The sequence below is a fragment of the Aquarana catesbeiana genome, linkage group LG10 (assembly GCF_042186555.1).
Source record: "Aquarana catesbeiana isolate 2022-GZ linkage group LG10, ASM4218655v1, whole genome shotgun sequence".
Classification (NCBI taxonomy): domain Eukaryota; kingdom Metazoa; phylum Chordata; class Amphibia; order Anura; family Ranidae; genus Aquarana; species Aquarana catesbeiana.
In genome coordinates, this window is record NC_133333.1 from 46,679,830 (window position 1) to 46,751,918 (window position 72,089).

The following is a 72,089-nucleotide window of genomic DNA, read 5'->3' on the forward strand; positions in this document are numbered from 1 at the left end:
TTTTTTATTCTATACTATTAAAGATTATATTTTTCTGAGTGGGTGGTCTGTCAAAGTCCCATTTGAGGGGTTACTTTCTTTGTTCCTGTTCCAACATGACTGCACACTAGTGTACAAGGCAAGGTCCATAAAGACAAAGATAAGTGATTTTGGATGGAGGAACTTGACTGACCTGCACAGAGTCCTGACCTCAACCCAATAGAACACCTTTGGGATAAATTAGAGTGGAGACTGCGAGCCAGGCCTTCTTGTCCAACATCAGTGCCTGACCTCACAAATGCACTTATGGAAGAATGGTCAAACATTCCCATAGACAAACTCCTAAACCTTGTGGACAGCCTTCCCAGATGAGCTGAAGCTGTTATAGCTGCAAAGGGTGGTCCAAACCAATATCGAACCCTACGGACTAAAACTGGGATGTCATTAAAGTTTGTGTGTGTGTGTAAAGGCAGGCGTCCCAATACTTTTGACAATATAGAGTATCTTCAAACACACTTCCTGTTCTTTGCATTAGCTTGCTGAATAAGCGACATTTAAAAAGTTCATAAGAACAGTCCACTTTTTCACACCAGTGATGCACAGAACATTTTTTACAGACAATTTTACAGACAATTAAAAGCAGCTGCAGTTTAACCACCTCAATACAGGGCACTTACACCCCCTTCCTGCCCAGACTAATTTTCAGCTTTCAGTGCTCTCACACTTTGAATGACAATTACAATGTCATGCAACACTGTACCCATGTGAAATTTGCGTCCTTTTTTTCACACAAATAGAGCTTTCTTTTGGTGGTATTTAATCACTAGTGGTTTTTTTATTTTTTGTGCAATAAATAAAAAAAGACCATACATTTTGTTTAAAAAATGCATTTTTCTTTCTGTCATAAAATTTTGCTAATTAGTAATTTTTCTTCATAAATTTTGGCCACATACTGCTACATATCTTTGGTAAAAATAACCCAAATTAGTTTATATGGTCTTTGTGAAAGTTATAGAGTCTAAACTATGGTGCCAGTCACTGAAAATTGATCACATCTGATCAGGCCTTCAGTACATCAGGTGAATCTCATTTCTTGAGACACTAAATGTCGGCTCACACTGAGGCAGCACGACTGCCTCAGGCAACCTGGACACGACAGGAGCGGCGACTTGCAAAACGACTTCTGTATAGAAGTCAATGCAAGTCGCCCCCAAAGTCATACAGGAACCTTTTTCTAAGTCGGAGCGACTTGCGCCGCTCCCATTAAAACGGTTCCATTGTACAGAGCGGGACACGACTTGTCAGTCGCCTGACAAGTCGTCCCAGTGTGAACCGGCACTAACAAGTCAGGAAAGTACAAATACCCCCCAAATTACCCCTTTTTTAGAAAGTAGACATTCCAAGGTATTAAGTAGTTAGCATAGGGAGTTTTTTTTAAGTTGTAATTTTTTCCCACAATTCTTTGGAAAATGAAGATTTTTTTTTTACAAAATTGTCATATTATCAAGTTATTTCTCACACAGAGAATTTGCATACAACAAATTACACCCCAAAATACATTCTGCTACTCTTCCAGAGTATGGCTATACCACGCGTGAGACTTTTACACAGCCTGGTCACATACAAAGGCCCAACATTGAAGTTGCACCTTCAGGCGTTCTACGAGCGTAAATGACACATCTCATTTCTCAACCACCTATTACACTTTTGAAGGCCCTGGAGCACCAGGACAATGGAATTGCCCACAACTTACCCCATTTTGGAAAGCAAACACCCCAATGTATAATCTATGAGGCATAATGAGTCTTTTGAACGGTTCATTTTTTTTCCAGAAGTTTTTGGAAAATGTGGAAAAAAAATGAAAACGCATTTTTTTTTTTACACAAGGTTGTCAATTTATAAGATATTTCTAACACATAGCATGTATAAAGCAAAAATTACACCTCAAAATACATTCTGCTATTCTTCCCAAGTATGGCAATACCACATGTGTGAGACTTTTACACAGCTTGGCCACATACAGAGGACCAACATTGAAGTAGTACCTTCAGGCGTTCTAGTAGCATAAATTACACATCTCATTTAATTCCTACCTCTCACACTTTTGAAGGTCCTTGAGCACCAGGACAATGGAATTACCTACAAAATGACCCCATTTTGGAAAGCAAACACCCCAACGTATATTCTATGAGTCATGGGCTGCTGACAGGTACTCGGGTAACTTGATGGCCTGCTGACAGGTACTCGGGTAATCTGATGGCCTGCTGACAGGTACTCGGGTAACCTGATGGCCTGCTGACAGGTACTCGGGTAACCTGATGGGCTGCTGACAGGTACTCGGGTAACCTGATGGCCTGCTGACAGGTACACGGGTACTCTGATGGCCTGCTGACAGGTACTCGGGTACTCTGATGGCCTGCTGACAGGTACTCGGGTACTCTGATGGCCTGCTGACAGGTACTCGGGTACTCTGATGGCCTGCTGACAGGTACTCGGGTACTCTGATGGCCTGCTGACAGGTACTCAGATGGACTGTGACAGGTGCTTTGATGGGTGGAGACAGGTCCTCTTTATTGGGGGGGCAGTGTGATTGGTGTACGATCGGAGTGTGAGGAGGAGAACCCGGTAACACTTCGTTACCTCTCTACGTGGTAAACAGCCACTGGCCAATGGCTGTTTACCAGCGCCGGTGACAAGCAGTGTTCCCGGGAACATGCTGCCACTTGACGTGATCGCGCGCATGTGCTGTGCAAAGTGGGGCGGTACCATCTGTGATCGGCCGTGACTTCTTCACGGCTGATCACGTGGTAAAAAGCCATGCCCAATGGCTGTTCACTCCCCTCGGTGGCGAGCGGTGTCTCCGTGACATGCCGCCACCGAAGGTACAGGGCTGCGCGCACATGATCGCGCGCATTCTCTGTTTAAATGGAAGTATGACGGCCAGGCGGCGCGGCTCTTGTTCTGGGTGGGCGTCATATGACGGCCAGAGGGCGGCAAGCGGTTAAAAAGGATAGATAATTTCTAATAATATTAAAATATGGCACATGTAGCAATTGTATATGCTATATTATTTTTTTTGTTTGCCACAAAGTGGTGTTACCCTTTATGGAATTTTTGTTATCTGTCTTTAAATTACTGTAAGCCTTTACTTAACTTTAATTTCATTTTAACCACTTCAATACAGGGCACTTTCACCCCCTTCCTGCCCAGGCCAATTTTCAGCTTTCAGCGCTGTCAAACTTTAAATGACAATTGCATGCAACACTGCACCCATATGACATGTTTATTATTTTTGTGAGATAGAGAGAGCTTTCTTTTGGTGGTATTTAGTCGCCACTGTGGTTTTTTTTTTGCTAAACAGAAAAAGACTGAATATTTTGAAAATAAAAAAACATTTTTCTTAGTTTCTGTTATAAAATTTTGCAAATAAGTACTTTTTCTGCTTCACTGATAGCTGGCACTGATGAGGCTGCACTGATGGGCACTGATAGGGGTGCACTAATAATCTGGGTAATTGTCCCCTTGTCACAATGACAGCACTTGAAGAAAGGAATGCCAATAACTGGCAAGTTTGTTTACATGTGATCAGCTGTGATTGGACACAGCTGATCACATGGTAAAGGTCCGCTGTGATTGGCCCTTTAACCCGATCTATGATCAGCTGTGTCCAAAGGACACAGCAATCATAGAGAATGCCAGATGGGCGCCCCAGGATGCACGCGGGGGGCATGGTTCTGGGAGGACGTCCATTGACACCCTCCCAGAACATGAGCCACGCTGTAGCTGTCCTTTGGCTATAGCGCAGGCATGAAGTGGTTAAATATACTTTGCATTACCATACTTTAATATTAGGAGTATAAACTTCTTCTTTACTGTTGTGCCACAGAATGTTTTGAAAGAATTTAGCGGGCCTTGGTCTCACAAAGGTTGAGGACCACAAATCTAGAAGTTGGCGTCATGAAATGGCATCATGGATATAAAAAATTAAGTTGACTTATGCATTGGTTTAGTTTGCTGTATGGTACTTTAACTTTAAGGATCATCCTCTAACCTTGACTGACTGAGCTGAGTTGCTTTTTTGTGATTGTTAAAGCTGAATTCCAGGTGTGACAATTTTTACATGGTTAGATATACTATACTGGGCCGATCCCCCCCAGAAGCTGAAAATAATGGTAGTAGGCATTGTTACTCCTGAAATCTCCACTAGCTTCTGGGTCCTGTGCTGAGCAGCTGCCCAGCTGCATTGGGAACACAGGAGGTTGCCCCTCTTGACACCTGCACCAATCAGAGAATGCATTGCATTTTCTCAATGTATGCAAAGCAATCTTTGATTGGATAAGGTGGAGAGACGGGGTAGTGACATCACAATCTCCACCTTGTGCTTTGCATTCAATGAAAAGATGTTAAGTGTTCACTGTATGGCTCCTGTGCCAAGCGGGCAACCTCCTGTGTTCAGTAAGCAGCAAGGCAAGGAACTTATATAGCTGTCCCTCAGAGTGATTTCCAGCTTCCAGGGGGCTCCCATGGGTATGGCACACACATACACACAGTATATTGGTCTAAGCTGGACCAACATGACTCTGTAAAAAATATATATACCTGGAATAGCTTTAAAAGTATTTTCAGGACAGTTTTTATGCTGCACCACCCATTGTATCATCATAAATAATTTCCATTCTCCAGTTCTTTGATAATCAAATAAAAACCTGCTCTTCTAGCAACTTCCTGAAACTGTTTAGGAGTTTGACCTGTACGTGAGATGGTTATCAGATAATGGTGCTGAGCATCAATTAACCTGTTGAAATAGCAAAGTGATGTACAAATAGCCAATAGGCCTTTTTTTTTTTTTAGAAAAAATTAATTATGCAACATTGACCTCATAACAAAATATAACCGCAATGGAGAGACTTGCCATGGTTCCGAAACATTTGGACATTTGCAATTATGCACAAGTAAATGTAAGACTCTTTTATGAAGAAACTGGTGTTCTGGTGACATACACTATATTGACAAAAGTATTGGGACACCTGCCTTTGCACGCACATAAACATTAATGGTATCCCAGTCTTAGTCCGTAGGGTTTAGTATTGAGTTGGCCCACCCTTTGCAGCTATAACAGCTTCAAGTCTTCTGGGAAGACTGTCCACAAGGTTTAGGAGTGTGTCTATGGGAATGTGTGACCATTCTTCCAGAAGCACATTAGTGAGGTCAAGCACTGATGTTGGACATGAAGGCCCATCTCGCAGACTCCGCTCTAATACATCCCAAAGGTGTCCTATCAGGTTGAAGTCAGGACACTGTGCAAGCCAGTCAAGTTCCTCCACCCCAAACTCGCTCATCCATGTCTTTATGGACCTTGCTTTGTTCACTGGTGCGCAGTCACGTTGGAACAGGAAGGGGCCCTCCCCAAACCGTTTCCACAAAGATGGGAGCATGAAATTGTCCAAAATGTCTTGGTATGCTGATGTCTTATAAGATCTCTTCACTGGAACTAAGGGGCCAGGCCCAAGCCCTGAAAAGCAAACCCACACCATAATCCCCCCTCCATCAAATGATTTGGACCAGTGCACAAAGCAAGATCCATAAACACATGGATGAGCGAGTTTGGCTTCATTCTTCACATCACTGGGCTAATAATATGCTCTCTTTCAGAAAGACAGGGTAAAATGGAGGGGTGGTGGTGTCTGTCTCTATGTGAGAAGTGATCTCAAAGCAAGTGTGAAAGAGGATCTAGTTGATTGAGGAGTGTGATGAGTCTGAAGCATTATGGGTGGAACTGTACATGGATGTGCTTACTATAAAAGGTTATCATTGGAGTTTGTTATAGACCTCCCAGTGCTAATGACCATAACATGATTTCATTTAATGTTAGCTGTAAGCTACAACACATACGGGAAATATAGATCACTTAACTTTAAGAGAACAAAATTTCCAAGGAAGAGGGAACCATTTTGGTGGATACAGCATTCCATCAAAATGTTATACCTAAGCGTGTGGGAATTCATCAGAACAAGTTATCCTAGAGAAGCTACGTTTTACGCGTTGCCAAAATTACATAAACAAAAAAGAAAACCACCTGGCAGACCTATCATTTCTGGCTGTGGCAATTTTACTGAAAACCTCAGCCAAGTGGTAGACAATCATCTAAAACCACTTGTTGCATGCCTGTCATCCTATGTACGTGCAGGGCTTTTAGCGGGGAACGCGGGGGAACGCAGTTCCGGCATCTCCAGCACTGAATGTATCTAATGGCAAGGGGTGCTGGGGTGTGCTGAAGGGTCAAATAGGAAAGAAATAACCGCGCTAAATTATTAGTGAAACACATGAAGTAATCTTGAAAGCTTCCATTAGAAAGTACATATATGAATGCAAACCATTGAAAAATATTAAAAATTAAAATGAAGAAATATGTATGGGTCTACACATGAATCTATGAGTCAAACATGAGTGTCCATATATAGTATCTGTGAATCAAAAATAAGTGTCCATATATAATAGATGAAAATCAAATATAAAATAATAATCTGAAATCAGTCCAAAAGAGACCCTTGGGTGAACCCAACCAGAGTCAATGGTGAAAATGTAAATGACACCCCATACAGTATCCGCAAACAAACAATTATTGCGCTTACCACAAGGCAAGCAAACAACAGCCTGTATCTCGTATTGATGTAGAGAATCCAGATGGTACACTTAAGATGCATACACCATGGCTGGAAGGATGTAATGAGGACACCAAACTTCCATCTCATAGACATGTAAATAAAAAGAAACTGGCCATAGTGTAATATTGGTAAACTGGTTTGAGTGGGAGAAGGTAGAAAACTTACACAAGTGCACAAGGATACAGCAAAAGAAAAACCCTTGAGTGAACGCAATCAAACTCCACAGTGACGATAAGAGAAACACCACACTCCGTGATCCACCACCATGCAAATAATGCGCTTACCACAAGGCAAGCCAACAACAGCTTGTGTTCCGTCTCGGTATGAGAGATCCAACTGGCGTGCAGGACCGCTTACAGCATAAGCCGAAGGAAATAGCAAGGACCCCAAATCGACATCTCACAAGCATGTAGATAAACAGAAACTGGCCATAGTGTGATACGAATCTGTTGGATCTCAGATTATAGAGATCTAAAAGGCTTGTTGCATTTGCCTTCCGGCTTCTGTGATCTCCACCTGGGTAACACTCCAGAAAGCTGTCCTGAAAGCTGTGCTGAAGGGTCTACTGATGCTGGCTACTGGAAGATCTATTGTTGCTGGAGGGGATCGGTTTTTGTGTGGTGGCCTATTGTTGCTGGGGAGGTCTATTGTTGCTCGGGGGGGGTTATGTTGCTGGGGGGTCAACTGCTGCTAGAAGGGATCTACTGTTAAAAGGAGGGGTCTATTGTTTCTGGCTGCTGGAGCGTCTATTGATGCTGGCCACTGGGAGATCTGGTCTTGCTGACGGGGTTCTATTGTTGCAGGGGTCTTTTGTTGCTGGGGGGTATATTGCTGCTGGCTGCAGGGGATCTATTGTACTGCTTTTCTTGTTATCATTACCAATTTCCATACAAATTACAAAGTATTAGCATAGCTTGACATAATCATACTTGGCTCTGTATTCTCTGAATGAGACGGTGCTAGAAGGTGGGTAAGGGGTGGAACCAAGAGATGTTGCTCGGAGGTGGGTAGGGGGCAGAGACAAGAAGTGACTCAGTAGGTGGGAGTTCCAGCACCTATTCTCTAAGAAAAAAAAGCCTTGTGTACGTGAAATCATACATTTTTTGCAAACCCTTCAGGATTTGCATATTTTGGATGGTGTCCTACTAGTCACCATAGAAGTTGAGTCACTGTATTGTAGTATACCCCACACGAAGCAACTTGCGACAATGTGTCATGTCCTGTCGCAATTCAGTGAATGTAAGCCTGAATATACAGAATTAATCTTAAATTCTTTGGAATTAATATTGTATCACAATGTCTTTTGCTTTGATAGTTCCCACTACCTCCAGGTACAGAGCGTTGCGATGGGGACATGTTGTGCCCCATCGTACGTAAACCTGTACCTGGGCGAGTGGGAACATTTGCTTACACATGCTTACTAGTGATTTGTTATCCATCCATTTATATGTGCCATGTACTTACATGGCAACGATATATAAATGATGTGTTCCTCATATGGGATGGCTCAGTTGAGCTTCTACATGAGTTCCTAGCTGCTATCAATAATAACAAATTTAACCTTAGTTTTACAATGTCACATAGCACAACCGAAATTACGTTTCTGGATGTGCTTGTGAAAAAACAACCAGATGGCTGCCTTTCAAGCCAGCTGTATCGTAAGCCCACAGCGGGGAACTCGCCATTACATGACACTAGTTTCCACCCTAAACCCCTGCTAGCATCTATAATCTACAGTCTGTACCTTAGCGTACATAGAAACTGTTCAGATGACCTCACCTTTAAAGATGAGGCTGATAAGCTGGGAGAAAGACTCCTCGAAAGAGGGTACTCTGGCTCTTGTCCTAAAAAGGCATATAGAAAAAACGATAAAGCTGTCCCGTCAGGATCTACTCAATACACAAAAACAACCCTCTACTGATGATACAACTAGAATCATCACTACATATACAACACAGCACAAACAATTGAAACGAATCTTAAATAAATACTACTTACTATGGACCCCTCGCTATCTCCATTTGTGTCAGATACACCTGCTGTGACATATAGGAGAGCTCCTTCTGTTGGTGACAGGGTGGTCACAAGTTAATACAAATCCCATAGAGGGGACACATGCAAAATGTACCTTCTCCTGTGGAGGGTGTCCAGATTGTCAATACATGGACAGGCGTAAGGATATAGAGCTACCAAATGGACATCACTTTCATCCTAAGCATTAGATTAATTGTAAGACTCCCGGCGTAGTATATTTATTCACGTGTGAATGTGGGTGTTACTACGTCGGGAAGACAATTACCGAGTTCTGGAAAAAAAATATACCAGCATATATCGACCATCTGTAAACGAGACCCGGATGTACCCATTGGCCAACATATGGCCCTGGTACACCCAGATTCAATCCGCAGGATCTACTTCCTGGGACTTGACCGTATCCACTTTCATTCAAGAGGAGGCGATTTTAACAAATGCCTCCTCCAATGTGAACTAAGGTGCATATTTAATCTACAGGCTACTTTACCACCTGGATAAAATGAAGCCTTCAACTTTCGATCATTCCTTCCAGGAATTACATCTGGGGTCTGTGAACTGAGTCTCTGAGGTTCCTGGTTCCAAAACAGACTCCCTGAATGAAGCCTTTGAAAGCTCTTCCCCTTTCTTTTTCTTTTTCTGTATGATCAGTTTTCTGACATGTTCTAATACAGCCATGTCTTTTCCATCTGGGTACTGGTATATAAATATAATTATATCTATAATGAGAAATCAAAGTTCCAGGAATGTTATGAGATCTTCTTGGTCATAATAACATATTGCTATCACTAGATCTATAACTTTTCACCTTTACTATAATCTTTCTTTCAAAGATTGACAATGCTGTTTACTAATTTAATACCTGTCATTTTTGGTTTTCATTGTTATGTGCTTTTGATGCCCAACATCATGTTCTATGTAATATCATTGTATATTTTTTGTTAATTCCCGTTTTTTTTATTTATTTTTCTTCTCTATGTAAACCTGCTGGATGCCATTACATCTTTTTCCACTAGGTGGCCTTCAGCCCCATATCCACACCGCTCTGCTTGTAAGCAGACACCCGGCGGGTAAGCTCCATTGGTGCAGGATGGGCTTATAACAGACTAGTCTTTGTCTCCGGCCTTGTTCCATTGCACCAGGAGGAGGTTGCTTACGTTCTTGCCGCCGTTTCCATGACAAGCGGAAAGTGTTCACATGCCGGTGACGCGTGACGTCATCACGCCCCCTGTGGGCATGGCTACGCCGTGCGCCCCTCCTTCAGAGAGACGCTCTGACTTCCGCAATCAGCTGCATTTCATGCAGCTGTTCAGGCGGAATGGACTGTCCCATTGGTTCCCGTTAAACCAGATCAGGTATTTAAATGCTCACACCCGGATGGCTTGTGTCAGTCCACTGGCCGCCACCGGGATGTCAGCAGTATATGCAGCTCTATAACTTGAGGTAAATACTATAGATATGACAGGCAATATATGGACATGGCTTTGTATCCCTGTGTCTGTCGCAATTTTCTTTACTCTTTTTACAATTTCCAAAATAAGAGTAAGTTTCATTTAATTATCCCCCTGTTACATTTGTCCCCACAGTGGCAATAGTTTGATCGCTGTTGGAAAAATCAGGCATCTCTTGTGAATGCGTCCCAGCAGATCGGCTTATGGACACACTGACAATTTTTTGTTGTGTGTGTGGACTCATGCAGCCAGCATGTACTTTCCCTCTTTGTTTTTATCCCTCAAATCCCCAATGAGTCAAAAATATGTAAGTACTTTCTACCCTGTTACTCTATATAATGGCATAAGCTACAGACCAGGGATAAGCAATTAGCGGACCGCCAACTGTTGCAGAACTACAAGTCCCATGAGGCATAGGAAGACTGACAGCCACAAGCATGACACCCAGAGGCATGATGGGACTTGTAGTTTTGCAGCAGCTGGAGGTCCGCTAATTGCTTATCCCTGCTATAGACGATGTTGTGATGTCTTTGTATGTTACTATGTCAACATTACTATATATATATATTTGTGTTACAGACAAGAGAATAATTTACCCAACTGTAAAACTTACCCGGAAGAAGGAAAAATAAATTTCAATGCGATTTTCCGAAACATGGTCGGGATGTATGCTACCAATCCTTAACTGAACCTAATTCAAATTGGGCAGCAATTTGGATTGTTAGCTTTGGGTGATATAAATTGTATATTCAATTTTGAGGTTAACTCATTGGTATACTGTCTTTAAGAGTGAATTGAGTCTATTTTAAAAAAAATCTATTTTTGTATATTAATAAAGTTGGCACTTCTGTGCCTTTTATACATATCTATTACTTCTTTCTGCCCTATAAAGTCCAAGGGGGCGTCCCCCTAATGCACTTTGTTGCATTTTTTCTCTATGATGTTATTTAGGATGTTGGCAGGCTAGCACACTTCTCAATTCTCATACCCCTTTCTTTTCTATGCAGTGGAATAACGTCCTTACAGGATGTCTCCAACTAACAAGCCGACCTCGATGCACTGTTTAAGTGGGCAGCTATGTGTCAAATGAGGTTTAATGTTGATAAATGTAAAGTTATGCACTTGTGGGCTAAGAATATGCATGCATCATACATACTAGGCGGAGTGCAATTGGGGGCATCCATAATGGATTATTATCTGGGGGTTTTGGTAGATCATAAGCCTAATAATGGCATGCAATGCCAAGCTGCGGTTTCCAAAGGGAGCAAAGTCCTTTTTTGTATTGAGAAATGTGGGCTCCAGGGAGAGAGATATAATTTTGCCCCTGTACAAATCATTAGTAAGACCTCATCTGGAATATGCAGTTCAGGTTTGGTCACCAGTTCTCAAAAAGGATATCGGGGAACTGGAGAAAGTGCAGAGAAGGGCAACCAAACTGATAAGAGGCATGGAGGAGCTCAGCTATGAGGAAAGATTAGAGGAACTGAATTTATTCTCTCTTGAGAAGAGGAGAATAAGGGGAGATATGATCAACATGTTCAAATATATAAGTGAACTTGGTGTTGAGTTATTCACTTTACGGTCAACACAGAGGACACGGGGGCACTCTTTACTACTGGAGGAAAAGAGATTTAATCTCCAAATACAGAAAGGTTTCTTCACAGTAATGCCGCGTACACACGGTCGGACTTTTCGTCTACAAAAGTCCGACAGCCTGTCCGACATACTTCCGACGTACCTTCGGCGGACTTGCGGCAGACTTTCTTACGAACGGACTTGCCTACACACGACCACACAAAAGTCCGACGGATTCGTACGTGATGACGTACACCGGACTAAAATAAGGAAGTTCATAGCCAGTAGCCAATAGCTGCCCTAGCGTGGGTTTCTGTCCGTCGGACTAGCACACAGACGAGCGGATTTCGGGGTCCGTCGTACTTATGACGTAAAGATTTGAAGCATGTTTCAAATCTAAAGTCCGTCGGATTTGAGGCTAAAAAAGTCAGTTGAAAGTCCGGAGAAGCCCACACACGATCGGATTACCAGCCAGCTTTAGTCCGTCAGCGTCCGTTGGACTTTTGTAGACGAAAAGTCCGACCGTGTGTACGCGGCATAAGAGCTGTGAAAATGTGGAATAGACTCCCGCCAGAGGTGGTTCTGGCCAGCTCAGTAGATTGCTTTAAGAAAGGCCTGGATACTTTCCTAAATGTACAGAATATAACTGGGTACTAGCATTTATAGGTAAAGTTTATCCAGGGAAAATCCGATTGCCTCTTGGGGGATCAGGAAGGAATTTTTTCCCCTGCTGTAGCAAATTGGAGCATGCTCTGCTGGGGTTTTTTGCCTTCCTCCAGATCAACTGTGGGTATAGAATTGGGTATATTGGATTGTACGATATTTTTTTGTTTTGTTTTGTTTTTTATGGTTGAACTGGATGGACTTGTGTCTTTTTTCAACCTAACTATGTCACTATGTAACTATGTTTTATTTTATTTTTTTGGGGCAAGTTACCACAACACCATTATCCCATAGTTTGAAGATCAAAGATACAACTATGTTGGTGTCCCTTGTTAATTTTACATTGTATTTTATAAAATGTAATTGCCCACTCCCAAACTGTCATTTGAAGTAAAACACATAGCCAAGTATTATTATTCACAATTTTTTTATTGTGCATTTAAAAAAAAAAAAATAGACATGCTATCTGCCAATAGAAGTTAACCAAAAAGTGCATTTTATGCATCCAAAAATATAGATAATATACCAAATCAAATTATTATTATTCAACCTAAAAAATAAATGTCAAAGCAATAACCCTAAGGCCAATAATAAATAACACGTTATCTCCTCCAATTCCGCAACATGTCTGGTTGATGACCGACCGTTCAGAAAGGAACTGAAAAGCACGAACTGAAAAGCGCTAAATGAAAAACACGAAAAGAAGAGCACGAATCAACACTCAAACTTTTACTAACATGAAATTAGCAGAAGGAGCCCAAAGGGTGGCGCTAAAGAGCTGAAAAACCACGTAGTACGTCACTACGTTCATAATTGTTGGCCGACATTTGTGTGACCGTGTGTATGCAAGACAAGTTTGAGCCAACAGCCTTCGGACAAAAGTCCACAGTTTTGTTGGCCAACAATCCGATCGTGTGTACAGGGCATAAGAGACTCCATGAGGACTGCTGGTCGCAGCCTGGAGGGCTGGTGAGTGAGCACAGTCGGGAAGACTGGGGAGGCATGCCTGAGAGAACTGGGAGATTGCAGTTTGAGAGATGGGTGCAGAACCAGTGGAGAGAGGACTGTGAAGAAGGGCAGAGGAAAGAGGTCGCTGCAGCCGGGCTGGCTGGCAGGGCCTAAAGAGAGCTATCTGTGATTGGTAGCTGATAGTTAGCACCTGACTTTTTTTTTTTTTTTTATATACACCACAGGGGCCCGGGGTCCCTGCCCGCAAAAGGCGGTTCATTGAGGCCTGACTGAAGCAGTGTCAGGCCTACCCATGCGGTGCTAGCTAGCCTGGAGGAGTAACAGTCTGTAGCAAGTGAAGTGCTGAAGAAGGAAGGGTGTGCAGCGTTTGTGCTGGAGAGAAGATTGAGGTGTATATGCAAGAGAGTATATAGGCGTCCCAAGCAAGTTTGCACTGGAAATTCCTGGGTATATCATAATTCCCATCCAAATTTAATCCCCTCAAACAAAATAAAAACAACAAGCTATGGACTGGTCTGTGTCTAAGTGACTGAGAAATGGATGTTGGATTGGGCAGGGTGACAGGTGAACCACAACATTCAGCAAACCCTACGGGGCATGGCTACACTTAAGTATCTTACTGGTTCCACTGTCACCTAAATACGACTCCCTCCTTCGTTTACTGTTTTATCATTGTAATTCTTCAGTGTCATTGATCACCTCTTTCCACACCTGAACAAGAAATGTCCTTTTACACATTTCCACGTGAATGGCATTTCTCAGAACTCACATGGCCTCCACCTCTAGCCCCAATGTCTCCATCTCTTCTGGGTATTCTCCAGCCTTTTAGTGATGGACTCTCTTTGTAATGTAATCTCTCATTGGTCTCCTGTCCTTTATATCAAAACCAGTGTTTACCAGCTTTGGATATTTCAGTCTGCCTTACCTGTAAAACCAGTACTGTTCTCTCTCCCTCCTTGAGGCTACAGGGCATACAACTAGTTCATCTCATCAGTATGTAGTTCATGAGTAGCAGGAGCAATATATGATAAGGATCCTGCAATGTTGTTCTACAATCTGAAAAAAAAAATCATGGGAAAAAATATTTACTTTCTTTAAAATGAAAAAGTTATATCTATCTATCTATCTATCTCCACTATATTGTCAAAAGTATTGGGACGCCTGCCTTTACACAAACATGAACTTTAATGACACCCCAGTCTTAGTTCGTAGGGTTCAATATAGAGTTGGCCCTCCCTTTGCAGCTTCAGTTCTTCTGGGAAGGCTATCCGCAAGGTTTAGGTGTGTGTCTATGGGAATGTTTGGTCATTCTTCCAGAAGTGCATTTGTGAGGTCAGGCACTGATGTTGGACGAGAAGGCCTGGCTCATAGTCTCTGCTCTAATTGATCCCAAAGGTGTTCTATCAGGTTGATGTTAGGACTCTGTGCAGGCCAGTCAAGTTCCTCCACCTCAAACTCGCTCATCCATGTCTTTATGGACCTTGCTTTGTGCGCTGGTGTGTAGTCATGTTGGAACAGCAGCATCTCACCAAAAAGACATTTTTGTTGCAAAGGATGTCTAAAATCTGACTTGTATCTTAGTGCAGATGTCTCGGAAAATCAGCCAATCACACAAAGTGGAAATGACATTTCTGGGTAAGTTCTGTACAACACCTGTGTACAGAATGACACCAGGTTGCCATCTTGCATTGAATGTTACAGAAAATTAAAATTCTACAGATTGAAAAGGAAAGGCAATGTTTAAAAACATTCAATTACAGTGTGGCATGTGTCACAATTGTATATGCTCTTTCATTTAATTTTTTTTAACTTGCTATAGTTTTTTCCATGAAAATGGAGATGCCCTTTAACCAGTTGCCGCCGCCCTTTAGCACTTTTACTGCTACAGGGTGGCCGTGCTGTGCAGGATCACGTATATATACACGTGATCCTGCATTCACGGGTGTCGAGTGCGCACTGCCAAAGGCTTGCTATACCACTGTGATTCTACACAGTGGGAGCTGATCAGCGTTTCCTACGGACCTGATGTCCGCCAGAATCCGCTGATCGTTCAAGACACAGGCAGAATGGTGATCTGTCAGTAAGGAAGGCATGGATCCTGTGTTCCTGCAAAGCAGAGACACGGATCTATGCCTTCCCCACTATAGTAATACATCAGCTAGGCACACAGTTACCCTTTAAACGTCCCTTATGTTAACCCCCAAGTGTCAGTCAGTGTCCAATTTGTCAGCCGCAATATCGCAGTCCCGCTATAAGTCGCTGATCGCCGCCATTACTAGTGAAAAAAAATAAATCCATAAATAGATCCCATAGTTTGTAGACGCTATGACTTCAGAGCAAACCAATCAATAAGACGCTTATTGAAATTTTTGTTTACCAAAAATATGTAGCAGAATCCATATTGGCCTAAATTGATTATGACATTAGATTTTTAAATTTTTTTATTGGATGTATTTTATAGCAGGTTTTTACATTTTTTTTTTTTAATTGGATGTGTATTATAGCAGAAAGTAAAAAATATTGTTTTGGGTTTTTTTTCCACAATTGTCGGAGGTTTGTTGTTGATAGCGCAAAAAAGTAAAAACACAGTGGTGATCAAATACCACCAAAAGAAAACTCTGTGTGTGGCAAAAAAAAGGATAACATTTTTATTTGGATACAGTGTTGTATGACTGCGCAATTGTCAGTTAAAGTAACGCAGTGCCGTAAAGCAAAAAGTGGCCTGGTCATTGTGTGGGGGGGGGGTAAATTTTCCTGAGCTAAAGTGGTTAACGTTGATTTGGGGCGTTTGGTTCCACTTTAAGGGCTCATTCACAAATTTCCTTGCTGTGCTGGCTAAAGGACCAGCTCACCCAAAACACAAATTTCTTTGTACCCTTTGCAAAAATAACATTTCCAGTGTACTCTGCGTGCCACGAGTGAAAAAAAAAAAAAAAAAAAAAAAAAAAGATGAACAGCATCTGTACAGAGTGCATTTAAAAAAAAAGACATACTGGTTTATCTGGAAAAAACCTGGTACAGCTTGATCATAGGTGTACTGAACACTCTACCTTGAGGCGGAGCTGTGGAAAGGGGGAGGGGCCAAACAGTATATAATTCCAAAGTCTGGTCCTTCCAGACTATGGTATCCTTTAGGCAATACCAGGGAGGAGGTGATCTTACCTGTTCTACTGTAGTCTTCTCATCCAGGAGTTGCACAGACACTGAACTGCTGCCTGCAACCTGCAGACCCTTCCCAACCTCCCATCATGTCTTCCCAGGTAAGACAATTTATTAAAACACTTATTAGTTAGATGTCGGATAATAAAGAGTATCACCGATTGTGTATAATATTACTGCAATGGAAGAGGAAATGCAATTTTGTTAGCTCGTTCCTTTTAATTTGATTTTGCACATACTAATAAAAAACTGCAAATACTCATAAACCGGGATGAGTGAATAGATTTGTATGAGATCATTTTCACAGTGAAATCAGTGGCAAGTTTGAAAATTGTAGTTGTAATGATTAGGCTGCTTAGGATTTTTCTTTTGTGCTTTTTATTTTTATTTTTTTAGAAAGAATATTTACGGTAGCTTGGCTTATTTAATGGTCTGGGTTTTTTTTCTTCCTTTTTTGTGTATTTGATCATTATTTGTATACTGTTGTGTTTAATTTTTAATTTTACTTTTTCATGTCCATTTTTTTTTTTCATTGTGAAATTTTTTTTTAATAAGAAAGCTAATGATGGGCTATTTATTTTAGGCACAAAAAGATTAACCATTTGGAGCCAGTTTAAAGCAAATACAATTGACAACCACCAAAAACACTTTATTTTGCTTTTCGCATACGGATTAACACATTTTACCAAAATTTGTTGTTTTTTTTTTTTTGAGCGATTACTTGGACTAGTGAGGTAGAGATTAGACTCCATGCACACTGAGTTTAAAAAAAAAAAAAAAAAACACCACATCTATATGGGCGGCATAGTGGTGTAGTGGGTAGCACTTTCGCCTAGCAGTAAGAAGGGTCACTGGTTCGAATCCCAACCACGACACTACCTGCCTGGAGTTTGTATGTTCTCCCTGTGTGTGCGTGGGTTTCCTCCGGGTACTCCGGTTTCCTCCCAAAGACATGCTGGTAGGTTAATTGGATCCTGTCTAAATTGTCCCTATCATGTATGAATGTGAGTTAGGGACCTTAGATTGTAAGCTCCTTGAGGGTAGGGACTGATGTGAATGTACAATGTATATGTAAAGCGCTGCGTAAATTGATGGTGCTATATAAGTACCTGAAATAAATAAATAAAATAAATATTCTTTTTGGAGTAAAAAATGCCCCGTATAGAGCATTTTTTGTACAAAGTTTAGGAGAGTTTAGGAGAGTTTTACGTTTTTTCTGCCAGTAGCTCCAAGCAGAAACACAAATCAGAATCACATTTTTTTCCTGCCTCTAAACGTTGATCTCAAAATATGCCTCTAAACATCCTAATGTACATGGACACATAGGATAACACTGAGATGCTTCTAGAGGCAGAACACAAAACTTCTGTGAAGCAGAGATTTTTAAAGACAGTGTGCATGGAGCATTAGAGCAGTATGGGTTATTAAATCAGTGTTCCTTTTATTTTTATTGTGATTTATGTACTGTTGCATTTAATTTTCATTTTACTTTTTTTTTTGTCCATTTTTTTGATTGTGCAACAAAATGTAAATAAAGTAGCTAATGATGGGTAATTTTTTGGCATAAATGGGTTTTTTTTTAGCCCTCTGGAGCCAGTTTAAACCAAATACAATTGACAACCACAAAAAAACAAAAAAAAAAACAAAACACTTTATTTTGCTTTTCCTAATAGTTTCAACATATTTTATCAAAATGCAAAATTTCAATAATCTTTAATAAAGATCAAGATTTTATCAAAATTGCAAAATTTCCCATAAATCTTCCAAATTTGTGGGAAAAAAAAAAAAGACCAACTAATAGAATAGCCTCAAAGGCAACAGTGGGGTGCAAGTCTTAATTCTTACAGGATTTCCATGTAATTTCTGCTGACTATATCTTTGCATCGATTTCCGTGTGCCTGTCTATTATATATATATCTATCTATATAGAGATATATATATATATATATAGATATATCTATATAGAGATATATATAGATATATCTATATAGAGATATAGATAGATATCTATATATATAGATAGATATATATAGATAGATATATATAGATAGATATAGATATATAGATATCTATCTATATCTATATCTATATCTATATCTCTATATATATCTATATCTCTATATATATATATATATATATATATATATATATATATATATATATATATAGATCTATATATATATATATATATATATATATATATATATATATATATATATATATATATATATATATATATATATATATATATATATATATATATATATATATATATATATATATAATATAGAGAGAGAGACTTTTTTTTTTCACTGACACACTTTTGAGATATATTTACATATGCAACAATTGAAATTATGCAATGTGTATCTTCATGTATATGTTCTTTTGTAGGTGACAGTTTCTCTTTAGTGACTTTAATGCATTTAATTGTAACTCTGTAGAAACAAAACAAGTTAAACAAGTTCTGTAACTAAACTGATTTAAACTTTGCAGCCAGAATTCACCTTATAATAGAAAAAGGAGACAAGTTTAACTTGATATTATTGGGCTTGTGCCTTGGCAAAGCAAAGCATTCAGGGGTTCCAAAATCCATAAGGCTCTCCAAGCTCAAGGAGTATGAGTAGTATTATAAAAAGCAAAAATATTTAATATTGCAGCTGTGGTGGCTGAATTTTTTTTTTTTGCCTTTATTTTCACCTGGTGATCCTGCCAGTAAAGTTGCCACATACATTACACAATTTTCTTGCACAATTTCCTTTAGATTTACTGTAAACTATGTAGTACAAGGGCATGCCCGATTGCATTGCAAACTTTAAGTGTTTAAGTGTGACCTCATATTATATGGTTTTGGTAAATCTAAAGGAAAATTGTACAAGAAAATGTATATATAATGTATGGCCAGCCTAAGTCTGATATTTTTCAACTTCCTTTAACAGACTTAGCTGTCCAGCAAAAGTGGTAGTTTGAGAGTGGAAACAACCCATTTACCACTGACAGGAGTGCTTACAAATGATCAGCTTTTATTTAAACCTTTATCCCAAAAAGGAAAAACAAAATGTTGTAGCTGTTAAAAAATTGTTAGCTGGAATATAGCTTGAGACCCCCTTTCACACTTGTGCGACTTGTCCTGGGGATTGCAAAGTCGCATGACAAATCGTACTCCATGATTTTCAATGAGTACCATTCATATCTGTGTGACTTCAAAGTAGTCCCTGTATTACTTTGATGCGACTTATACGGGCATTGGTTCAAGACGCAGCAAAATCATGCGACTTTCAGGTCACACAAATGTGAAAGGGGCCTTAATTTGTTAGTCCAGTCCATCTAAAATTTCAAGTGTATCTAACTCTACCCTCTCCCCAGACTGACACCACATTTAGGCTGCATTCACACCTGAGCGTAGCGTCTTTGAGTGCTTTTACGGCATTTTTGAGCTTTGGCATTTTTAGTAGCCAATAGAGAAAACTATTTGTTGCTGGGTATTTCAGCTTTTCCTTCTTTTATTATTATTATTATAATGTTTTTTCGTTAGGCTAAGGGGTTAAAGTTCAGTTTAGGGTTAGGAGTCTACTACTACTACACAAATAAATAAATTCAATAAGTTAATCCTAAGTAACAATAAACAATTAACCTCTGACTAAACACCCCAACACAAAATAAATTATTCATAATTCTTTGTTTTGCTCGGATTTGGGTATTTGTTATTTTAGTAGTAGTATTAATCATAATATTTAATATTTAAGGTTAGGGGTTAATTATTATTTATCCATGTATTATTACATATTTTTATTTTATTTATGATGATTTTTAGCAATTTGTGTATTTATTTTACATTTATTTTTTCATATATTATCACTATTTTATTCTTTGCTTTTTTTCATTTGAGCAGAAAATCGTGCAAATACGCACAAAAACGTGTGACTGGGGCATTTCTGTGAGAATAAAAATGCGCCAAAAATGCTCAAATCAAGCTACAAAAAAAGCTCCAGAACTTTTTTGAGCTTCAGACGACTTGGAGTGGAGATGTGAACCAGCTCCATAGAGAATAATAGCTTTTTCCCCCTCCCACGTTTTGGAGCTTTAAGCTCCAAAACGCCCCCCTTAAGAATTGGTAAACTGCAATATATACATTTTTTGGGTTTAATACCGTTTCAATTAGACATATTCATAACAAATACATTTCTCCACAATGCTTACAGATACAGAGATAAATGAGGGCTTGTTTAAAAGTTTTTACTGTTTATTCACTTGCAGAGGTTGTCTGCTGGTACAAATACTGATATAAATTAGTTTTAGAAACATTCAGATGTATTATGGAGTTATTATCGGTATGTGAAATTTTTTTTATAGTAAAGAGTCTCCGGATTTGTTTTTCGCAAGTTCTGTGCATACCTAGATAGGAAGACATTTGCTATCTTTCTCTCTGATTATGCAGAAGCCCCCAGATGTAAACGCCATCTCTGTTGAAGATGGTACAGGAAACCAGAAAGCACCTAAAAAATCAAGGAAAGACAAGAAGAATGAGAAGAAAGTGGAAAACCTCAAAAGGGAACTGGAAATTGTAAGTTAAATGAGAAACTTTCATCTTGGACTATTGTGTTTATTTCAATTGTACATACTGTATAAAAAAAGTGTTTTCTTTTAAGTGGTAGTAAACTTTTTTCAAATTTGTACCTACAGGTAAGCATACAAGGCTTACCTGTTGATACAATGAATATGTCCTAAATGTGCATCGTTTAGGAGCCATTCACATTGGCAATAGCCAATGGATGTCACCGACACATGCATAGTGATGCTCTATGTGCCATGCAATGCAGAGCACCGTGCCAAATGGGAGAGGCATCATCACGGTCTGCCCATTCAAGCCGGAGTACGCAAACCCGGAAGGAAGACCAGATGAAGATGGATGCCACTGGTAGTGGTGACAGCGCACCACTGGAGGGCTTTGTTTGTAAGGTAAGTCTGCCATTATGTGCTAGTATGTGGTGCCTACTAGCACATTACGGCATTAAACTGCAGGGGCCCTTTTTGGAAAAAAGTTTACTACCGATTTTAAACAAGTGACACATGATTAAAGATCAACAGAATCACACTGTATTGATTTACTAAAATTGGAGTGTGCAAATAATTTGGTGTAGCTGTGCATGGTAGCCAATCAGCTTCTAACTTTAGCTTGTTCAATTAAGCTTTGACAATAAAACCTGGAATTGGTTGGTTTCTATGCAGAACTGCACCAGGTTTTGCACCCTCTAGTTTTAGTAAATCCACCTCAGGAGATTTACCAAATTTATGGCAGCCTAATTAACTTTTTTCACTTCAAGCAAATTAAGGTAAAGTCATTCTAAAAAACAAAACTTTACTTTTAATCAATTGAGTGTTGATATGTAGGAAGTAGAAGTCTGTTGATCTAAAAACAAATACAAAAAAAAAAAAAACATTAATTCCCCTGATTTTTTTTTAAAGTTTTAATGATTAGCTCTGAGAAACAGACCAGAATGTTAACACTGTTGTTGAAATTTTTTGTTTTAGACAGACCACAGTTTAAGTATAGAGGAGCTGGAGAGGAAATACTCCGTGAACATTAAGGAGGTAAGCCTAAAAGGAGCTGTAATTCTGTTTTCTGATTCTTATGGCACTTACAAAAACACAATTTTAGTTGTTAAATTAGTGATAATAATGATAAGCAACTGGGTTTTGAGCGTTTACAGACCTGTAACTAAGTAATGTACAGGGGTTGGACAAAAATATGCCAACACTACATGGTTTGCCAAGACGATAATGCTTCGATTCACACAGCTGGTGTTGTCAAATCGTGGTTTGACAAGCATGCAGACGAAGTCTTGCACCTCAGTATCATAGAGCCACTATGGTAAACGTTGGGCTCATTTTCTGCCTCCGGCATCTTTGTGAGAACTGGAACTATTTTCCATTTAGAATGGTATCAGATTCCACTATCCACCATCTAAGACTTATATTTGTCAATTCCCAAGAGAATTGAGACTGTCCTGGATGCCAAAGGCGGTCCAACTCCATATTAGGTAACAATTTAGTTCTTTTACCTGGCGTTTCCATAATTTTGTCCACCTCCTGTATGTGTTTATGGTAGCTTGCAGAGGTGAGGCAATAATCCATATAATCTTTCATTGTTCCGATTGTTTTATTTTATTTTGATACATATGTTTGTGGTTTGTTGCAGGGCCTAAGCACTGCCAGCGCTGAGGAGATTCTTGCTCGGGATGGACTAAACAGACTTACTCCTCCAAAAGGAACCCCTGAAATTGTCAAATTTCTGCTGCTTATGGCTGGTGGATTTTCCATTGTGTTTTGGATTGCGAGTGCTTTGTGTTTCCTTGCTTATGGTCTACAAGTTGCACAGGATCCCGCTGTTTCTAAAGACAATGTAAGCATAACTGCAAATGTAAGGTTGTTTATGCCTTTTGTTTTCAATATGCCTTCTGTTCCTCACTAAATCAAACATTCTGTTTTCCAGCTCTGGCTGGCTATTATTCTTATTGGAGTGGTAGTGCTGACCGCCCTCTTTGCGTACTACCAAGAAGCCAAAAGTACAAACATTATGGCCGGCTTTAAGAACATGGTTCCTCAGGTATGAAAGGCCACTCGTTTAGTTAACTGATTTCTTAACTTAAACCAATGATACACTGGAGGTGAGATTGGTTCCTAAACTGCACCTCTGTCATTCTAGCAAGCCGTGATTCTTCGGGATGGAAAGCGTGTAGAAATAATAGCGGAGAAGCTTGTTGTAGGTGATATCGTTTTTATAAAAGGAGGTGACAAAATCCCAGCTGATTTGCGCCTACTGGATTGCCAAGGCTGCAAGGTGAGGAGTTGGGAAATTTACACAATGATAGGGAAAAGCTATGGCTTCTTGGCTAGCAATATGAAGCAAGTAAAACAACCATAAGCAACCAAAATAATATGTTATTCTTGCTACACAGGTTGACAACTCATCTCTGACCGGTGAGTCAGAAGCACAACCTCGGGGTGTGGATTGTACACATGAGAATCCCCTAGAGACCAAGAACCTTGGGTTTTACTCTACCACCTGTTTGGAAGGTGAGCTTTAGGCTTCTATACAAACCTGACTTTTGTGATAAACCCATACAAATCCGTTTATAATTCAACATTTTTGACATTAGCTCAAGGGGGGAAATTTACCAAAGCTGGTACACATAATCTGGTGCAGCTGTGCATATTAACCAATCAGCTTCTAACTTCAGGTTGTTTACCGTAATTAAGCTTTGACAATAAACCTGGCAGCTGATTGGTCACTATGCACAGCTACACCAGATTTAGTAAAACTCCCAATGTCAGCACCTAAAAGTTGCATTTAGGTGATCAAACTATACATTCAAACAGCCTCTAAGAAACTGATTCTCATCTACAGGTGCAGCATGTGGAATGGTCATAAACACAGGGGATCGTACAGTAATTGGACGTATTGCTTCCCTGGCCTCACAAGTTGGAAATCAGAAGACACCTATCGCTCTGGAGATTGAGCACTTTGTCCAGATAATTAGTTTTCTTGCAGTGTTTGTTGGAGTCATTTTCTTTATCATTTCATTGGCTATGGGTTACAGTCCTCTCAATTCTGTTATATTCTGCATCGGCATCGTAGTAGCCTATGTACCAGAAGGTCTACTGTGCACGGTCACTGTAAGTATGAGTACTGCTTACACCTACCATACAGATACTTAATTCACATATTACAATTTTTGCAATAACCCTTATTGCCCTTCCTCCTAGGTCTGCCTGTCTCTTACTGCAGTACGTATGGCAAAGAAAAATTGTTTAGTTAAGAACCTGGAGGCTGTGGAGACACTTGGATCTACTTCGGTCATCTGCTCTGACAAGACTGGCACCTTGACACAAAACCGTATGACTGTGGCACATATGTGGTTTGATAAATTCATTCACAATGCGGATACCAGTGAGGATTGCACTGGTAAGGCCCCATTTCCACTTTTAAACAATACCAGCTGGAATTGAGATCAGCAAACATTTAAATTTTTATACCTTATGCTTGTGGTCACGATGCAGAAAATATACTTCACATAATACGTTATGTTTATATAAAACATGACTATGTCCAATGTGTAACTGTTGTAAACTATATATTTCTCTAGGCGAAATGTTTGATCAGAGTTCACCCACCTGGTCTGCATTAGGTAGAGTCGCCACCCTGTGCAATAGGGCAGAATTCATTGGAGGTCAGGAGGATGTTCCCATCAGCAAAGTAAGTATGAGTAGCACTATACATGGAACATGTTCAAACATAGCATTTACAAACTTCAATTTTTTTTGTAATGTGATTACCAAGTGTGCACTTCTAGTTCTTTGTGATTGCACTACCATCAGACACATTGGGGGGGGGTTACTCAATCTGGTGCAGCTATGCATAGAAACCAATCAGCGTCTAGAATTAAGTTCTCGTTCACACTGAACACTGCTTTGAAATGTGCACTTGCACATCTTCAAAGCTGCATTTCAGTCCGACTTCGGGGGTAACTTGAAATACATCTGTGCAGATTCATGCACAGATTCTATTGAAATCACCCCTGAAGTCACCAAAAGTAGTACAGGAGTTACTTTTGGAAATCGGTGCGGCATCGCAAAGTCAGCATCGCACTGATTCGGACGGTGCCGTTGAAGGCGATAGGCTGCTATTTGGCATTCGATTTGACATGTCAGATCGCCCCAATGTGAACGGGGGCTTATGGTTAAAACTTAATTGAACAAGCTAAAGTTAGAAGCTGATTGGTTACTATGCACAGCTGCACCAGTTTTAGTATATCTCCCCTATTTAGTTTAACCTCCCTGACGGTATTCCAGAGTCTGGCTCGGGGTGGATTTTCAGTACCAAAAGCGGTAACCCCGAGCCACACTCAGGATCACATCACAGGATCCAGGTACAGTTACTTACCTTGTCCCCAGGATCCTGCGATGTCTCCCTGCTGTGTTCGGCGGCTGTGTCTCCACTTGATTCATCACAGAGCCAGGCTCCGTTCCCAGCGAGCGTTGCGACACACGGGGACGGAGCACGGCGCCAAATTCAAAAAGTGAAAAACACAAAATACATACAGTACACTGTAATCTTACAGATTACATTACTGTATCAAATAATTTCACCTCCCTTTTGTCCCTAGTGGTTTGTCCAGTGCCCTGCATGCAGTTCTATATTTTATATATACTGCTCTTTCTGCCTGGAAACTGGAGATTGTCCATAGCAACCAAAACCGTCCCTTTACATCAAAAGCGGTTTTAGACCAGCTAGAAAACAGCGATAATAAATTAGAATCACTTGCAGAATTAAGTGATAGTAATTTGTGGGAAAATTCGTCATCAAACACTGCAAGTAATGACAGTGACAATTCTGCAACTGAGCACATTTCTGTGTTTTTGATTTGATTACATAATATAATAATTTAAAAAAATATTCAATAACTTGTTATATTTATAGTTATTTATTATAATTTATGTTTTAAACTTTATCATACCCGGGATGTCTACTAGACTCTTGTTTGGACAGATTTAAGTGTGTGTAATTACAGGCCTACAATATAAAAATGCCAGATTTCCATGCAAAACAATTGTACTGCTTTGAGCATCAAAAATCTGAAATAATCTTACCGCCAGGGAGGTTAAAAAAGGCTAATTTATTTTCAACTTTCCCATTCAGAGAACAGTCAACGGAGATGCCTCAGAAGCAGCGTTGTTGAAGTTTACTGAGCAAATCTTTGAGAATGTGATTGAAATTAGGCAAAGAAATAAAAAAGTGTTTGAAATTCCTTTCAACTCAAGTAATAAGTACCAAGTAAGTGATTATTCTGCTGTCTAAATGTACCTCTACTTTATTAGCGGTGAGCCAAATGTCTCAGGTTCAGATTCGGGGTAAGTTGGCGAACTTAGTGAAAGTTTGAATGCTGAACTCCACTGAAAGCAATGGGAGCAGAATCGTAGAAATCAGTACAGTAAATGGCATGGGGGTGGGAACTGCCCTGGAGAACATGTACAAAAGTAAAAAAGAAAAAAAAGTTTTAAAAATTCCATTTAGCAGGGAGCATCAATTTTAATAATGCTTAAACCGAAACATTAAAAATGCAATATTCCCCAAAGGGTCTTGTGCAAATATTGAAGAGACCCCATCCCATTTTTACACTAACCTTATCCCTTTGTTTACAATGACTTGTCAGCTGGAAATCTTAAGTCTATCTGCTGAATGGGCCGGGCAGGGGTTGACTCATTGGTGGTTAGGATGTTAGCGGCTACCAGCTTACTGACAACCAGCCTGTGGGGAAGCTGTCACATTTAGCAGTGGTAGTAATACCACTGATAAAGATATCTCTTTCCACTGTAGCTGGAGGTTTGGCTCATTCAAACACTAATTTAGTTAGGCTGTTTCAGTCCCAACATAGGAACCCGCAGTTTATTCCTAGTCATAATCCCATCACTCTGTCTTTGTCATATTTATTAGACTTTCACCTCTTCTCAGCACTCCTTGTCTTTCAGTCCTCACCATTGAATTTTTGGACTAAGGAAAAGTTCAAATTTAATCAGATTACTTTTTTTGCCATCACGTAGGTCTCTATCCACATCCCAGAAGATCCTACTGAGAAAGGCTTCTTGATGGTGATGAAAGGTGCACCGGAGCGCATCTTAGACAGATGTAGCACTATCATGATTGGAGGACAAGAATTACCACTGGATAATAAAATGAAAGAATGTTTTCAGGAAGCATATATGAATCTAGGAAGTCTAGGAGAAAGAGTTCTTGGTAAGTCCACAAGCACAACTCATCATGGAATTTGGTTTGTTTCTTTGAGAGATATTCTAATCCCTTAAGATTGTCTATGGACTGTTCACATTTTTATGTGTATCTGCTAAAGCATGAGTTCTTTAAAGGCCATTTCTTATTCTTTCACAGGGTTCTGTCAGTTGCTGCTTTCCTCTTCAGAGTATGGACCTGGATACCCATTTGATGCAGAAAGTGGAAACTTCCCACTAAACGATCTGTGCTTTGTTGGCCTCATTTCTATGATTGACCCACCTCGTGCCACCGTTCCTGATGCAGTCATGAAGTGCCGCAGTTCTGGAATTAAGGTATTGACACATCTGATGATTGCCTCACTTTTCATCATTGAGTGCTTTCACAATGCTGGTGACCTTTAAAGCTCGGTTCACATATGAACCGCATGCAGCTCACAGCAGGGGTCCAGTGCGTGCTGGTTCACCGTTTCAGGTCCAATTTTAGCCTGAATTTTGAGCTGAATTCGGGCCTGAAACGGGCCAAAAGACGCATAGCACTTTTGTGCAAAACGCACCGGAACCATTGCAGAGATATGTGAACCGGCTCCATAGAGAGCCAGTCAAAATCTCCTGCTATTGTGAATTTTATGTGGGGATATCGCATCCAATTCGCAATGTTGTGAACCCAGCCTAAAGCTATAATGATATTTCAGTAATTTTCTTGTAAAATATCTGTGAAAACAATTCTATGCTGTGTCCCTAACAGGTTATTATGGTGACTGGTGACCATCCAATTACTGCAAAAGCTATTGCGAAAAGTGTAGGCATTATTTCAGACAAGGAAACTGTAGAAGACATTGCGCAAAGGCTTGGAGTCCCGATTGAAAGCGTTAATCCAAGGTAAGTAATCCTTATTAACGCTTTACAGCCAATTTAATCCCTAATTTTACTTTCCCCAACTAACATCTAATACTATTGCAACTTGCAGAGATGCTAATGCCGCTGTGGTGAATGGTGGAGAACTACTTGAAATGTCTTCTGATGAGCTGGACGACATCTTAAAATATCACCAAGAAATTGTATTTGCACGGACATCGCCACAGCAGAAGCTTCTCATTGTTGAGGGGTGTCAGAGACTAGTAAGTTGGAGAAGAAGGCTAAAGAAAAATAAATAGGGATAACATGGGGGGGCAAAAAACAAAACAAAAGTTGAAGCAAGCCACACAGTGATTTATGTCATGTTTAAAAAAATGTTTTAATATTTAGGAAGAATTCTGTAATTAAATTGGGTGGCTTAATATGACATCTCTAAGAAAAAAAGTTTAATACATATCTACATAGATTGATCTGCCTCTGACTTGTTACTTACAAGATGTATGTTGTGCAACAAGTGATCAGACAGAGATATTACAGTGTACGAAAACCATGAACTGCTTTTGTTTGCTCCCTTTTAGAGCCCTTCTAGTTCTTTTGTACTACAGAATGATTTGCCTTTTATCTGAGAGTGGGAGTGTTTGAGCAGTTTAACAAAAGACACTAGGCAGGGCTGACACTGCTCAATTCACAAAAATTGTGTGTTTTGTCAGCCCACAACAGGAATAGAGAGCTAAGTGCATTTCTGACAGATCGACTGGTATTGTTCTGTACTTCTAGGGTATTTAAATAAATAAAACATGTGGGAATGTACATGTATTGCAGAGATCTACTGTAGATTTTTTATTTAGCCTTGACATATACTTTAAAATACACATGCTGGGGGCATGCTGTAAGGAACACCAATGATAGAGGAGAATTATATGTATCTCTAGAACCACAAATATTTTCTATAACAGAATGTATGAGTGATGAAAGAGAGTATGTAGAGCACTGTTTAAAGTGGTGTTCCGGCCGAAATGATACTTTTTAAATAAAAATACCCCTATAATACACAAGCTTAATGTATTCTAGTAAAGTTAGTCTGTAAACTAAGGTCTGTTTTGTTAGTTTATAGCAGTAGTTTGTTATTTTATAAACTTACAGCAGGCCGTGGCCATCTTAAGTGTGGGCATCTGAAGCCAGACTGTATTTCTTCCTGGATCTCATCCTTGCAGATCTCACACATGCTCAGTGCAGCACAAGCAGTGTAATAGGTTTCAGGTCAGGTTTCCATAGCAACGGCAGTTTCAGAGGAAGTTGCCGACCCATCCCAGAAGGCATTGCAAACAGGAAATGATGCGATGGGCCACGGCCAGGGAGGAGGAAGTGATTAATACAGCAGATATACAGTAGGTGCTGAGAAAAAAAAAAAAAATATCCAATTTGTTTACAGTGCACAGTTTAGTGAGGGATGCTGAAGAGTTGTAAAAGTGGGTGGAACTCCACTTTAAGTAGTGTTTTCTATCATTTTTAGGGCAATATTGTAGCTGTTACTGGAGATGGAGTGAATGACTCCCCAGCACTGAAGAAAGCAGATATTGGTATTGCTATGGGAATTGCTGGATCAGATGCTGCCAAACACACTGCAGACATGATTTTGCTGGATGATAACTTTGCTTCAATTGTGACTGGTGTAGAAGAAGGTAAGAAAAAAGTTTAATAATATCAGAAGGTCATACAAAAATAATCCAGAATGCGAAAATCTTTTTAATTCCAATAAAATTCAATCCAGGAAGACAACCCTTGAGGTTGTAATCCAGATTACCACAATTTTAAAAAATTGCATCTGGTAAACTTTTTTTATAAATTTGATTAATCTTTTCTTACAGGGCGGTTGATATTCGACAACTTGAAGAAGTCAATTTCCTATACAGTGACTAAGAACATTCCTGAGATGATCCCCTTTATGGTCTATGTGATTCTCAGTTGCCCGCTGCCACTTGGAACCATCACCATTCTCTTTATTGAACTAGGCACTGACATTGTAAGTCTAGGAAGAAAATCCAATATGGGCATACTAAGGATGATAATTGTGTTTTCTCTTTCTCTAATGTTACAACTTTACTCACATTTCCTTAGATACCATCCATTGCTCTGGCTTATGAAAAGGCAGAAAATGACATTATGTTAAGAAAACCACGAAACCCTCGCCAGGATCGACTGGTGAACATGCAGTTGCTTTGCTATTCCTATTTCCACATAGGTAAGACCCCCTCAAAAGAAAGTCCCAGTAATGAGACCATGAATTTGTAAACCAGTTGTAAACAATATAATGATACTTTAAATGGTTCTAATAGAGGAAAAGAAATACCAATCAGAACAGGCCCATTAGCATTTGCTACTTCTTACACCGCTATTGTCAATCCAGTGTTTGTATCTGAAAACCTTAAATGTACAAACATCTGGGTCTGTTATTAAAATGGAAATATGTAGGACAGCACCTTCTAGTGCCAATTAAGCGGTAGTAAACCCTGGGGGAAAAAAACCTGCAAGATAATGGCATAATGTGCTAGTATGCATCACATAAGTGACCGTTGCCAATAATTAGCAAAACCCTGAAGCAGCTACAAGGTCAAAAAGGGTTCATTTCCACTCTTTACACCCACTTGCTACACACTAAGCTGGATAAAATCTCAGTAGCCATTATGGCTAAAGGCAAACCCTAAAACCAACTGCATATAGAGAGGAATAGAATACTTGCTCATCCCATATGTTGGTTTCACCCGCAACGAAAAACAAGTTGATTCAAATGTATATTATTCATTAAAAATGTAAAATAATATCTGCGCTTGGTGAATGAAAATATATACTAATTAAATAATGAAATAACCTGCAGCTGTGCACTATAACCCCGATATTGGGCACCAAAGAACATCGATGCATTCCATTTGATATGGGATATCTGTGTATAGGCTCATTCCTTGCACTAACCCAGCGCTGCACTCTGTTATATGTATTGATCATTAAACCTATTTGTTCCCTGTTCAATTACATCAAATATAACTTATGGCCACCCCTAATTGCATATGATGTACTAAACCCCATGCAGATTTTTATGCACCGCATCTGGGGATGTCTGGTGATCTATGAGTTCTGGAAGTAGGTGGTCAACATGCATTTTCCTGTTGAGTTGCAGTCTAGCCATGTGCTGGTCAAACTATCCTCCACATGTATAGCCACGTGGTGGGGGAGAACACACACACACACACACACACACACACACACTTCTTAACCCATTACAGCCCAGCATAGTCTGCTTCCCTAAGACTTGCTGAGATGCTATTGGCACTGGCTCTAGTGGCTACTTGGGCACCCGCACTGCCTTTTCTTCATTACAAGGTTCCCAACCCTAACTATCGCAAACTGCGCTGGGCACCTGTTTCTCCACCCTACTTTAATGCAACGCTGTTTCCCCTGTACACCCGAAGGCTGTCTGGTATACTAAATGAAGAGCGTTGGCCACAACTTTGCTAGAATATTTCTTAGAGATACACTCAAAACCAGTAAAACCTTCTACTATAGCCCAGTGGACATTATCAATAAGATCATACTATGTGAAAAGTTATGCATGGGAAGAGAAACTGTCCCCTTAAATTCCATGAACTTTGGGACCTTTGTGTAACTCTAACCTCATCCATAGCTTGGGATAACCTACTCTGATCCAAAACGCTGCCACCACCAAAACCATTGTATTTTTACCTCTATGTACTTTGTCATATAATACGTGCAAAATTTTAGGACTGTCCAACAAAAATGAAATAGAATCCTAGAATATTTTGTCTGCAACCATGCTCAGTAACTCATAACTCACTCCTCTTCGGTTACAGCTGCAATGGAAACGTATGCTGGATTTGTGAATTATTTTACCATATTGGCTGAACAGGGATTCCTTCCTGCATTCACTATTAATCTTCGAGTCACATGGGAGGACAAGACTATCAACGATCTAGTGGACAGTTACGGACAAGAATGGGTAAGGAACCAAAAATTTTATTTCTATGGTTAATAAAACACTGGCCATGTGCAGCATCTCTCATGTTTTAATGCTTTAGAAGTAAAAAAAAAAAAAAAAAAAAAAAAAAAAAAAAAGACACTCTGAAGATGCCCAAGCACTAGATTTCTTTTATTCAAAAATAAAAACAGATTCTTCCATGCATGCCAAACAGAGCAGATGGTCGAATTGCCCTGCTGCACGATTGTGTCTGGTTGCTTTTCAGCCCAAAATTTTCCACTAGGCTACTTTGTCAAAAGTTCTATGGAGTGGGGTTTCCCGCAGAGCGCATCTCATCTAGTTCATCGAGGATCGGCCAAAACGGTCTCAGTGTATGGTCAGCTTAAAGATTCGTTCACACCAGAAGGTGTTGTGGGAAACCCACGCTGTGTGTTTGTTTTCCGCACCATGTTCAAAAAGTTGTGTGATCAGCTGTGGGTGTCAATATAATCCTAATGGTGAAGATATTTGCCAGCACACCATGGAATGACCTAAATTGGACGCTATGTCATTCCATGATGTGTTGGCAAATATCTTTACTGTGACTTGAACCAGTATCCAGCTGGTTGTTGTTGCAGCACCCAAATTCGAGAGCTCATCCAGGAATGTGTGCGATGGGAATATGAAGTATTAAATATAATCCTAATGACACCCCAAATGCAGATCAAGCAGTGGATTTGCATGCACAGGATTGTATGGTAGCACAATACCGTGCGATCCGGTTCAATGCGTTTTAAAAAGTAGTGCATGCGCTACTTATAGTACAATCCAGTGCAATTTCAGTCCATTCAAATGAACGGGCTTAAAATCGCATAGCGCGGAACCAGCACCAAGTTCTAGAAAACGGTGGGGTTGATTTACTGAGGCTGAAGATTGCACAACCTTGTGTCTCTGTGCATGGTAGCCAATCAGCTTCTAACTTCAGGTTGTTCAATTAAGCTTTGACAAAAAAAAAAAAAAAAAAACCTTGAAACTGATTGGTTATCAGGCAGAGCTGCACCAGAAACCCCATAGTGTTTCAAGGGCAGTGAAGCCTGAAAATTTAAACCATGAACATGTCCTTTTTGTTTCTTTAACAGACATTCAGACAGCGCCTGCTTTTGGAGTGGTATTTATACACAGGGTTCTTTATTAGTATTGTTGTTTGCCAGATGATGAACACGCTGATCCGAAAGACAAGAAAAAATACCCTGTTTACACGCAACTTTTTCAGGTAACAATGAGTGAACTGTCTAGTTGTGCTCTTCATTGGGAAATTACAGTATTAGCCAGAGGTTTTCATACCCCGGATATTAAAGTGGTTGTAAACCTCAGACATGAAAAATAAACAAAGCATATCCTCCTATAATGTGTACTCATAATCCAGAGCACTATAGTGTCATTTCTGTCTGCTGCCACATTCCTCTGCTATCAGCATGAGTCACTTATGAGTTTTCCTGACACCAAGAGAAAAAAGGTGACAGAAGGGAGCTCAAGAACACAGCCTGTGATTAACAGCTGTGTTCCTGTGAGCTGTGTGAAGGGGGGGTGCGCCCCTTCCCTCCAATTAGCTCACAGAGCTCTTCTCACTGAGTGTAACTTCAGTTCCCCGCCCCCTTGCTTTTTAGAGCTGAGAGATTCTGTGTAAATTGTGCACTTTCAATGGATGTACGGGACAAACGTCTGTAGATAAACAGGTACAACTTATGTAGAATAATTTGTTTCATCTCTGTGTATCACCTGAAGGCCAGTCACTTCACTTGGTATATGGAAGGGTTTTTCAACCACTTTGTATCATGGAGGAACCACATGCTGCTGGTTTTCCAAGCCCATAGCTGCTTTCAGATAATTTACTGACAAGTGTGTAATATATGAACGAGTCTCAAACAATACAATTAAAAGAAAAGCATAGTATATTTTCAGCAATGTGAGTTATTATTGCAGAATTTACCTTAAAATCATTGTTGGAGGACATCCTCATTTTTGATTCCTTGCTCTTCCACATTTGTGCAGCCTTATTACATTAGCCACTAGAGAGACCTCCCAGTGGGTCAGTCCAATTACTCATCTTATCTCTCTCTTAACAACTGATAAGATATTAGCCAACAAAGGGAGATAACAGTTTTCAGTAAATCCTTGTCCTCCAGTTGGCATTACAATTATTAGTTTTATGTTCATAATGTTTTCCACCACCACCCTCACCCCTGGATAGCATGTTTATTAGGTACCCAAAATTAGCTTAATAGCTTGTTTATTCTAGGGGGTCTGTAGTGTAGAGGAATACCTAACATATTGCTCGCCAACCTGGCCGGCGCTCATCTCCAACCTGTCCCCCATATGTGGCGCTCTCCTATCTGCACCTAGTATGTGGGTGGACCCATAACCTCCTTGCTGGTTTGGCATTGTCATGACTGGTTGAGCAGTAAAGAGGAACGGTCGTATTGCAAAGGTGAATCCTGCAAAAGTGAGAAATGACGTATTTCTCATCTCTATACACCTCCTAGACTAGCTGAGCTATTAACCCTTGCTCTGCAGAGGAGGGGGAAATATGAAACTAAAATTTGAACGCTGAATGGAGTTCAGATTTAAATCCAGAATACAGGCACCCATATTACACAGTTGTTCATACATTTTCTTTTAATTACCCCTAATCTGCTATCTTGCCTTAAATTTAGTTTATTTGCTGCTACTAGTTGTTAATTTCTATTCCTTAGTTATGCTTTTCTACCATAAAAAGTGTGTGCAGACTATGAAACTATTTGTTTACCCTTGCTCGCTTGTCCACAGGAATAAAATGATATTTTGGGGACTACTGTCACAAGTTGCTATTGGTTTATTCATGTGTTATGTCCCTGGAATGGACGACGCCTTGCATTTCATGAATATTCGGTGAGTACCAGAAAATTCAAGATTTCACATATTTAGAGACTGCAGTCACCAAACCTTTTTCCTCTAAGCTTATGCTGTTTTTGGACACAGGCTTTGTACATGTTTTGGTTGAAGTTTGTAATATATACCCCTTTATTTATTAAATGTACAGTGTTACATAATACACTGGTCTGTTTCAAATAATACAATACAATCTCCTGCGGTCGGGAGCCCGGTCAGCTGAGTAGATGGCGGCCAACCCCCTTAAAAAAGTAAATGGAATGTCGTAGGTCTTGCTGCCCTCCGCAGAACAACGGGTATCCTTAGAACTGAAACATACAAAAAGAAAAAGGGAGGGCTCACCGACCTTGTGCATTACCAAAGATAAAATGTATTTATAAAATATAACAAGAATTATACTCACAAAAACGAGCTTTAAAACAAGGCTTATCGATACTCCAACAAATGCGAACAGTATCTCTAGATGCCTGTAACCTGGACCAGATAATTGGAGAAACCAGATGGCATCGCAAACTGCTTACGCGTTACGAGGGAGAACCCCCTTCCTCAGAGCCACAGCAATGGTCCATTGCTGTGGCTCTGAGGAAGGGGGTTCTCCCTGCTCCTTATTTATTTTATAAATAAATTTTATCTTTGGTAATGCACAAGGTCGGTGCGCCCTCCTTTCTTCTTTTTGTCTGTTTCAAATAATGTCTATAGAATCGTAACCCCTGGAAATCCAGGTGGAACATGATAATTCAGTCTTAGGTCCGTATTTCACAGTAGTAAACCTCCCAGGCAGCTGCTGCAGTGATCCCGCTCAGGGGTTAAATAGTACTGAAAACACAGAAGAATATAGGGGGACCTCTAAAATTATTAAATAAGTCAAACATCCAGAGTAAATAGTGCTCACCTTTTCATATGGTAGAGAGGACACTTATTTAAGTGATGTTTGGACTGAATAGTGTAGAGTTATTTTTTGCATTTTATTAACCACTTGCCTACAGGTTACTCTCACCCCGTTCCTGCCCAGGCCAATTTTCAGCTTTCAGTGCTGTCACACTTTGAATGACAATTGCGCGGTCATTCTACACTGTAACCAGGTTTTGTCATTTTCTTCACACAAATAGAGCCTCTTTTTGGTGGTATTTAATTACTGCTGGGTTTATTTTTTACTACATTTTTTTTTTTTTTTAAAGACCGAAAATTTTGAAAAAAAAAAAAAAAAAATCTTTTTTCCTAGTTTGTCAGTAAATTGTGTAATTAAGTAATTTTTCTCCTTCATTGATGTGCGCTGATGAGGTGGCACTGATGGGCAAGGATAGGCTGCACTGATGAGGTGGCACCAATATGCCGCACTGATGATCACTTGTGGCGTTTTATTGAAATCAGTGCCCTGATTACATGTCCCAGTGTCCCCCTGTCCCCTGTGAGGAGATGCCACTGATTGGCTTCTTCGCCACACACTGTCAGTGTGAGGAGATGAGAGCTGATTACCGGCATTTCCGTGTTTACATGTGACCGGCTGTGATTGCCGATCACATGGTTAAAGAGCCGCGGCCACGGCTCTTCACAGAGATCATCTTAGCAACACGGCACTGCTGCTATCGCTCCTTGGGCGTTCGGGTGCGCCGTCATATGTTGTCCACCCAGGACGAAAGCCACACCATCCCATCCCATGGGCGGAACGTGGTTAAAGTCAGGGTTTTAGTTTTTCGTATCCAAGTGGAATTGTGTTTTTTTTAAATCTATCGAGCCCTATCTATCTATCTTATGAGGCTCTAGTGCCATAACATGGCCATTCATCAGTGAACATTTTCATTGAAGCTACATTCATTGAAGCTAACACCTGAGCGTCACGGTTTCAAGCGTTTTTTTTTCAACCATTTTTCAGAATTTTTTTAAAGTCGAGTTGCACAATTTAGCAGTTTCTGTCAGGTGTTTTTCAACTAAAAGGGGTGGAGAGCTGCTGTTTGTGAAGAAAACACATGACAAAATGCTCCAAAAAAGCTTGTCGCACTTTTTAGGTGTTTTCATTGAAGACTATGGGGACAAAAACACTAATTTCTACCTAAGGCTACATTTACACCTTAGTGTCATGTTTGCAAATATTTTTCAGCGTTTTTTTTAAGCAGAATTGCACGCTTTTGCAACTTTTGTCAGGCGTTTTTTAAAGCTAAAAAGGTGTGGAGTGAAAAAGTCGCAGAGAACTGCTGTTTGAGCAGAAAATGCTTGAAAAAAAGCTTATGTCGTGCTTTTTAGGAGTTTCTATTGACCTTTATGAGAACAAAAATACTCAATTCTGCCCGAAAAGTAGCTCATATACTTTTTTGAGCCATTTTGCTACAAGTGACAGGACACTCAGATGTGCACAAGGGCTTTTGAAATCAGTATGTTTCTGCTTGTTGAGCTTTGAGCTACAAGCTACAAAACACTCAAGTGTGAACGGGGCCTTAAAGCGGAACTAAACCCATTGATTTAACAGTTTAAAAAAAAAAAACTGTTACATTCTCAGAATGCCAGGAATGCTGTCACAAGTGCTTGTGTTCTCAACCAAACTTTTAAACCATCAAATGTGTCCTAACTGATCACATGTGTAGCACCATGGCACTTGCAGATCAAACTGAGGTTAAGCTTCCTTGGCTGAAAAGGATAGAAAGGTTTAGTTCCGCTTTAATTGTGTTATTATGTATCCAAACAGTTACACTTAGAAGTGATTTTTATCCTATTCAAAAAAAAAATACCACCACTGTCTATTGTAGAATCCTGGACAACTAAAGTGGAACTAAACCATATCGGAGCACCACATACTTAAAACGCGAATTAATTTTCGATATTCAAAGCAAACTCGCCCATCCATCCATTTCTCCATGATTTTGTTGAGAAATCACCTTGAAAAACATCTGCCTAGTATAGGCAGCCATTTTTATTAAGGGCAGATGATTCATGTAGAATTTACTTCCTGAAGCCGATCTACCCTTAGCTCAGGCAGGTGGGTCTGCTTAGCTGAGAAAGCACCTCCTCCAGATGAAAGAAAAAAAAAAATGTCCATGAGGACTCCTGGGATGTATGACATATTTTGGCCTAGGCCAGAAACCATTTGAAGAAAAAAAAAAAAAAAGTTACAAGTAAATATAATATAAACTTCCTATCTATTTACCAATTCTAGCAGCATAAGGCGAGATTAAAAATAGATAATATTGATTGAGAGAGTTTAATTCTGCTAGGGGGTGAAACTTCCCTTATTCTTTTTTTTTTTACAAGTCCAATTATCGTGATTACACATACGTGTTCTCTTGGCTGTATGCAAAGGTGAGCACTATTTACTCTGGATGTTGGATTCACGTGATACTTTTAGAGGCCCCGATCTTCTTTTGTATTTTCAAAACTGTTCAGGTTGCAAATACATGCACAGTGGGTATAAAGCCGTTTCCTTCAGCTTTATTAGTATCAAAACCTGAATGTATTTTTCTCTTTTACAGAGTTCAGTATTGGTTTGTAGGAATTGAATACACAGTCCTGATCTTGGTTTATGATGAAATTAGAAAACTGCTTATAAGGAGAATGCCTGGAAGTAAGTACAACACAAATAGTCAAAAGCTTCATAAAATATGGCAAACTATTGTCATTACACCAGGTCAAAAGTATAAATGTTTAGAGCTGATGCATATTTAGTAAAATCATTTAGTCAGCAGCACTTATGATGTCCAAAGTATAGAAACATATCTGCAGTAAAGGTTCTGATGGCAGTATGTTATATTTCATATCCTTCTGTGAGGTACAATAAAAGTCCCACATCTTATTTCCATTGTTTGATGGAGTGTATGCTTGTCTTAATCAAAGTTGATATAGGGATGGTACCTCTAGAAGCGCCATGACTGGATAGGTTATGGGTCCACCATCTTAATTTATGAGTTCTGAAGGCAGTAGCCATTCTCTGTCTTGTAAACCACATACAGGAAATTATGGGGGCAGTGACTTGGTAAAAAAAGACTCAGCTTCATTGCTTAGAACTAGTATGTGGATCACAAGTAAGGGGATGGCTGCCTCCATCATGGTCTTCTCACACAAGAGTCTCGCTTCTGACAACTATATACATCAAAATCATGAATGTGCAATTTGAACAAGTTACCTTCTGGAAAACTTGTGCTATCCACAACTTAACTGGATGGATTTGTGTCTTTTTTCAACCAGATTAACTACGTAAAAGAAATGGGTACAGTTTTAAGTTGGCCATAGACATGACGTCTTTCCCAAACTAAACAATTATGGAGTGTGATGGACTACTTGATTGGATATAAATTAAATTTATTGTTTAAGAAGATCCTCACATTCATAGTTATGAATTGTAAAAGAATATTATGATGAGATTGTTCATTCAAACTGTAAACCGTGTGGCCAGCTTAACTTTTGAAACACGTCTTGAAGGCCTCATGCACACAGAGGGGTTTATTTACTTAAGACAAATTCACTTTGCACTGCAAGTGCATTTGGAAGTGCAGTTGCTCTAGATCTGAGGGGGACATTCCAGGAAAATGAAAAACAGCATTTTTGCTTGTACATGATTGGATGATAAAATCAGAAGAGCTTCCCCTCAGATCTACAGTGACTGCATTTCCAAGTGCATTTGCAGTGCACTTGTAGTGCAAAGTGGATTTGCCTTTAGTAAATCAACCCCAGGGTATCTGTAAAAGCTCCTGGCAGGAAAAAGCTACCAAGAAAACGTGCTAAAAGCTGTGTAGTGCACACGCATTTAGACTAGAGTTTGAGCTTTAATGCATTCCATTGGCCAGAATAAGAAGTAATTCTGGCCACTGGAATGCATTAACAGGCATGGACTTTAAGTGCATAGCGTTTAGACACGAATAGCATTTTTTTCTGCTCTTAGGCTCGTCCCCTGAACGCACCCTTGCTGTGTTTCGTTTTCCAGCTTGTAAGCTGGAAGCAATCCAATGCTAGTACAGTGATCTCCCCTGCTGTTCCAACAAGGGGACGTGCTCTCAACCAATGGCTGTGCATTGACAAATAAGCTTACACAGAGGTGCTTTTACAGGCTGAAAAAGATCAATGCCTATATAAGAGGATTTTTTTTAAAGATTTGTGTGCATGAGGCCTTAGGACAGGAGATCTAAATAGGCAGTGAATTAAAGCCTAACTCCAAGCAATGCTGAGAAAAAATAAATTGTGCCCCTCCTCACAAATAGATGAAGAATGTATTGCTTGATGTTCTAGGAAATTATACAATCCCACAAGATCAAGACATCAAAATGTCAAAATCCCACCAGTAGGGGAAGGTATAACATTAATACCTTAATGCATGGTCCTGCAGTCTTTCTCCTCACTGTTTCTGGTTGTGACATCCCGCAAAGCTACTCTTTATGATCTTCAACTGCTCCGACCCCCATACCCCTTGCCAACATCATCACATGCAATACAGGGCCAATGGCCACCGCTGTTCCTACATTGTATAAGATAAAGTCCAACTGCCTTCCCCATCTCCTTCGACACATCATCCTATACAATGCAGGGCCAATGGCCCTTGCTGGTCCTATGTTGTATGAAAGTAGGAATGCCCACCCAATTTAAGGCCAATGGCCACCGCTGGTCCTATGTTGCATGAAATGAAGTAGGAATGCCCACCCAAATGAAGGTGCTGGAGAGCAGAAAACTGTACCACTGGCTGTCATGGGACTGTGGAGAAAGGAAAGTAATAATCTCTGTTAAATCATATCCTGACTCCTAGATAAACAAACAGTAAAATCTTCATCAGCTGGGAGAGTGTGGGGGATTAATTGTTTTATCACTGTCCCAAGGTTAAATATTTAAGATAATTGTAACTGTACCAGTAACAAGAATATTGAATAGTGATAGGCTTCAAAACTGTGATATGCAAATTAAGGGTTGATTATTAATTACTTCCTCTTTTTTGCAGGTTGGGTGGAAAAAGAATTGTACTATTAAGTGTCCAGTCATTTTAGGAGCTCCCGTTATTGGCTCTCTCATCTGAAAAACCCCTCCATATTGCACATTTCCACATACTGTAAATTTGTACATTACTATGCTGTAAATATAAAGTTTTAAATAAATATTTAAAATATAGCCCTTGATGTGTATTTGATTGACAGTGTATATATCTTCATTACCCAATACTGACAGTTCCTGTGGCTTGTATTCATAATATAAAGTGACTCTGGCAGAGAGACAGATATAAAGGTGCAGAAACCTAGGAGGTGCAAAACCTGCAGTTCCCCAACTATACATGAATACTGTGTCATTTCGATTTAACAAATTCAACACTTGCTGATATGGGGGTAGGAGCCATTGCCTAGGAACCAGCAGCGTCCCCCCCCCCCCAACCCATCAGAGAAGCATGTATCCCTGTGGGAACAGGAGCCACACTGGGCCATGACACCAACCTGCTGGCTGCTGTTTGCCAGGGAAATTCACACATGTGCTTTGCCTAGTGCATCCTCATCGGGTTCAGGGCTGATGCAGACACTCTCAAAAATAAGGACCTCTTGGGCTACTGAGTGTCCAGGCTGGACCACCGGCCAGAGCTTTCACAGTATGCACCAGAGCTGTCTGAGGAGACCTTCGGCAAAGTAATAGGTTTCGCTACAGGTAAGAAAATCCACCTACTCTATCAGTAGGGATCAGCACACTTTCATTACAATGAACCAGTCTTGGATCACTATTACTACAAAACCTCTGCTGCAACTTATGTCTGAACTTTTAAGTGTCATCTGGCCCAAGCTCCAATATTGTAAAAAGGTACTAGAAAATTATTTTTCACCTGGATTTCAGCTGCCTAATCTCTGTTTGCTGCACGGTAAACCCAGTGCCAATGATTTCACATGCTGGATCTCAGCTTTCTAATTTCTAATGTTCGCTGGAAGGTAAATCCTGCTTTGTGTCTCCTAGTTTGATGAAGTCAAACTAGTCCCCTTCATGTTATAGTGCCCATTTACACATCACAGCACCCCAATTACATTGCAGCCATTGTCACATCACACATTCACATGTAGGTGTTTTGGTGGCCCACATTTGCGCAGGCACAGCAGCCCACTCATTTGAATGGGCTGCCATGCCTTCGTTTCCAGCAGAAAAAAAGGTGCATACAGAATTTTAAAAATGCCGTGGCCTTGAAATCCATTCTGCTTTTGCACCATGCGACTTACCTGCAGTTCCTGCACACACAAACGCACTGTGTTTTAAAAAAAGTGTGGCCTAAACATCTAAAAATGCAGCAAATTTGCCGGTGCAGGAACTGCAGGCAAGTCACATGGTGCAAAAGCAGAATGGACAGACAGTGCTGTATTTCACTGCTTAATGGGCATAGGTGTGCGCAGTGTATTACATGATGCATGCACATTTTTTTGCAAGAAACGCAGGCATGGCAGCCCATTCAAATGAATAGGCTGCTGTGCCTGCGCAAATGTGGGCCTCCAAAACACATACATGTGAACCAGCCAGGCACAAAATAAGCCCATCAAGCAGTTAAATACACTAATGCTATCTATGTGCTGTAATGCTGTGTGCTCTGTAATAAAAAATACAGCCATAGCCTCACTCAGCCTCAGTGGAGGCTGGTGCTCAAAATTTTTGGGGGAGCGCAAAAAAGTTTTTAAACTAAAATCATCAAACACTGCCACTGTGCCCCTCAAACGCAGCCAGTGTGCCCCTCAAATGCTGCCAGTGTACTCTTGAATGCCCCCAGTGTGACTCCCCCGCCCGCTTGCCATCTGCCCGGCTCTTACCCTGTCTTGGTGGGGCAGCAGGTGACAGCGACGAGCGGGGTCCTTCGTGCGTCTCCTGCTGTCTTCTCCTCCTGATAGGCGTCCAATAGCGGCGTCTGTCGTTTTAGCCAATCAGGTGACAGGTAACAGACCTGAGCACCTGATTAGCGGAGAGGCGGTTTAGTGTTAGGAAAGCGAATATTCATTCACTTTTCTAACACAGCTGAGTGACATGCTGGGCGCTCGCAGGTCACTTTTTTGACGCCTATGGCTCTAATCAGGTGCTTCAAAAACACCCTCCCGCCGCTGTAATTCAGGCGCTCGGTGCCTGAAAAGGGGCCGGGCACCTGAATAGGGGGTGGCAGCTGCGGCCATAGATAGATTATTGCATTGCATGAATCTATCTATTGGTGCTAGAGGGGGTGGATGGTATTTAAAATTTCTACTATTCTACACATGGGGTGCGGGAGCCATGGGGAGGAGAAAGAAGACCTACATTGTACTCCTGGCCAGCTCAGCTCCGAACCCGATCAATTCCTCCACACTTCAGGTCTGCTGCTATTGCTAGTTTCACTCCAGGCAACAGCACGCTCTGACAGCACTCCACTCCGCGCCCCCGTCTGACTCCTCCTACCGAGGCCTCCGCAGCCGATCACATACACGCTTGCAGGCAGCATAGCAAGGGTTGGGGCCAGAGCATCAGGGGCGCTCAATTCCCCGCCCACCCGTGGCCTACTCCATCAAAACTAATGCAGCACTGGCACTGCTGCACAGTACTGTGTGCGTGCCGGCTGATAACTGTCTGCGACAGACACAGGGCCGGCTTTACCACAGACAGTAGGGATTATCAGCGCCAATTTGCGTGCACTGCATGGGCTTAAGGGGCAGCTCTGCTTTGGGCCCCAAACAGTGAAAGGACCCCGGGCAGCTACCCAGTTTGCCCTGCGGTAAAGACGGCCCTGCCCGAACTTGAAATTATATGCAAGTTATTGGTCATAAAAAGGGTATGGGGGCCCCGGGGGGGACAATGTATCAATGCAAAAAAAAATTTTAAAATCAATTTCTGCTAAAGGAGCAGTGATTTTAATTATGCCTACAGTGAAACAGTGAAAATTGAAAATTCCTTTAAAATATAGTGCCCGGGGGGGGGGGGGGGGTCCCCTTAGTATGCCTGTAAAGTGGTACATCTGTACCATGTACAGAAACTTCTGCAGCAAAACTCCCATATATAAAGAACAAAAAAATATATATTTAAAATTTGATTTTCCCTGCAAGCCTTCTTTATTTTGTAAACAATGGCTTAGGGCAGGGGTCTTCAAACTACGGCCCTCCAGTTGTTCAGGAACTACAATTCCCATCATGCCTAGTCATGTCTGTGAATGTCATAGTTTTACAATGCCTCATGGGATGTGTAGTTCTGCAACAGCTGGAGAGCCGTAGTTTGAAGATACCTGGCTTAGGGAGCCAGTCTGTTTGATGAGGCCACAATTTAGTGCACCGGGAAAAAGATACAAGATTTTTTGAGTCTGGTGCCTCTTTGGCAGACTTTGGATGGAAATAACTTTTTTGCACCACAGTGAGCAAGTCTTATGTGAAGAAGCCAGATTATAGTACATTCAGACCAAGATTACCATTTTTTTTTAGCTATAGTCAGTGACCTCATCATCAACATCTCCATTCTCATCATCACTGGAGTAAACTTAGCAATACACTGCCGCTAGGGGAACATGACTGCCAATTTGTTGTTTACCAGTGTTCTCCCTTCTCTGTAGGCTCATGTTCCTGCCTTCCTCAACCTCAGAACCAACATTAGAATCAAGTAATGGCTGTGCATCGTCAAGAAACAAGTGGCTTATGCGGTGTTCAAATAACTCAGCTGAATCCTCCATGCATGGTGCTGGGGCTATGGCATGAACAGCTGTGGACAAGGAGGCAGAATAAGCTGCTCTGGCAGCTGTGGGGGACTGCACACTCATCTAAGCTTGGGTGATGAAAGATGAGGATGGTTTAGCAAGCCAGTTCACCACCTCCTCTGCATGCTGTGGCTGGATAGCAGGGGCAAATGTGGTCCTCCTGCGAGTGAACCCTCAGGACCACCTTTACCCTAGCATAGTTGCCAACAGTCCCGATTTTCCCAGGACATTCGCAGTATGTCCCAGTGTTCTGTAGGCCAGTGGTTCTCAAGTACCCCCAACGGGCCATGTTTTCTGGTTTTCCTAGCTGCTTTAAATCAATATCAACAACATGATATTGGTAAGAGCTATTTTATCTAAAGGAAAGTTCCCAAAGCATGGCCCATTGGGGGTACTTGAGGACTGAGGTTGAGAACCACTGCTGTAGGTGACCCATCAGATCACCGAATGGCCGCAGCTTCCGCCTGTGAAAACATGGCCGTGGGCCATGTGGAACTGCTCATGCGCCGTACCTGCTCAGGCAAGCTCAACCAAGTTCGGGCTCACGCATGCACATGACATCTAATGATGCCGCCCTGAATGCAGTGGGCACGCCCCCTGGAAACAGGTGAACTGAGGAGTGCAGGGACCGACCGGGACGAGACACGTCAAGACTGGTGATTATTACCTCCATCTTCTCTGTACACCTTCTCATCTCTCTGTGCTGTCAGCTGTGTCCTTAATTTCTGACCATCTCTATCATGTTCACATCTCTTGTAGTAGGTCTGCAGTCTCCTGTATCATGTCCGCACCCTCTAACCGTCTCTTGCACCATGTCCGCACCCTCTCTGACCATCTCTTGTAGTAGGTCTTCAGTCTCCTGTAGCACGTCCACAAACTCTCTGACCACCTCCTGTAGCATGTGTGCATACTCTCTGACCACCTCCTGTAGCATGTCCGCACACTCTGACCATCTCCTATAGCACTTTGACCATCTCTGGTATCACGTCAGCACACTCTCTGACCATCTCTTGTATCTGTTTGATGGGATCTGCGGGGGGGATAGTGTTTGGAGTATCTTTATCTGCTGATTGTTAAACTTTCTGGAATATACATATTGCCATTGCGGTGTAGGATCTGGGCCTGCTGTCCCTCTCACTTTCTCTCTCCCTCTCTATTTCTCTATTTCTACCTTTTATTTTCCTCTCCCTCCCCCTCTATTTCTCTCTCCCTCCATCCATCTCTTCCTTCTCCTTCCATCCCTCTTTCATCTCAGACACTAACCACACCCCATTTAAGCCACACCCATTTTTCACTGCGACATGCTACGCACGCCACATTTTTTTGCCCCGACTACACCACGCCTACAAATGAATGCCCTACCCCAAATTAAAATAAGACCCCGCCTACAGACAAAACAAGTGCCCCTATAAATATTTGATATAAAACCAGGTGTAGCGCTAAAAAACCTGCCGGCAGGCTAATGCACAAGCACTTCTGATCTCTATCATTTGAGATCCAACAGATCTGCCCCTTCTTCATTTCATGTGGGTAATGTCCGTTGATGTCCGAGCTTCCATATGGAGAAGACTGTCTCGGGATAGCAACGTCACAACTTCACCATTCACCAGCCCTTGGTATCCTACCTCCTTTGCCAGTGTGCAACCTAAGCCTGTTTGACCCATATAGCGTATGCTCGGTGGGTCCCAACTTTCTGGTAAGCCTCCAGTCATCTCGGGTGGTGGTTGTGCACGAGTGGTTATCAGCACACGTTGGAATATATCAGAAATTTTCACGAGTATACGGTTTTGGAATTCATCACCATTGTAACATTTATGTTCACTGCACCTGCATATTTTGTTTTGGACTTTATTGCTATTATTGCATCTGGCCATCACGTTTGGTGACCCTAAGGGTTTATTATATGAATGACTTTTATGTATGAATTCTCACAATATACAAAACACCATTTTTTATAATTTATTGTACATGTGGTACAGCAATAATTTTTCTCATTTTTTAGCGCTACACCTGGTTTTATATGATTTATTGCAAATTTTCTATTTGTTGTGATAGCTGCTTATGTTTATGATTCATGTAGAGTAAGCGCATGGTTTACAAGATTTTTATATAAATATTTGAGAATGTTGGCAACTAAGCCGTAGGATATACAGGAGAAGCCTCCCATTTCCACTTGTTCTCCTTTTTTGATCTTCAGAATGATAGAGGTAAATCCTCTTAACACTCTGCATACTTTGAGTGCCGGGGCCGTGGGCATGGATGGTCTAAAGAGCCAAAAAAAAATGTGTTTAGAGGCTGTGGCATGCTATGCTTAGTCTTCCTCACCTGTTGCTTGTTAGGTGCACTCACCTTGGCCTATCACTGATGTCACGAGGGATTAGAGCATGCGGGGTGGGAGGTGGGCGGCAGGCGTAGCGGTGCTGTAAGCCACAGCGGAAGTAGCCCACTGTGCAGGTCAGGCAGTGAGGCTGCTAAAAGTTCTGAGTGGCTGGGCTGGTTCGTTGTTGCAAAGATTAAACTAATGCCCTTGGCTTTTCTCTCTCCTAGTCCCCTTCTGGGCTGTAGTCAGCTCTCTGCTGCCACCCAGTGGATTTTCACTTCTCAGCATTGCCTGTAAGTCTTTTCCCTCTCTCTGCTGCCACCTGCTAGGGTTGCCACGTTACTAACGGTAAGTAGCAGTAGGTTTAGGAAAAAAAAAAAAAAAAAAAAAATGTGGGGGGGGGGAGGGGGGGTGAAGAAGCAAAGGGAAACTGAAAAATTATCTTATCTTACTTCTCTCTATTATAGGTATGAGCTCGCCACAGCCACAGAAGTCACGAAGATCGTCGGAAAGGTAGGTGGGGCTACTAGGGACTGAGACGGGGAAAAGAGTGCATACGCCATACTTAGTAGGCGTTTGTCTTTTAGGAGCAAGAGCCCTAAAAAGAAACATTTGCATAAAGAAAAGACCTGCCAACGATCTTGTTCACCACAACCATTACTACGCTCTAGCCATATGGCTCACTCCCCAGGCAGGCATCGCTGCAGTAAATCTACAGCCTTAGAGTCAAGAAGGTCTGAAGGATAGCCTGCGGAGGGCTTGTGTTGGGCCTCAGCGGCTCCTGCTGCTCTCTGAAAACTCTGGTGTGCCGAGTGCATTAAAGATGTGGCCACAGACAAGGAGGCAGAGGCAAACAGGATTCAAGATTATATCCACAAGGCTGTGGCTGATAGCATACACCTGGTTGCTAGTACAAGCATGCCTAGAAGTAGGCCTAAAATAAAGAGTACCCCAGAGCATGGACGGGGGTCGCCGCCAGTGCTGAAAATCTCTTTAGGGACATCTTCAGTATCAGAGGAACTGTTAGAACATATGTTTCACTTTCAATTTATAGAACCATAGATTATGGCTTTAAAAAAAGCCATAGAATGGGAGCAAGACTCCCACTCACAAGAAAAAGTAAGAAGATACTTCCCAACCTTGAAAAAATTCATGACAGAATTGCAAGAATTTAAAAAGAATGGGAAAAAACGGAGAAAAAGACAAATACAGTAACACCACGGTTTACGAGCGTTTCGCAGTACAAGATATTTTTTTTAAATCCTGACTCTGTTTGCGAGCGTTGTCTCGCAAAACGAGCAGAATTCAAGCCTCTGCGGTGTGCAGTATCGCATTTGGCCAGAGATACTCAGAGTCGTTCGGAAACACTTGGAAACACTCCGTTCCATCCGAGTGTTTTCCGAATGTCTACGCCGCCCCCCCTGGTTACATGTGATACTGCATACACTAGCAGTGACACTGGAACGTACTTTCTGATTTTCCATTATTTCCTATGGGGAAACTCGCTTTGATATACGAGTGCTTTGGATTACAAGCATTCTGCTGGAACAAATTATGCTTGTAATCCAAGGTACCACTGTACCCAGAATCATTTTTCTAAGTTATATCTTTTTAGGACCGTGGATGCCAATTTCTGGGAGACTTCTCAGGGGGCGGACGCAGCCTTACAGCGTCGTCTGGCAAGGCAGGTATCTCTTCCTTTAGAAGACTCCACCATCTTTAAGAATCCAATGGATAGATGTGCAGATGTAGATCTTAAGAAGATATACTCGGTTGTCCGACCATAGCACTGGCCTCCATCTCTAGGGCCGTAAAGGTATGGGTCACAAACATGGTGATAGCACTGAATTCTGGTATTGAGAGAGCCAGGATCGTTACGGCATTGGAAGAATTAAATCTGACAGCGGCTTTCCTTGCAGAGGCATCCATAGACCTCGTAAAGTTACTAGTGAGACTTATGGTGCACTCTGTGACAGCAAAAGAGAGCGCTCTGGCTAGGACCCTGGGTAGTTGACAGTACATCAAAACAGGTATTTTGCAATATCCCATTTAATGGCTAGATGCTATTTGGGAAGACCTTAGAGGAGGCAATTATACCTGTTACCGGGGGGGGGGGGCGTGTCCAAGATGGCAACAGGAGCGGACGTCTTTTCGCCTCCCTCCGCCATCCGGATCTTCAATCCTCCGATCCTGTGGTGCTGTGGGGACCCATGCGCCATCGTGACAGCCCACACTTGGCCCCTACTCATGCCCGGTTATAAGCGGGGGGGGGAGCAGCACGCCGACAGAGCCAGAAACGGACTGGGACTGAAGATGCAGAAAATCACAACAGACGCAACAATCTACGCATCATTGGGCTGCCTGAGGGAATGACACCACCCTGTTTACAGAGCAGCTGCTGCGATCCCTTTTGCCCCGTGCCCCCTTTTCCTCCCATTTTGTGGTGGAAGGAGCCCACAGGATACCCACAGTCAGTCACAGTTAAACTACTAAATTATCGGGACCGTGATCTTATCCTGAGAGAAGCTAGGAATGCAGGGGACCTCAAGTGTGAGAATGCTAAACTTCTTATATTTCCAGACTATTCCATTGAAACACAGCGACAGAGGAAATCGTTCAATCATGTGCCATCCCAACTTCGCGCCAAAAACCTGAAGTACAGCATGCCATTTCCCGCCAGACTCCAGGTTCAAGATGGAGAAAGTGAGATTTTTCACATCAGCTGAAGAGGCGTCTTCCTAGCTCCACGCGATCCGTGTGGGATGAAGCAAGTATAAAATCCTACAGTTCCTTGTTGCAACTTACTCTTTCACGCTGAGCACTTATATCAAGCTTTCTGGCTTTATCTGCGCTTTGATTTTACCTACACCTCCGACACTGAGACTCCATTGAAAATGGCAGCCTCCCCCTCTTTTGCACTGACTGTTATCCTGCAATGGGGAGTGAGGGGAAACAGTCTCCGGCAACTCTCTGCAGATGGGTGATCTGGATGGATTTTTCATCTGTTCCCCTCTCCCTCTCCCCTCCTCCTCACCCCATTTGCTGGGAAACATTGTCTAAAGCCAGAAACCCACGGTTGTTTGTTTTTCGTTTTTTCTTTTCTCTCACAAGCATGTCTTTCTACCTACACACCTACATCAAGTTTTTGTACCCCCAGCTAGCTGAGAGACCAGCACCACACTTATTATTCGGACGACCCTAACTGTTATGGGTCAGCAGACTTATGTCTAGTAAGCCTCTTGCACACGTTTCCTCCGAAACATGGCGGCTTGCCGTGTTGTTCTTGGGAAGGAATGCCACTCACAGTTCTGGGGGGGGGGGGCTGGCAGGGAGGGGGGGGGGGGTTGTTTTATTATTGGTTTTGTTTCTGTTTTATTGTTTATTATGCATATGTATATTTGACACAGTCATTTGGGCCTATAATTTTATCACCCTTTAAGGGCTACTCTCTCTATATTATGTGGTTTTTTGCTTGTGCTCCATCCGGGTTGGGCTCATCCCCTGAATACTCTCCACTATTGATCTACTTGATGGTGGAATGGCATCACTAACAATTATTTAATGGAACACCAGGGGCCTAAACTCCCAAGTGAAGCAGTCACTGGTGTTTAAATTCTTGAAGTCCCACAATCCTCATATTTGTGTTCTCCAGGAAACCCACCTAGTGGGGAGTCAGACCCTTAGCCTTAAAAAACCCTGGGTTGGCCACCAATACAATTCAACATATTCCAACTTTGTCAGGGGGGGTTACTATACTTGTACGCAAATCCAGAGGATAGGGCCGTCTCCCTGGAGCGGCAATATGCCCAGACAGGGGACTCCAACAGTCTCAAAGGATCTTTGAGGAAGGCGAGGGGGGGGGGTAAGCTGCTGGCATGGTTGGTCAGGGAGCAGTCGGCCTCCATGAGTGCTCTCGCTGCTTGACGGAGCTGGGGTCAGACAGACCTCCTCTAGGGCGATCAGCGAGGGTTTCACATCTTACTACTCTGAACTTTATTCCACCCGAGTAAACTACTCTATGGAAGACCTCCACATATATCTTTCAGACGTTGACTTCCCTGTCCTGACTGATACATACAGAGCCCAACTTGACTCTCCCATTACCCTCAAAGAGGTCCAGCAGGCCATCTCCTCACTTCAGGCAGGGAAAACATCGGGCCCAGATGGGTTCCCCACTGAATTTTATAAGATGTACGTTGAGGAACTAGCCCCCAACCTTCACTCTATGCTCCTGGCATCGCTGAGGGATGGGGCACTACCAGCCTCTATTCGGAGGCAGTGATAGTGGTTATTCCTAAACCGGAAAAGGACCCTGAACTTTGCAAAACCTACCGCCCAATCTCTGATTGATGTGGATGCCAAACTACTGGCAAAAATGTTGTCAACTAGATTGAACGGGGTGATCACGGCGTTGGTCCACCCAGATCAGTCAGGATTCATGCCAGACAGGGGAACAGATATAAATATCCGCAGATTATTTACCCATATTGACCTAGCGGGGGAGGAGAACGCAGGTATAGTTGCTGCGCTGGACAACAAAAAGGCATTCGACTCGGTCAAATGGCTTTACCTGTGGGAAGTCCTAGAACATTTTGGACACAGGTTAATTTCCTGGATTCAACTTCTCTACAAGAATCCCACTGCCCGGGTCAGAGTAAACTGCCTGTTGTCTCCCCCCTTTAGCCTACATAGGGGTACTAGACAACGATGCCCCTTATCCCCAGGGCTTTTCGCCCTGGCGATCCAGGATCAGAGGGTCGAGGGAATACAAGTTGGAGCACTGCAAGAGAAAATCTTTGTACGCTGACAACACCCTGCTGTACTTAACCGACGCGGGCACCTCTCTGAGATCTGCACTTGAAATAATAGATCAATTCGGGAATTATTCTGGGGTCCGCGTCAATTGGGACAAGTCTGTCTTTTTTTTCCCTCCACCACTCTGGTCCCAGGGTGGACACTAACATGCCACTTCAGTGGGTAGATGAATTTAAATATTTGGGGTTAATTGTTAAGAACGCCCCTCAGGCGTATATAGGAGAAAACCTCTCTCTCCTTCTAGCCCAATTTAGAAGGAAACACCAAATGTGGAAAACACTGCCGCTATCCCCAGTGGGAAGGGTGAACTGGTGATGGTATATATGTTCCTAAATGTGTATATTTTTTTTTTAGGAATACTCCGTGCCCACTCCCCAAACCCTTCTTTCAAAAATTGGATTCCATTATCTCCACTTTTGTCTGGGCTGGGAAAACCCCGAGACTGGCAAAGCGGACGCTTCAGCTCCCCCTGTCCCAGGGAGGACTGGCCATGCCTTACTTCCAGCTCTAATATTGGGCTGCAGTGCTGGTAACGGTCCGTTGGTGGTTTGACCAGCCCAGACAGAATCCTGCAGTGACCCTTGAGGCAGCCATCCTGGGGTCCTATGTGGCATTAACCAATTTACCCTACAGAGGGCCCAAAGCCCACCCCCAAACGACAACTCCAATGCGCACGACTATACAGGTGTGGCAAAGGGCAAGGGCAATCTACAAGTCAGTTTCCGTCATTTCACCCCACACCCCTCTATGGGGTAATCCTATGCAGCCACATCTCTATGTGATCCCAGACCCCCAGCTGTGGGCGGCTAGAGGGATAATCACCGGCAGGCACATATTCGAGGATGGATCCTTTTCTCCCTTGGAGACTAAAGGCTAAATATGACATCCCGGCCACTATGAAGTTTAGATATTACCAACTCAGATACGCGACACTAGCCCAATTCCCGGGTCCCCTGACCCTCCAGACTAACGCGTTTGAAAGGCTGCTTATTGCTAAACTCATGGACAAACCTCTGTCCTCCCTCTATTTTTATCTTTCCGTTGCACATATGACATCCCTGACAAAAGTCTTTAACAAATGGAAGGCTCACATCCCAGACTTGACTGACAAGAGCTGGGAAGACAGTTTCTGACTACACCACTAAAATGATCTCAGCAAAAGATCATTTCATTCAAATCAAGTTCCTACATAGAGCTTATTACACCCCTGTGAGACTAGCCAGCATATACCCTGGAACGAGTGCTCTCTGCTCCAGATGTGGTTCATCTCCTGGCACGCTCTTCCATGTGGTATGGTCGTGCCCTGTGTTGCGTCCGTACTGGGAAAGCATACTGGAAGTCTTGGGCACCTTTGGTGACTGGTCCCTCAGTATGGACCCGACCTTGCCACTGCTTGAGAATATGGAAAACACTGAAGCATCAAGGCATGAAAAACTATTTCTGTTCTATGCCCTATATTATGCAAGAAGAGAGATTCTCCTCAAATGGAAGCAGTCCACTCCTCCCACGCAGCATGTGTGGAGGGCCACGATAAACTCTGTACTACCACTGTACAAGCTCACATACGAGAGTAGAAACTGCCCTAAAAAATTCGATAAGGTCTAGTCCCAATGGGTTGATGCACATGGACAGAGCTTTAGCGCTCATAGGGAAACCTTAGGCAATTTTGCTGTTCCTTAGGCTCGGTTCACACTGGGACGACTTGGGATCCGACTTGTCGCCCCTCAAGTCGCCCCAAGTCGCCCCAGAAAGAGATTCACATGAGAGTGAATGGGAGCGTCTTAAATGACACTACTGAAGTCGCTCCGACTTCAGAGCGTACTCCCTGTACTACTTGGATCCGACTTGGTAGGCGACCTGTACCATAGAAATCAATGGAAGTCGCCTCCAAGTCGGATCTCTCTGTAAAGTCAAGCGACTTTGCAGGAAAAACCCCTCCCTCCCCCCCTCCCTCCTAGAGAGCTGATTGGCCACAGGCAAAGTCGCCTGTCATGCAGGCGACTTCAAGTCGCCTTGTAATTTGCTAAAGTCGCGTCGAAGTCGCGTCGAAGTCGCCGTGCAAAGTCGCGCTGAAGTCGTGTTGCCCCAGTGTGAACCGAGCCTTAGAGTTATCTCCTGGTTACAGATAAGAATGCTATTCTATTATGTGTCTACCCCTTCCCCCCCCCCCCTTCCCCTATCTCTTTACCCCTCCCCTTCTCTCCTCTCCTCCCTCCCCTTTTTTTTTTTGGATCCGAAGATATACCTAATTGCCAAAGATTACCATAGTATGGAAAAGACTACCAGATGTACCTTAACTGCTACCTTAGACCTTTATGACCTTATGTATATAACTGATGTCCATTAAATGTGTCATTATCAACTTTTATACTTTTAAATAAAAAAAACTACCGTATTTATCGGCGTATAACACGCACTTTTTTCCCCTTAAAATCAGGGGAAAGTCGCAGGTGCGTGTTATACGCCGATACCCTGCGATCCTGAGCTGTCAAAATTGCCGACCGCGATTTGAAAATGGCGCCACCGGATAGCTCCGCTCGGGACTACGAGTGGAGCCGAAAGTAAACGAGAGCCGCCGGAAAGAGCCGAGGACCGGCTCTGTGTATTTCGGCGCCGCCGGCGCCATTTTCAAATCGCGGTCGGCGATTTTGAAGCCCAGGAAGCAGGGACCGTTGATCGAAGGCTGCACTGGGGCAAGGCTGCACTGGGGAAGGCTGCACTGACAAGGCTGCACTGACATGGCTGCACTGACATGGCTGCACTGACATGGCTGCACTGACAAGGCTGCACTGGGGCAAGGCTGCACTGGGGCAAGGCTGCACTGACAAGGCTGCACTGACAAGGCTGCACTGACATGGCTGCACTGGGGCAAGGCTGCACTGAGAAGGCTGCACTGGGGCAAGGCTGCACTGAGAAGGCTGCACTGGGGCAAGGCTGCACTGAGAAGGCTGCACTGACATGGCTGCACTGGGGCAAGGCTGCACTGAGAAGGCTGCACTGGGGCAAGGCTGCACTGAGAAGGCTGCACTGACATGGCTGCACTGGGGCAAGGCTGCACTGAGAAGGCTGCAATGATGGGCATTTAAATGTAAGTTTTTTTCCCTTCAACTTCCCTCCTAAAAGTTTTTTTTTCCTTAAAATTCCCTCCTAAATTGGGGTGCGTGTTATACGCCGGTGCGTGTTATACGCCGATAAATACGGTATATACTGAAAAAAAAAAAAAAAAAAAAAAAAACGTGTTACCATAGGCAAGACAGGACTCTTACCGCAAAGAACCAGGAAAAGACAACCATTCTTTCGCCCAGGACAGACCAACTTTAGGAGAGCTCGGGAGGCAAGATCATATAGGCCCTACCAGAAATATGCAAGGGGCCAATATTGAGGAACACAGGGCTCCTTTTTAAGGGGTGTAAAGTCATGAGCAGCCCAGACAGCTAAGAAACCCAAAAAATCTTTTTAACGGTGCAACCGTCCAACCCTTCCCTTGTTCTGAGAAGCACAGCAAGACCAGTGACATTCTATACAAACCTAAAGGGCTGACTGCACCACATAATTATATATTAGTATCTCGCAAAAGTGAGCATACCCCTCACATTTTTGTAAATATTTTGTAAAGAAATGACACTTTGCTACAATGTAAAGTAGTGAGTATACAGCTTGTATAACAGTGTAAATTTGCTGTCCCTTCAAAATAATTCAACACAGCCATTAATGTCTAAACCGCTGGCAACAAAAGAGAGTACACCCCTAAGTGGAAATGTCCAAATTGGGTCCAAAATGTCAATATTTTGTGTGGCCACCATTATTCTTCAGCACTGCCTTAACCCTCTTGGGCATGGAGTTCACCAGAGCTTCACAAGTTGCCACTGAAGTCCTCTTCTACTCCCCCATGACGACATGAGACCTTGCGCTCCTCCACCTTCCGTATGAGGATGCCCCACAGATGCTCAATAGGGTTTAGGTTTGGAGACATGCTTGGCGAGGCCTGTTCTGAGTGGAACCTGTCTTGTTAAACCGCTGTATGGTCTTGGCCACCGTGCTGTAGCTCAGTTCCAGGGTCTTGGCAATCTTCTTATAGCCCAAGCCATCTTTATGTAGAGCAATAATTCTTTTTCTCAGATCCTCAGGGAGTTCTTTGCCATGAGGTGCAATGTTGAACTTCAAGTGACCAGTATGAGAGAGAGAGAGTGATAACACCAAATTTAACACACCTGCTCCCCATTCACACCTGAGACCGTGTAACACTGTCACATGACACTGGGGAGGGAAAATGGCTAATTTGGGCCCAGTTTGGGCATTTTCACTTGGGGGTGTATTCACTTTGTTGCCAGCGGTTCAGACATTAATGGCTGTGTGTTGAATTATTTTGAGGGGACAGCAAATTTACACTGTTATACAAGCTGTATACTCAATACTTTACATTGTAGCAAAGTGTAATTTCTTCAGTGTTGTCACATGAAAAGATAGAATTAAATATTTACAAAAATGTGAGGGACATACTCACCTTGTGAGATAGTCTATATATACAGTAAGCCCCCAAGCACAGGAGATTGTTTTGTATGCTGTTTGGACCTTCCAGGTGGGCGCCAGGCTGACAGCCTTTTGGAGGGTGGGCCGATGGTGGGCTTTTTTTAAGGAACTTTGGGAAGCGGCAGCTATGTATCCAGCTGGGATTCTGCGCAAGTTGTAAATATATATCAGTAGTGGCGCCTCTTTTTGTTGGACATAAGACTAAGATACCTTGTAGACCATCCTTGTCACTGGGGCTTATATATACACACCTCAAACACAAAAGTTTTCTTAGTGCCTTTTTGTATATTTTTTGGTTTACTAGGCTGAATTGCTAACACCTATGCGGTAGACTAAATATGTGACCCCTGGTTGAGGCTCCTCTGTCTGGCCTGTGTGTCTGCCCGGCATGTGTCACTAGTCGCCCAGTTTGTGTCTGACAGGAATGTGTAACACCTTCAGTGGCTTTCCTAAAATCATTATATACTCATTTCCCTCCAAGACCCTGAAGAAGCCAACAAGGTGAAACGCGTTGTGCATTTCCTCCCTTATGTGACAATTTGCCTTGTGCTCTTACCTATATATATATATATGAGTGCTAGTTACATAATTTCCTGGGGAGGAATTACTATGTTTATTTGGGGGGGGGGGGTTGTGTTAATACGAGTTGCGACAAATATTTCATGTTTTTATAGGATGTCCATTATGTTGAATAGACACATTTTATATGTAGACAGTGAAAGTTTTTTTGGAAATTTTTAAGGGTACCAGCAAAGAGTAAATACAAGTACTCGGCTATATATTAAAAAATAAAGATTTTATTATTACATACAACACATTATAACAATGAATACTACAACATCATTCTAAAGGCTTACCAACAGGATACTATTGACAAAAACACATGGAACTTCCTTCACACTAAGGATCCAAAAATTCTGACGTTCTACGCTCTCCCAAAGACACACAAATCTTTAACGTCACCACCCAGCAGACCTATCGTGTCCAGATGTGAATGTTTAACAGAAAACGCTAGCAGCATTGTGGACGACTACCTTAATCCGCATGTAGTTGACCTTATTTGTTACACAAAGGACACTATGGATCTGCTCAAAAACCTTGAGGGTGTAACCCTCCCTCCCAATACTTGGTTGGTCACTATAGATATTGAAAGCCTATACAACACCATCCCCCATGAAAAAGGTTTGTCAGTAATTCAGAGAGTCATCTCAGAGAGTAAACTAGCCAATAATAACAGATTCATAGTTGACCTCTTATAGTTAATTTTGACACGCAAAATGAAATCAGGCCGAGACAGAAGTACAGTTAAATCACACTTGTTTACAAATAAAAGTAAAAAGAAAAAACTTAGTCAAAACAGCCAAAGTTCAGTAACCAAAACGGATAGTCAGCCAAGCCATTAGTCAGGGATCAATGTAGTGGAACAGCAAGCAGCAGCTGGAGCCAGAAGGGATGTTAGCAAAGCAAGTCTTGAGCAGGAACGCAGGAGATAATTTCTGTGATGTTGACCAAGGCGAAGGCAGAGATCCTCTGGACTGGACGGCTTAAGTAGGCAGGACTGACGAGCAGGATATCAACAGCTGAGTAACTATGAAGAGATAGGAGCTGGCAATTAGCCGACAGCTGAGCGGCCAGCTCAGAGAAGGAAGGGCTGAACTCAGCCCTGACAGTACCTCCTCAACGACCTCTCCCCCTCGGAGGACCACCAGGCTTGAGGGAAAAAAGTCTATGTAAATTACGGAGGAGGACAGGGTCATGTACGTCCGAGGATGAGACCCAAGAGCGTTCCTCCGGCCTGTACCCTTTCCAATGCACCAGGTACTGTATGCGCCCATGGAACCTACTGGAGTCAACAACGGACTGTACTTCATACTCCTCATGGTTCTCAACCTGTACAGGGTGAGGATGTGGCACCGAAGTGGTAAAGCGGTTGCAGACCAAAGGTTTTAATAAGGAGACATAAAATACATTTGAAATACGCATATTAGAAGGAAGGTCTAATGGGTAAGCCACTGAGCTAATCCTGCAAAGAATATGGAAAGGCCCAATAAACCAAAGTGCGAACTTCAGTGAGGGAACACGAATTGCAGGTTGAGAGATGACAGCCAAACCCTGTCCCCAACCTGGTAGGAAGGCGCAGGCAGGCATCTGCGATCAGCAGAGTCTGTACCTATCATTAACATGACGCAAAGCCTCCTGGACTTGTCCCCAAGTGGAACGAAGACCACGGAGATGCTCCTCTAACGCACAAATACTCTGTGGAACAAACGAGTCAGGCAACATGAAAGTTTGGAAACCATAGTTCGCCATAAACAGGGACAAATCGGGAAGCAGAATTCAAGGCACTGTTGTGAGCAAACTCTGCCCACGGTAATAGGTCTGACCAGTTGTTATGATGGTCAGAAATATAGCAACGTAGGAATTGCTCCAAGGACTGATTGGCTCGTTCTGCGGCCCCATTAGACTGCGGAGTAATACGCAGAGGAGAAAGCAAGCTGAATTCCCAACTGTGCACAAAAGGCTCGCCAGAACGGGACACAAACTGACTACCCCTGTCCGAGACAATCACCTTGGGTAGCCTATTTAAGCGAAAGATCTCAAAAATGGAAGCCAGTTCCTTAGAAGTGGGTAACTTCTTAAGTGGAATACAATGACACATCTTTGAGAACTGGTCAACCACCATAAGGATAACTGTGTTGCCCTGGGAGTTGGGTAACTCCACAATGAAATCCATAGACTGGTGGGTCCTGGGCCTCTCTCCATTGGATATGGGTTGTAGGAGGCCCACTGGAAGGTGTCGTGGAGTCTTACTCTGAGTACACACGGAACAGGCAGCTACGAAGGCAGTTACATCAGCACAAACTAGGCCACCTGAATTGTTGGGAAATGGCCCAAAAGAGTTGATTCTTCCCAGGGTGGCCAGCATCCTTGGGAGAATGGTAAGTCTGGAGCACGGCAGTACGGAGACTCTCTGGGACAAAAGCAGCGGTCACAAGGTTTCTCAGGAGGAGCATGGACCTGAGCAGCAAGAATTTTGTCACCCAAAGGAGAAGTGAGACTGGTGCGAACCGTACCCAGAATACGATCAGGAAGAATCGCAAGAACCGGAACCAACTTCAACTTGAAAGTGGAGGAAAATTGTTGTGACAAGGCGTCAGCCCTTACATTCTTAGTACCGGGTAAGAATGAGACAATGTAATTGAAACTTGACAAGAAAAGGATTCCTCCCGGAGGTTCCAGATCTAAGGATAGGTAAGCTTCTTTAATGGCTTGTTTCAGCCATCGTCCTAGAGTACTTTTGGAGGCTCTACTCCCCTTGTGACTCCCTTCCATCAAGACAAAGAGTGAAGATGATTTCCTAATACTCTTTGTTATCTCTAAATACCTAAGGAGACACCTTGTAACGTCCAGAGTGTGGAAGGCCTCTTCACCTGGCCCATAAGGCAAGGGACAAAAAGGTAGGGAGAATGACCTCCTGCGTCCAGTGAAAGACCAAGGAAACTTTAGGCAGGAAGGCTGGGTCTGTCCTTAGGACTATCCTGTCTGGCAGATATCTCATAAAAAGGCTCTTGGGTAGATAATGCCTGTATTTCACTAATTCTCTGGGCAGATGTCACTGCGACCAGAAGTATAATCTTTAGTGTCAGAAATCTTAATGATGCTTCTTCTATTGGCTCAACGGTGAGCCCCTGAAGAACTAAAGATAAATCCTACTTGGGAAAACTTATAAAAGAGGTCTAGGCCTAATTTTTGCCATAGCCCTGAAGAACCAAACTATAAAGGGCTCTCTTGACAGGGTTTTTTAAAAAAAAACTGATTAGGCAGCTACCTGTGTTTTGAGGGTACTCACTGCTAAACCCTTCTCCATACCTTCCTGGAGAAATTCTAAAACTGAAATAACACTAAGTAAATTAAAGTTTTTGCTGGAACACCAGGAATTGTAACACTTCCAGACTTTGACGTAGATAGCTCTGGTGACCTTCTTCCTGCTGGCAAGAAGGGTGCTGATGAGATTTTCTGAGAGTCCCTCTTTCCTTAATATTTCAGAAACCTGGCCGTCAGATTGAGGTGGGCTGAATTTGGATGAAAAATCTGTCCTTGATACAGAAGATTCGCCTTGAGTGGTAATCTCCAGGGGGGTTTCACTGAGAGTTCTACTAGGGTGGAAAACCAGGGCCTCTTCGGCCAATACGGGGCGATTAGTATCGGACTTGTGGATTCCACTCTGAATTTTGCTAACACCCACAGTATTAGTTGAAACAGAGGAAAGGCGTAAGACAAAGGAAAGTGCCATCTGTGGGCTAATGCATCTACTTCGAGGGCCAGATCCTGCCTCTGAAGAGAGAAGAAAGTCGGTGCTTTTGCATTTCTTTGATTTGCAAAGAGGTCTACTTGAGGAGAGCCCCACTTCTCGGAGATCATCACAAATAACTCCTGGTTTAGAGACCACTCTGCTTCTCTTGTTTCTCTCCTGCTAAGGAGATCCGCCAGGGTGTTTTCCGTGCCTTTTAAGTGGACTGCGGACAACGAGGCCAATTTCTTTTCTGCCCAGCTCAGGATCTGATGAGCTAGCTCCATCAGAGTCTTGCTCCTCGTGCCCCCTTGTTTTGCTAGGTTTAATACCACCGTCATGTTGTCCGACAGTACCTGGACATGTTGACCTTTTAGAAACATCTGGAAACAAAGGAGGTTTAGGTGAATAGCCTTTAACTCTTGCCTCTGGTTTGGACCATATCCCCTGAGTTGTTCGTTCCTCGAGGTGAGCTCCCCAACCCCATGCACTCGCATCTGTTGTCAACCTGCGAGTTGCCGGGAAAGACCATGGGAGACTCTTTGAGGTGTTTTCCTCATTTCTCCTCCACCAAAGTGATTTTTTTGCCTTTACCCCTATCGAACTTCTTTTCCAGAGGTTCCTGGTGTGACCAGTTCAGAAAAATGTCCACCTGTAGGGGCTCAGCATGAAATCTGGCCCACTGTACTGAGGTAATTGCTGCTGGCAATAGACCTAGCACAGACATGGCCTGCCTTACGGACACCTCTATGTTGGTTTGAAGTATCTTTAGAGCCATCTGCATCTTTTCCACCTTTTCTTGAGGGAAGAAGATTCTTTGTTTTACTAGTCTATTTCGTATCCCAGAAACCTTACTCTTTGAACTCTTTTGAGCTTATCTTATGCTTCCCACGTTGCTTTTATATCCATCTTTGATGTATGATCTTAATAAATCCCATGGATAGACCTGCACCATTGGGAGCTTCCCTTTTTTATACCTTTTTTCCTGCATATTGGGCTCCTGTTAAGAACACGTATCTCTATGGTCATCGTTTGGAGTGACTCATCTCTGACCTACCCTTGACTCATAGATGCTACTCGATTGCATGGTTTGGATTCCAAGGATCCATTGTTTTGTCCCGCCCAGCCTGTCCTTCTGGAGCGCTAGATGTTCAGCGCTCAAAGCCCATTAGACTCACTGCCGTATGGTATGTGCGTCCAACACATCTGGTAAGAGTATTTCACCTTTTCCAATTTACCACTGCTCTTGAAGTTTCTTCATGTATCCGATTCATACCATTTGAAATTCCAGTCATTTCATCAACCTTGAAAGTGGACTTTTTTTACCATTGGCACTTTCTTTTGGACTATGATGTTTTTGTTGGATATGCACATCATGTGCTGTCCCCTTATTTCACAGTGAATTTTTTTGTGTGTATGTATTTTTTTTGCAATTTACATGCACAATATTATATATCACTTGTCATTTGCTTAATGTCAGTATTGTTTACACTTGTACCTACAGTGGGTGTTTTATTATTTTGAGATTAGCGATTCTTTATCACTGTGTACAGAGGCATTTCACTTTTAAGGCGCTACACTAATTATTTACACATTTACATGGACTTTGAGTGTCAGCAGCTTTTTGTTCATTACATTTTAGTTTTGCGCAGTATTTTCCCCAATTTTTACACTTTTGTGGCTTATTGTTATTCCCGACAAGCTGTCTCACAGTACTATCGAGGGATACTTGGCAGGTATCCAGCATTTAATTTCCCTACGTCATCCCGGTAGGCCTTCAGTATTTGCAGCACATTCCATTAAAGCCATCCTTAAGGGTATTCAGAAATGCAACCCCCCTAAACCTACTAACAGGCTTCCGGTCACAGGGAACATTTTCCCGGGCAGATATCAGATCTGTTGTCCAGGTCCCCCTTTGGGGAGCTGCCTAGTCTTGTGCTTAAGGCAGCTATATATCTAGCCTTTTATGGGTTTCTGAGACCAGGTGAATTTACTTGCACGGGAGCCAAGTCCTGTACGCTTTCCATTAGCCAGTTAGTCAGGTACCCTGACCACTACCTATTGCACCTGGATGCGTGTAGAACGCAGCAAAATGGGAGCTGGTACCGTTATTAGGTACTTCAGGATCAGAACTGGTTGGTGCCCGGTATTGATCTTGGATATGCTCATGGCCCAGTTGGCAGTTGTACCCACAGATAGTCCACTTTTGCCTTTTCACGGGGCCCCTCTCACCTCAGCGCTTTTCATCAAACATTGCTGCACCCTCTTAGGGAATCTGCGGTTGGATCCCAAGTCTTACTCAGGTCATTATTTCAGAATAGGGGCCGCTTCTGCTGCCTCTTGTATAACACTACAAAAGAAGAGACAACACACAATATTTGACAAAATAGAATTGTATATAAGATCAAAACCAGTTCAATTAGTTATACTTAGATCAAATTAGATCAGGCTTAAGTCTGTAAAAAAACAGCAATGTATCAATAAACTTTATGTGATGAGCAAGTTCATGGATTAAAAACCATAGCAATCACTGTTCATCCAGGTATGGTGTAGCCTGTGAAGTAAAAACCCAGACGAGCTGCTGTACAGGAACAATCCAGAAATTTGAAAAAAAAAAAAAAAGAAAAAACACAGAACACCTAGAGCGCTGCGAGTCTAGGGGCCAAGTAAAGTGCTCTGATGAGGAGTAATCAGATAAGTGGATCAGACCCAGTGCAGCCAGCACAGCATTCAAAGAGATGCGACAAAGAAAAAAAAAAAAAAAAAAAAACAACACACAAAATGCAGCACTCTGAAAGAATGATAAAATAAATTCCAACGTAGTACTGTATGCACAAACAGTGCTATTTATTCCATAAAGTTAACAAATGGTTGTTCTATCGGGTTGAGGACAGGACTCTGTGCAGGCCAGTTCTCCACCCCAAACTCGCTACTACTTAGGTGTGTGCTAAAAGGTTAGAGAGGTGTGTAAATAAGTGTAAATTTCAGGCATTACCCTCTTTGGTTTAAGCCTGGCTGGGTTTGATTTATTGGGGAGGAATGATAGTGTAGAATGGGGGGGTGTGACCACCTGCATTCTGCTAAAGTGACGCCTAGTGTGACCAGTAAGAGGTGCTGGAAGACAGGTTGATTTGATACAGGATGTAGTTAGTGATATAGGTCACCCTTAGCTTATCATTAATTTGTATGGGCAGGGGCTAACAGGCCTATATCTCTGTGGGTCACATGCTTCCTGGGCCTCATGCTTGAGAGGACAGCAAAGGAGTACAGAATGTAGCCTCTGATACAGCTAAAAGAACTCTCCCCTTTTGGAAAGAGGAACCTGCCTTAACAGGAGGAGAGATGGAGGAAACAGTTATGGGAACCTGCAACATCTAAAAGGAGAGGCTGCTACCCCCAACAGAGGAAAATAATTGTGAGAGGACCTTCTTTTGGCAAACATGGATGGTCGCTCAAATGTACACGTGAGTGCATACCCATAGAAGCAGTTATCTAAATAGGCTGAGGGTGCCGGTCCGGGAACTGTATTCAGAGTATTGTTCTTGGGACTTAATTTGAAGATTCTGTGTTGGTTGGTAACTAATGGTTAACAGGAGGGAGAAGAAGATGTGCAGTCCATTACAGGAACCAAGTGAATAAGGCAGCTCATATTTCTAAAAGACTTTGTTTTACAATCTTTCTGCAACGTGCTATGGGAAAGAATAAAGTTATCGTTCATTATGTTCAAGACTGTTTGCTGTGTGATCAATGCAGGGAAGTGGGGGGGGTAATGGAACCAACTGGGAGAAAGGAACGAACTATTAGCAGCTCCTACGGGAGTAGTGCGATTCATAGAGGTCCCACCGAGATTTTACCTTTTTCAGCCAGTCCATTAGCCCTAGCAACCCTGCATACAGTAGCCAGCATCACCATCTTTATTAAAAAACTTTGCCTGCATTACAGAAGAAAATGTGGAGGAGTTGTGGGTGTCGCTGTTGCCCTTGGAAACATGGACACAGGGGGTGGTGTGGTGTCGGAGACAATACAGGGACTATTTCTCCTACAGTAGGGACATCGCAAGGAAGCATTTTCTCTGTAAAATTCAGTTTGTTCTAAAAGCTGCAGTCCTATTGTGCCTGCCGACAGGGGTCACTGTTTCGCCCAATGGAAATAAAGAGTTACAGTTCCTCGTGCGCTGGATCAGTGAGAGGAGGGGGTGGAGTTACGCCCCAGAGGAAAGTTCTCCAGCGTCACACACGGTGTGCGCTCAGCAGTGAAAGATGGCACGGAGCTTCAACTGCCCGCCAGCCATGCAACAAAACACTGAACCGCAGGAACTGATTCTTGTTGATACCGGCATCCGCCTGGAAGTTACCGGTGGATTGGCGCTACGAGTAGTGAATGGAGTGGAGAGACTATGCTTGATCTGTCCCGGTTGCCAGAAACCCACCATGGGAGTCACCACTTGGGCCCGCTGTGGCTACTGCAGCATGCAGCTTACGCGGCTGGGATCTGATCAGCAGGAGGGGAGCTACCAATACGTAGACAGCGCCAGCGGACTCTGCACACCGCAAGCCTCAAACCTCCGGAGGGCCGAGATATATTAGGGAGTGCAGCGGAGAAACTCTGTCCAGAGTCCTTGCAAATCGAAACGCCGGAGGTCCAGGTAGGGTCCAAAGGGGAGGCCTGTGGTCTGGTCGGGGGTTCCAGGGGTTGCTAGAGTAATTGAGCAAGCCCCAAGATGTTCCCTTGAAATGCCGACCGTTACAAGTAAGCCCCTTGTTGAACCTGTCCAGAGGGAGCCTTTAGATGGAGAGGGTTATATCTCAGGTGAGCTGGACAGGAAGCAAGGGCCGGGCCATAGATTGGGGTTCCCCAGAAGTGCTGGAGAGGTATGGATCGCTCGAACATTTGCTTGTTTGGTCCTCTCCAGAAGAAGGTGGTTTCAGTGATGAGGAGTACTTTGTGGAGAGCTCCACATCTCAAAGTGCTATCTCCGGAGCTCCGGAAAGCATTGCCACCTTCCCAGCACCCCCAACACCCCAAATTAAGACGTCCACGGGCGCATTGCTAAGCCAATTACCTTTATTTCAACAAAGGGCTATTAAGGCTCCAGAATCCTGTGTGCTACCTGGGAGAGGAAAACCTAGAGAACTTCCACGTTTGTCAAGGTTTCAGAGAGACATTCAGAAACGGGTTGCACAGGAATATGGATTTGACTATCCTTATCCCCCAGAAGAAATAATGAACATAGTGGAAGCTTCCCGGGAGCAATGGGAAAGGGACTTTATATGGGACTACCTACATGTACCAAAGCCCCAAAGGACACCCGATCATGCAATGTGAGTGCGTTTTCAGGACATATTTAGAGAATGGCGGCAGGGACGAGCCATTTATAAAAACAGTGTTCTGGTACAGAAACCTGGGAAAAACACCAGGAGTTTTTCCATATCTGTTAAAGGGGAAGGAGACTCATGGAAACGATTGCCGGACCCCCGGTATTACCTGTAGGGTGTTTGTTACAGGTATGCTGGACAAATCATTGAACTGCAAGTGAGCAGACGGGTTAGGGTGGGCTATCCCATGGACTTCCTGTGCAGAGCAACAATACCAGTGCCTGTTTGGCCAGCATGGACACTATCCCTCTGTTGTCTGTCGTTCCCTTTGTTTGTTTCTACAGTTAAAAATTATGAAACTCTCAGTTGGAGTCACTTAGAAAGTATGTGGCCCATGGACTAGAATGCACTGACCTGGCGTGGCTACTCAGGAACTGTCCTGCAGGAGTCCCCCAGACTCCTTTTGAGGGGACAGTTGTCCTAGTAGGTTCATTCATGCCAAAAACACACTTGTATTAGGTAGCATAAAGAGTAGGATGCTTTTGTTTCTTTGCAGGTATCATGGAGATGATCAGTGGAAGAATACAGAAGAAGATGGAGAAATCAAAGCATTGCTCTCTCAGGAGTGATGGCTTGATTTATCTGTATGATGCCTAGTGGTAGGGAATGTTAGATTAGATCATTTATGATGGAAACTGTAAATAAGCTAATGTATTTTTATTTTGAAATGTTTGGTAATATTTGTGCTACACTTTTCACCTGGACATATGAGACGCCTTGCCTTGTGTAAGGTAGGGAAACTGTACTCCAGATGTGGAATCCTTTCTACAACTAGGGACAGTTGTGGTTTTAGGAGGGGGTGTATGTAGCGCCCACCTACTTAGGTGTGTGCTAAAAGGTTAGAGAGGTTTAGAGTTAAGTGTAAATTTCAGGCATTACCCTCTTTGGTTTAATTTATTGGGGAGGAATGATAGTGTAGAATGGGGGGGTGTGACCACCTGCATATTGCTAAAGTGACGCCTAGTCTGACCAGTGAGAGGTGCTGGAAGACAGGTTGATTTGATACAGGATGTAGTTAGTGATATAGGTCACCCTTAGCCTATCATTAATTTGTATGGGTAGGGGCTAACAGGCCTATATAACTATGGGTCACATACTTCCTGGGCCTCATGCTTGCTGATGGGAAGAGGACAGCAAAGGAGTACAGAATGTAGCCTCTGATACAGCTAAAGAACTCTCCCCTTTTGGGGAGAGGAACCTGCCTTAACAGGAGGAGAGATGGAGGAAACAGTTATGGGAACCTGCAACATCTAAAAAGGAGAGGCTGCTACCCCCAAAAGAGGAAAAGAATTGTGAGAGGACCTTCTTTTGGCAAACATGGATGGTCGTTCAAATGTACACGTGAGTGCATACCCATAGAAGCAGTTATCTTCATAGGCTGAGGGTGCCAGTCCGGGAACTCTATTCAGAGTATTGTTCTTGGGACTTAAATTGAAGATTCTGTGTCGGTTGGGAAGTAGTTGTTAACACTTAACAGGAGGGAGAAGATGTGCAGTCCATTACAGGAACCAAGTGAATAAGGCAGCTCATATTTCTAAAAGACTTTGTTTTACATTCTTTCTGCAACGTGCTATGGGAAAGAATAAAGTTATTGTTCATTTTGTTCAAGACTGTTTGCTGTGTGATCAATGCAGGGAAGTGGGGGGGTGGGGGTAATGGAACCAACTGGGAGAAAGGAACGAACTATTAGCAGCTCCTACGGGAGTAGTGTGCTTCATATACCACTCCTCCAATCAATTGGGCAAAATAAAATAAAAGCTCCTAAACGCTGGGCACAGTTAGCACTTCATTGATGCCAGAATATTCATTTATTCTGAATTATTGACAAATTAAATTAATGAGCACCTCTAAACATTTTTGAAAAATGCGACTTAAGGCAGAAAAACGCAGTTGGGAGAAAGTCGTTCAGAAGAGCGTAGTGTGCATGAAGCCTTAAAAGCTGGTTGGTATACTCTGATGTTTGGTGGAAAATAAATAAATATTTAGCTGGACTCTTTGGACAGCAGAGGGCGCTATTGTCACGTACTCAGCCAGTTCTCCTCCGCAGTTATAGTGGTGTAACTTGGTCATTATTTTTATCTTTCTGAAAAAGGCCCCAATTTAGAGATCTGCCCTTTTCTCAAATCTCTGAACACGCTGCAATCTTTTCCTCGAATTGGTCAGAAAACCAACATGGAGCATGCCTGGTGGAGCTTAAATTGTACAGGGACTTTCCAACCAATCAGGAAGTGTCTGGGCGCTTCCAATACTAAAGAGTGTTTATTTTTTATTTATTACAGGTATTTATATATAGTGCTGTCAATTTACACAGCACTCCACATATATATGTTGTACATTTACAGCAGTCCCTGCCCTCAAGGAGCTTAGCTTAAGGTTCCTAACCCACATTCATACATACACCAGGGCCAATTAACCCATCAGCATATCTTTGCAGTGTGGGAGGAAATCGGAGCACCTGGAGGAAACACACACAGGCACAGGGAGAACATGCAAACTCCAGGCAGGTAGTGCCATGGTTGGGATTTGATCTGACGACCCTAGTGCTGCTAGGTGGAAGCGCTAACCACTGTGCTGCTCCACACTACAAACCTCAAAATAGGAGACAGCCAGAAAAAAAAAAAAAAACAATAATGCAAATAAAAATAAGTCCTAAATGCCACACGTGAGCTATAAAGTGACTAAGTAGAAGTCCCATACACAGTCTAATTTAAATCTTTGACCAATCTTGATCTGGCAAATACTTGTAGCCCTTGAACTTTAGCAATTCTTCAGTGTATACAAATGTGTGCAGAAACACCCTGGACAAAAGTCGGGGCAGACTGACAACTTAGGGGACCCCGGGCAATAGGACATCAGAGACCCCCTTTGTCCCTGCCCACACTCAAGCCACAAAGCACCACCTACTTATTATCATTTTTTTTTTCCACACAATTAGAGCTTTATTTTGGTGGTATTTAATCACTACTGGGTTTTTTATATTTTTGGCTAAAACAAAAAAAAAAAAAACAAAAGACTGAAAACAAAATGAGTTTGTTTTAAAATTTTTGCAAACAGGTAATTTTTCTCCATCATTGAAATGCGCTGATGAGGCTGCACTGATGAGGTGGCACTGGTGGATACTGCTTAGCAGTGGGTCTGTAGTGTGCGGGACCACTCCAGGCGGTAATCAGCTTTTTCTTTTCTCCTCACGAGGAGCAGATAGCAGGCTGCTAATGACGGAGGCACGTAAACTGACCACAGTGTCAGGATCAGCAGCCATGATAAACCGTGGTCAGTTTACAGGGGGAGGGCAGAAACTGGTAGGATCAGCCAGGTTTTATAGGTGTTACAGGGGGCCAAATGACACAGGACAAGCACTGTGTTATATAACATGCTTTAAAAGGAGGAGCAGGATCCTTTTTTTTTTTTCTTTTTGGGTTAACAAACGCTTTAAGATTAAAAAAAAAAAAAAAAAAAACCTTCTGCCTTTACAACTCCTTTAATAATAAAAAAAAGTGTTGTATGGTGTCTATTTTCCTAATAATTTCAACAGTATAAATTCCAGTCCATCACACTAGTGAAAGGGGCAGCTGCAGCCAGGCAGATTGGCAGTGCCTGAAGAAGTGGTACTGGGATCAGTAGCCACAGGAGGAGTAATTAATGCTGCACGCTGACATTTTGCTACACATCTAAGAGGCCTCGGGTTCCTGCATATAACAGGCTTTCGTTTTGATCTGACTGAGTGCAGATATGCTAACAGTGTGCCAGCGGAGTTCTGCAAGCAAGAGTGCTGGAGGAAGCAGAGGTGTGTATATAGGAAAAGTTGTCCCTGAAGTTGTTTAAAGTCAAGTGGGCATCCCATAATCCCCAAAGTTCTAATCCCTCAATAAAACAAAGTACTGGACTGTTTTCTGAGTCTGGGGATGACTGTGAAAATTTGTTGTACCTGCCTGTGCAGGGTAGGGGATCCCAGTTACTTAGGCCCTTAAGGGAGTGCGACACACACACACACACGCTGAGGCAAGAATTATACCCCTTGTCACATTCGGTGGGTGAGGCCCCTATCACAGTTGCTTTTTAGCGGACCCCCGAGATGAGGACAGAGAGGGGCCCTTCTCACAAGTCCCATGCCCCTCCGTAGCAGGCATCATCTCTTTGATTTGGGGGGGAGAGGATGTGTGCTGGGGGAATGCTTTAGGAGGTAAGAGGACTTGTGCTAGAAAGGGGGAGGGGGCAGATTTGCAATCCCCCACCCCACCTACCAGCACTCCCCTCCAAAAGTATTCCTCCAGCACATATCCACTTACCCCCCCTCTCCCATTGTGTGTGCATCCTTGTTGTTACCTGCCCAGTTACTTTGTCCCCTTCCTCCACCCATAAACTATATACAGACGTCAAATAATGAGCGTGGCTCTTAGAATGTATTGTCCCTCCTCCTGGTACTGTCTGTATACGTAAGATAAGGGCGTTGGAGCCGAGGAGGAGGATCCTCAGTGAGCTCTGTGTGATGTCAGTGGGGAGAGATGCTAGTGTTGGCTGCCACAGAGGAGCGATCGCTGCAAGTGGGAGCCTGGGCACCCAGAAAGAGATACGGGGAAGATGTCCCTCGCTAGTGCCTGAGGAAGAAGCATGCATGCGTCGAAGGCGCGCACCCTCCCGCTCAGAGGCGGCTCTCTAATTAGGCGAAATAGGCGGTGGCCTCAGGCCTTGCAGTCATAGGGGCCTCGCACAGCTGGCTAGTTTACCTAATTAGAGAGCCGCCTCTTTCAGCAGCAGAGATCTCCGTCCCGAGTCCCCTCGCTCTGCTACAGGGAGAGATACCGGCTGCGAGTGAGACGTGTGATCGGAGCTCACAGACATCTCCGGATCACAGGCAGGGAGGGAGAGCCGCTCAGTGTATAGCCTGCTCTGACAGATCTCCCCCCTCCCCCTGCTGCCCACACAGCCAGACAGAAGAGGAGAGAGAGATTCTGCTCCTCCTCCTCCCGCCCTCTCCTCCTGTGTCTGCCCCGCCCACTCTCCTCGGCAGTGTTCTCTGTTCTGCCTCAGAGAAGGGGATGTGTGGGCGGGAAGATTCATGCTGAAGCCCAGCAAACAGAAAAGGAAAAGGGGAGTCTGATCCATCCATCCTGCCTCCCAGTGAGTACACTGATGTAGTCTTTCTTTCTTTCCTTTCCTTTCTTTCTCCACCCATCCCCCTTTATTTCTCTCTTTGTGACAGCCTACCAGAATAGGTAGGATCTGTGAGAGCAGTTTCCCTGTGCAGCTCTGCTTGAGGAAAATATATCTTTATTATGCCCACTTACCTACCCCCTGTACTGTCCACTCCCCTATACTGTACCCTCCTAATACAGTGGGGCCTCATGTCTAAGTTTTGCCTAAGGCCTCACAAAGTCTAGAGCCGCCTCTGCTCCCGCTGAACTTTAATGCGGAAGTGACGACATCGCAGCAGGACGTTACGGTGTTCACGGATCCCTTCCCCTGGATACTGAAGGCATTGGACTCCACCACTGCGTTCGCTACCAAGGACAGCTTCTCGGTGCACACTGGTCCCAGCCCTGCATCCTCTGGATAAGTGCGGATGACACCCATTATACATGCCTGTCTCTCTCATCTGTTTGTGAGTGTATTCACTAATTTTTTACATTGAATCCATTAATTTTTTAATATACTACGCTTAGAAGGCGCCGCTTTCTTTCCCTCCCCACGCTAGTGCACCTCTGAGGCCAGTTAACGGGACTCCGAGTTCAGCACAAATTTGTCAGAACGTGAGGTACCAGGAGCCTCTTATGGGGCCCCCTACAGGCCACGGGCCCTCAGGCAGTGCCAGAGAGCCCCAATGGTGAGTCCACCCCTGCATGGATGTACCCCCATAACTAAGGTTTCAGATAAGCTTTAACAAGTCTCTACAAGACTCTGGTCCGGCCGCACCTAGAATATGCTGTCCAGTTCTGGGCACTGAACATATACAACAGGCACCAATCCTCAGGAAGGATGTACTGGAAATGGAGCGAGTACAAAGAAGGGCAACAAAGCTAATAAAGGGTCTGGAGGATATTAGTTATGAGGAAAAGTTGCGAGCACTGAACTTATTCTCTCTGGAGAAGAGACACTTGAG

At 42.8% G+C, this 72,089-nt stretch overlaps 1 protein-coding gene across 1 annotated transcript; it reads left to right on the forward strand.

The window, feature by feature from the left end:
* The first annotated feature begins 16,104 nt into the window (after nucleotides 1-16,104).
* On the forward strand, nucleotides 16,105-41,111 carry LOC141110654 (potassium-transporting ATPase alpha chain 2-like). The gene is made up of 23 exons (XM_073602132.1): nucleotides 16,105-16,593; nucleotides 20,931-21,056; nucleotides 22,025-22,084; nucleotides 22,692-22,895; nucleotides 22,986-23,099; nucleotides 23,199-23,333; nucleotides 23,452-23,569; nucleotides 23,901-24,169; nucleotides 24,260-24,458; nucleotides 24,640-24,749; nucleotides 26,193-26,327; nucleotides 27,095-27,287; nucleotides 27,438-27,613; nucleotides 28,026-28,159; nucleotides 28,248-28,398; nucleotides 29,649-29,817; nucleotides 30,004-30,158; nucleotides 30,254-30,377; nucleotides 32,002-32,147; nucleotides 33,245-33,378; nucleotides 34,932-35,033; nucleotides 38,495-38,586; nucleotides 40,945-41,111. The coding sequence occupies exons 1-23, from the start codon at nucleotides 16,582-16,584 to the stop codon at nucleotides 40,971-40,973; spliced, it is 3,087 nt and encodes a 1,028-aa protein (XP_073458233.1). The 5' UTR covers nucleotides 16,105-16,581; the 3' UTR covers nucleotides 40,974-41,111.
* Nucleotides 41,112-72,089: the final 30,978 nt, after the last annotated feature.

Coding starts and splice junctions, on each gene's coding strand:
- LOC141110654 (XM_073602132.1), top strand. Junction 23,334..23,451: donor TGGATTGCCAAGGCTGCAAG/GTGAGGAGTTGG, acceptor CTTGCTACACAG/GTTGACAACTCATCTCTGAC. Junction 24,750..26,192: donor AGGATGTTCCCATCAGCAAA/GTAAGTATGAGT, acceptor TTTCCCATTCAG/AGAACAGTCAACGGAGATGC.